Source organism: Oncorhynchus masou, chromosome 17, assembly GCF_036934945.1.
Source record: "Oncorhynchus masou masou isolate Uvic2021 chromosome 17, UVic_Omas_1.1, whole genome shotgun sequence".
Taxonomy (NCBI): Eukaryota; Metazoa; Chordata; class Actinopteri; order Salmoniformes; family Salmonidae; genus Oncorhynchus; species Oncorhynchus masou.
This window is the reverse complement of record NC_088228.1, coordinates 37,318,400-37,390,488: the sequence shown is the minus strand read 5'-3', so window position 1 is coordinate 37,390,488 and position 72,089 is coordinate 37,318,400. Positions and strand designations below refer to the sequence as shown.

At 42.9% G+C, this 72,089-nt stretch overlaps 2 protein-coding genes across 4 annotated transcripts in view; one reads left to right on the top strand and one right to left on the bottom strand.

Annotated features, from left to right (window-relative positions):
• The window catches only part of LOC135558977 (nucleolar protein 9), a 4,273-nt gene extending 1,519 nt beyond the window's left edge, over window positions 1-2,754 (bottom strand). The window contains exons 1-8 of one of the 2 annotated variants that reach the window (XM_064993247.1): window positions 2,718-2,754; window positions 1,925-2,264; window positions 1,582-1,818; window positions 1,259-1,480; window positions 1,074-1,181; window positions 805-946; window positions 246-438; window positions 1-9 (exon numbers count right to left, since the gene is read on the bottom strand). The exon at window positions 1-9 is cut by the window's left edge and continues 252 nt beyond it. In XM_064993247.1, coding sequence (XP_064849319.1) covers window positions 1-9; window positions 246-438; window positions 805-946; window positions 1,074-1,181; window positions 1,259-1,480; window positions 1,582-1,818; window positions 1,925-2,210 — 1,197 coding nt within the window. In that variant the 5' untranslated portion in view covers window positions 2,211-2,264; window positions 2,718-2,754. The other variant, XM_064993248.1, reaches the window with a different exon arrangement.
• Window positions 2,755-31,366: 28,612 nt separating this feature from the next.
• LOC135558975 (protein-glutamine gamma-glutamyltransferase K-like) lies at window positions 31,367-70,759 on the top strand. 2 transcript variants are annotated; one of them, XM_064993245.1, is made up of 15 exons: window positions 31,367-31,582; window positions 43,238-43,509; window positions 43,652-43,843; window positions 54,925-55,176; window positions 57,383-57,501; window positions 57,690-57,797; window positions 58,087-58,264; window positions 61,954-62,092; window positions 62,358-62,550; window positions 62,728-62,881; window positions 63,153-63,437; window positions 63,723-63,883; window positions 64,283-64,342; window positions 64,684-64,820; window positions 65,686-70,759. In XM_064993245.1, exons 2-15 carry the CDS (start codon window positions 43,251-43,253, stop codon window positions 65,828-65,830), a joined length of 2,382 nt encoding a protein of 793 aa, XP_064849317.1. In that variant the 5' UTR covers window positions 31,367-31,582; window positions 43,238-43,250; the 3' UTR covers window positions 65,831-70,759. The 2 variants fall into 2 exon arrangements, with proteins under 2 accessions (XP_064849317.1, XP_064849318.1); XM_064993246.1 differs by lacking the exon at window positions 64,283-64,342.
• Window positions 70,760-72,089: the final 1,330 nt, after the last annotated feature.

The window sequence follows — 72,089 nt, the reverse complement described above, 5'->3', positions numbered from 1 at the left end:
CTTCAGGAACTGAGGGAGGAAGGGAGAAACAAATAGTGGAGGTAGAGTTACCACTGTCATTGTAAACTTTTGTTCTGTTTTATCATGTACCCTGGTAAATACAGATTAAATTCATCAGTATCTACCATCTTGTGGATTTCAGGACTAATAGTATGGTATCTGTATGAATAACACTAAAGTAACCATGATGCATACATACAACTTAATCACAGCAATAATTATAGGGGGTATACATATTGGCATACCACTTTGTAATTGGTGGAGGCTGCTGTCAGTCTCTGTATGGGGAAGTTGGCGATTGGATGGATGGCCAGGGTTACCAGCTGACCCTGGAGGTGGTTCTTATAGAGGTCACGGAGCAAGGCCTTGTGGGATAACTGGAGGACTATTTCAATTAGCCGACTGGAGGCCTGGTCCTTCAGAAAGACCAAGAGAGGACTAAGAGAAAGAGGCAAAAAGAGAGACAAAGACAATAAAAGCAAACGTATAAAAAGTAGGGCTGGGACGATACCAGTGCAGCGATACTCGTTAGTATCGTGGCAAGGAAACCAAACACGAAGTGGATTTAAATTCTTCAGGAAAACAGCCCTAATGTTTTAAACAAACATCATTATGATGTCATCCAGCCACATTCATTTATTTTCCCAGCCACAGCACAAAATATTTTACATACAGCAGGTTCTTAAACGACAAAGAGTCTACTTTCATTTTTGGTATGGAAATATATTGCAATATCGTCCGGGCCCTAATAAAAAAAAGTGCAAAGATACATGGACTCAAATGTCTCGAGGAAATCTCACTGACCTGACTCCAGGAGCAGAGCTGAGTGATGTCAGGTACTCCACGATACCTTTGGTGAGCAGCTTGCAGAGCTTGGGTCGGTTTCTGTGACACACCGTCAACATGGTCTGGAACACTGTACTAGCCACGGCATCAGTCACACACACTGATGGAAGTGGAGAGATAGGTCATGTAATGCCATTGTGACTTGCTTATATGTACTATGAAGATCTACTATGAAGACGTACTGCGAAGTGCAATGAGGGGTTTCAGCTTAATGACAGAAGACTTACAATTGACATTATCCATCAAGGAGGTAGACAGGGTTTTTAGTTCCCACCAGAATGATGTGGGCGCCTCAAAGTAGGTCAGCTGAGTGGTGACATTCCTGTCCTTTACACCTGGAACAAAATACACAGACAAGATAAGTTATCGTGTGTATGAGTGTGTTTGGATAATTGTGTGTGTGTGTGTGTACCTGGGCGTGTTGTGTCGGTTGGATCAAGGCAGCCTGCCAGTACATGTATGAGCGTGCGGGCCACGTGGGAGCCGTGTGTGTGTCTGATGAACTCTGCACAGTGCTCCATCACCACGTGACACAGGGACAGAACCTGGGCCTCTAGTATCCCACAATCCCCCCCTTCCGTCTCGGAATCTCCTTCTGTGATAGCTGTCTTTTCCTCCTCTGATGAGCTCTTTTCTAAGAGACAATATAAAGGAGATTTATTTCATGTTATTCTATTCTATCTTGACATTTCAGGTGCTAGAAATTGTTTTCAGTCTGGTCACAATCAGACTCACCTCTCCATCTGGGCATCTGTCTGAGGGCGCTCTCCAAGACATGACCCCCACATTTGTCACATGACACTGTCTTAAAATCGGACCCAGATTCTCCGCCAAGCTCAGCCAGCACCTCCCCCACCTGGCCGGGGCTAGCCAATGTGAGCAGACTCTGGAGGGTGACACTTCCTGTCACATCCATGGCAACCAGGGCAGCCTGCCCTTTGACCTCCGTCAGCACGTTCTCCACAAAGAGAACTATAGGGGAGGAAGAAATTAAGATGTGAAGCTATGTTGTAAAGGTCACAGCATTGTATGCTCATGCAAACATTTATGCACATAATTTCCTTCCCTGTGCGCTCACCTTTCTCCTCGTCCTCTGTGAAGCCTTCGCTGAGTCTCTCTCCCACTCTGCGGAAGTATCCCACACTCAAGGGATCTAGACGCTTCTTGGCACCTCCTCCTTCACCCGCTCCTCCTCTCTTTCCTTCTCCTGCTTCTCTTCCTTTATTCCTGCCTTTATCTTCTCCTCTTTCTCTCGCTCCTCTTCTTCCACTCACTTGTCCTCTCATTCTCGCTCTATCTCCAGGATACTTCCTCTTCAATCCTGCCTCTCTCCACTGGTTATTTTCCTTCATTTTCGCCAGCATTTTAAAGTAAGGACCCCAACGCAACTTGATTACTTGGGTACTGGTATCTTCTGTCTGGAAAAAAAACAATGTGCATGTTGTTGAATAAGATGAAAAGCAGATGCTTACCCCCTGGTCACTCTTAAACTAATACGGACCAGCCATGAATATGAGACAAAATATTTGTCAGTTGAATGTACACTTTTGATTATTAAGAACAACCTAAATTCAAGGAGCTGTCAATACATTAACAATCGGAATCTTCTTCGGTTTAGCTAGCTAGCTAACAACAAGAATAAACTGTTTTGGTTTAGCTAACGTTAGCTAGCTAACAAGAATAACCCATGGAATAAATAGCTCACAAGCTAGATCACTGCGACCGTTCTCTTCCAGTTCAAATTGTCTGTATATTTGATTGTCTCATAACTTATAAACTAGCTATATGAATAGACTCAAAAACAAGACACATAATAACATTTTTTTAAAGTTAGAAAATGTAACATCAAGCTAGCTAATAGAACAACTCACATGTGAAACGATGGTCTGTTGTTGACGCGTGAAGATGACGTCGATTACCAAAGGTCAATTTCGTGCATTTCTTTCATCAGCCAGCAGGGGGCTCTTGGCTTTGCTTCATTATCCACAGGGCAACGGAACGAATCATGAATTGTGGTTGCTGGTTGTCATACATTAGGACTGACTGTATGAATGGGCTCTAATTGATTCGACAAAAATATCACATTGTCTAATTTCCACTGAGTCCAGATATTTCATCACATTACAGTAAAACCAGTGGGGAAAAGTACTCAAGTAAAAGTACTTTAAGTACTAAAGTAGTTTTTTGAGAATCTGTACTTTACTTTACTATTTATATTTTTGACAAATTGTACTTTTAATCCACTACATTCCTAAAGAAAATAATGTTATGTTTACTCCATACTTTTTCCCTGACACCTGTTACTTTTTGAATGCTTAGCACAAATGCGTCATTTGTAAATTATGTCTGTGTTGGAGTGTGCCCCTGGCTATCCGTAAATAAATCAAAACTAATTGTGTCATGCTTAATATAGGGAATTTAAGTTATCCATATTTTTACGTTTGATTCTTACGTATATTTTAGCACTTACATTTACTTTTGATACTTACGCTACCGGTCAAAAGTTTTAGAACACCTACTCCATCAAGGGTTTCTCTTTATTTTTGCTATTATCTACATTGTAGAATAATAGTGACAACATCAAAACTATTCAATAACACATATGGAATCATGTAGTAACCAAAAAACTCAAACATATCAAAATATATTTTATTTAAACAAAATACTTTTTTCAACTTTTACTCAAATAATTTACTGGGTGACTTTCACTTTTACTTGAGTTGTTTTCTATGAAGTCATCTTTTTCTTTTACTCAAGTATGAAAATTGGGTACTTTTCCCACCACTGTGTAAAGCACACAGTGAGGCCAACGCCCTCATGATGTCACCAGATCATTATCTAGAACTTGTAAATGCACTCCAACCCTCAGACACAAGACATGACACAATAAAACACGTATGTGCAAAACAGGCACATCTGTTTTCTTCATAATTCCCTCACTCCCTTCCTGTTCACATTAATGTTGCTCTACTCATCTGTAGGCTCTCTGGGCTATCTTCAATATATCTTTTTATTCTATACACTTTTCGATGTGGAGTTGTCTACTTGGCTGCCTGTCAAAATTATTATCGCTCTCGTGTTCTCGTTTCCTGTCAGTTGAAGGCATCACTTCCTACTGAATGTTCTCAATTGTGATGCTTTGCTTTCTTAAAACCCAGTCCAACATACAATAAGTCACTATATTAAACATTACTTGTCCATTTCCATTTCATTTCAGGCTTCAGAACCTATGACTAAAATACCCATGCTCTTCAATATGCTCTATTGAAATATTGGGGAATTATGTGACTATTTAATCTCTTTCAGTTTGTAATAAAAATAAATGTAAGTAATGGGCTGTGGTCAAAGTTACAAAAATCGGCCCTGACCAAACCCATATCCTGTCAAAAAAACAGATTGTACAAACAGTACCTGCCGCTGCCCACTAAAAAAGACCTTCACTTTCCTTACACCTATAGTTGAAGTAGTAAACCCCTCAACAGGAATGGGAGAGGTCTGAATAACTCAGTTATTGTTTAACAAAGAGGTGTTACTAAGGCACATACCAATCCTGACTCTTGACCCTCACCCTCAATCACAAGAACTCTCAACATTTCTAGACTGTGTTAGCTGTACTGTAGTAGGACGAGACACATTTGAGTATAAATACAGTGCCTTGCGAAAGTATTCGGCCCCCTTGAACTTTGCGACCTTTTGCCACATTTCAGGCTTCAAACATAAAGATATAAAACGGTATTTTTTTGTGAAGAATCAACAACACGTGGGACACAATCATGAAGTGGAACGACGTTTATTGGATATTTCAAACTTTTTTAACAAATCAAAAACTGAAAAATTGGGCGTGCAAAATTATTCAGCCCCTTTACATTCAGTGCAGCAAACTCTCTCCAGAAGTTCAGTTAGGATCTCTGAATGATCCAATGTTGACCTAAATGACTAATGATGATAAATACAATCCACCTGTGTGTAATCAAGTCTCCGTATAAATGCACCTGCACTGTGATAGTCTCAGAGGTCCGTTAAAAGCGCAGAGAGCATCATGAAGAACAAGGAACACACCAGGCAGGTCCGAGATACTGTTGTGAAGAAGTTTAAAGCCGGATTTGGATACAAAAAGATTTCCCAAGCTTTAAACATCCCAAGGAGCACTGTGCAAGCGATAATATTGAAATGGAAGGAGTATCAGACCACTGCAAATCTACCAAGACCTGGCCATCCCTCTAAACTTTCAGCTCATACAAGGAGAAGACTGATCAGAGATGCAGCCAAGAGGCCCATGATCACTCTGGATGAACTGCAGAGATCTACAGCTGAGGTGGGAGACTCTGTCCATAGGACAACAATCAGTCGTATATTGCACAAATCTGGCCTTTATGGAAGAGTGGCAAGAAGAAAGCCATTTCTTAAAGATATCCATAAAAAGTGTAGTTTAAAGTTTGCCACAAGCCACCTGGGAGACACACCAAACATGTGGAAGAAGGTGCTCTGGTCAGATGAAACCAAAATTGAACTTTTTGGCAACAATGCAAAACATTATGTTTGGCGTAAAAGCAACACAGCTCATCACCCTGAACATACCATCCCCAATGTCAAACATGGTGGTGGCAGCATCATGGTTTGGGCCTGCTTTTCTTCAGCAGGGACAGGGAAGATGGTTAAAATTGACGGGAAGATGGATGGAGCCAAATACAGGACCATTCTGGAAGAAAACCTGATGGAGTCTGCAAAAGACCTGAGACTGGGATGGAGATTTGTCTTCCAACAAGACAATGATCCAAAACATAAAGCAAAATCTACAATGGAATGGTTCAAAAATAAACACATCCAGGTGTTAGAATGGCCAAGTCAAAGTCCAGACCTGAATCCAATCGAGAATCTGTGGAAAGAACTGAAAACTGCTGTTCACAAATGCTCTCCATCCAACCTCACTGAGCTCAAGCTGTTTTGCAAGGAGGAATGGGAAAAAATTTCAGTCTCTCGATGTGCAAAACTGATAGAGACATACCCCAAGCGACTTACAGCTGTAATCGCAGCAAAAGGTGGCGCTACGAAGTATTAACTTAAGGGGGCTGAATAATTTTGCACGCCCAATTTTTCAGTTTTTGATTTGTTAAAAAAAGTTTTAAATATCCAATAAATGTCGTTCCACTTCATGATTGTGTCCCACTTGTTATTGATTCTTCACAAAAAATACAGTTTTATATATTTATGTTTGAAGCCTGAAATGTGGCAAAAGGTCGCAAAGTTCAAGGGGGCCGAATACTTTCGCAAGGCACTGTATGCAATTTGAAGAAAGAGTCGCTTTTCTGAGCTTATGTAAGACCAACTTTTTCTATTTTCCTTTACCAATATTCTCCTCCAATCATAATAATGGATTGTACTGGGACTCGATTCAGTACATCCAGATGTCTATCTCCATCATCACATTTAATCACATCATCATGGCTAAAGGTATTACTACAGTGTATTCAGAAGTATACTGAATTTAGTTTACTCAGTACTTTGTATAAGCACCTTTGGCAGCGATTACAGCCTCAAGTCTTCAAGTCTTCTTGGGTATGACACTATAAGCTTGGCACACCTGTATTTGGGGAGTTTCTCCCACCCTTCTCTTCAGATCCTCTCAAGCTCTGTCAGGTTGGATGGGGAGCATCACTTCATTGCTATTTTAAGGTCTCTCCAGAGATGTTCGATCTGGTTCAAGTCCCAGCTCTGGCTGGACCACTCAAGGACATTCAGAGACTTGTCCCGAAGCCAGTTCTGCGTTGTCTTGGCTGTGTGCTTAGGGTCGTTGTCCTGTTGGCAGGTGAACCTTTAACCCAGTCTGATGTCCTGAGCGCACTGGAGCAGGTTTTCATCAAGAATCTCTCTGTACTTTGCGCCGCTCATCTTTCCCTCGTTCCTGACTAGTCTCCCAGTCCCTGCCGCTGAAAAGCACCCCCACAGCATGATACTGCCGCCACCATGCATCATCGTAGGGATGGTGCCAGGTTTCCTCCAGACGTGACACTTGGCATTCAGGCCAAAGAGTTCAATCTTGGTTTCATCAGACCAGAAAATCTTGTTTCTCATTATCTGAGTCCTTTCCGTGCCTTTTGGCAAACTCCAATCTGTCTGTCATGTGCCTTTTCCTGAGGAGTGGCTTCCGTCTGGGCACTCTACCATAAAGGCCTGATTGATGGAGTGCTAAAGAGATTGTTGTCCTTCTGGAAGGTTTTTCCATTTCCACAGAGGAACTCTGGAGCTCTGTCAGAGTGACTTTCGGGTTCTTGGTCACCTCTCTGACCCAGGGATTTCTCCCCTGATTGCTCAGTTTGGCAATCAAGTTCTCAAAACATCTCAAGGATGATCAATGGAAACAGGATGCACCTGGGCTCCCAAGTGGCACAGCAGTCTAAGGCATGGCATCTCAGTGCTAGTAGGCGTCACTACAGACACTCTGGTTCGAATTCAGGCTGTATCACAACTGGGCGTGATTGGGAGTCCCATAGGGTGGCGCACAATTGGCCCAGCATCGTCTGGGGTTGGCCGGTGTAGGCCGTCATTGTAAATAAGAATTTGTTCTTAACTGACTTGCCTAGTTACATAACAAAAAATGTAGTCTCATAGCAAAGGGTCTGAATACTTATGTAAATAAGGTAGTCGGAAGAAGGATGTTTTCCAGTGCTTCATTTTTAAATTGGGAGGTGCCCGAAAAAAGAAAAAAAAGGAAAGGGGGTTGACCTGAGTGTTAAAAACACCTTTTTAATAAACCATGGCATGCATTATCATCGCTCTTGCATGCTGACATGGAGTAGTAGAGTATAGGTGAGTACAGAAGTTGCACATGGGAATGTATTTTTTATTTTGCCTCATTTTGCCTTTTATTAAAGCATTTCATGCGATTCGACATCATTTTAGATGACTGGAGACATTAGCAGAATATTTTTTAAATACCTCACAAAGGATCGAAATGACAGGCTACTTTGACACTGGCAAACTGAAAATCTGAGATCAATAAAAATGTCCTTATCTTGAATCCATCAATAGCCCAGGCCTAGGTGTGTGGGGACACACATATTGTATGTTATGATGATGAAATTAAAGCCTATCTCTCTCTTGTTTTACTTTAAAAAAACAATGCTCTTTGTTTAATAGACCTATTTGCAAGTTGATACCATATTTGGAAACCTACAGACAGATAAGTTCTCTTTTCAGCAGGAGCCATTTGCTTTTCAACCTGTGTTTTCCAGTGATTGTACTTAAAATATTGTGAAATACCTATGGAATACCTACAGTGCCTTGCGAAAATATTCGCCCAATTTTTCAGTTTTTGATTTGTTAAAAAAGTTTGAAATATCCAATAAATGTCGTTCCACTTCATGATTGTGTCCCACTTGTTGTTGATTCTTCACAAAAAAATACAGTTTTATATCTTTATGTTTGAAGCCTGAAATGTGGCAAAAGGTCGCAAAGTTCAAGGGGGCCGAATACTTTCGCAAGGCACTGTATGTAAGAATGCTGTTCATTGACTATAGCTCGGTATTCAACACCCTAGTACCCTCCAAGCTCATCATTAAGCTCGAGGCCCTGGGTCTGAACCCTGCCCTGTACAACTGGGTACTGGACTCCCTGATGGGCCACCTCCAGGCGGTGAAGGTAGGAAACAACACCTCCACTTCGCTGATCCTTAACATTGGGGTCCCACAAGGGTGCGAGCTCAGCCCCCTCCTGTACTCCTTATTCACCCATGACAGCGTAGCCACACACACCTCCAACTCAATAATCAAGCACACCCCTATACACATCGACGGGACCGCAGTGGAGAAGGTGGAAAGCTTCAAGTTCCTCGGCGCAGAATGAGATTCACGTTCTATGATCTCTCTCCCTCTCTCTGCTCTGATAGACATAAGCCTGCAACTCATGTATCAGGATATCATTTTAAAAATGGTAAAGTAATCACGCTTATGTCAAAAAAAGTCTCAGGAGGTAATGGACAAAATAGCAAGATTATTTTTATTGGTCAAAAGACAGCCAAGCATCAATGATCATGTCACCAAAAAAGACTCTAGATCTTTATTGGAAAGGAGCATGAAGCCTATCACCTTGCACTTTCACCATGCTGTAAAGTAGCCTAATAAACTTCATGCTTTCCCGAGGAGTCGTAGTGGGAGGACCACACAACATGTCATTGCGTGACTCCAAGTTTACTTCCTTATGATGGTTATTATACCAATATTTATGCATAAAAACATTTCCATCGACATTTCTTGAATAATGAATTTTACCGACACAAAACCCAGTGGGCAAAACCTGGTTAAAAGGACGTCAGTAGCTAGGTTTCCATCCACTTGGCAACAATCAGTGCGTGATGAGGTAGCGCATACAAAATGTATCTTTTCGCTTAAGTTTTCATGAACAGAAAAAACATGTTTTGACGTTAATTTGACAAAAGCTGGATCCCTTCTAGCCATGGCCCAGATGCAGTGCAGGTAGGCTAGTCTACAGAGAAGGGTGCAATTGCGGCCAGCAATTCCTGCATCTGCTGGAACCCTCTTTATATTTCTATTGGTACATTTTGAAGCTAGGACAGGTGGAAGGTGGGGGCACTCCAGTACAGTAGGTGGTGTTAATACAAAATAACGTTGGAAGCCAGCCGCAAATAAATCCCACAGAAGAAAGGGCGGGGGTAACAACGGTAGACAGTGTCCTTCGCCCCTGCCAGTCATTACATGTTTTGACCAGAAGCGGCACCTCCTCTTCACTCCAAAAGATTGGCCGCTTTGTGGGCGTGGGCGTGAACGTATTCAAGGAAAGTTCAAGGAGCTAATTGTGGACTACAGGAAACATGTGGGGGCGCATGCCCTCATCCACATCAACGGGGCTGCAGTGTCCAAATCACTAAGAACTTAAAATGGTCCACACACATGTGCAAAGTTGTGAAGAAGGTGTGATAGGGTCTCTTCCTCCCCTGGAGGTTGAAAAGACTTGGCATGGGCCTTCAAATCCTCAAAACATTTTACAGCCGTACCATTGAGAGTATCTTGACTGGCTGCTTGGTATGACAATAGCACCGCCATCGATCACATGGTGCTACAGAGGGTGGTGCGGACAGCTCAGTACATCACTGCGGCCAAGCTACCTGCCATCCAGGAGCTCTATATTAGGTAGTGTGAAAGGAAGGCCCGGAAAATTGTTAAAGACTCCAACCACTCAAACCATAGACTGTGCTCTCTGCTTCCGCACAGCAAGCGGTACCAGTGCATAAATTATGACACCAACAGGCTCCTGAACAGCTTTTATCCCAATGAAATAATACTGTTAAATGGCAAAATGGACTATCTGAGTTTACCTTTGTCGTTCATTTCTTTTTTTTGCACTGTCTCTATGCACACTCAAAGGGCCTGACACACAACGCACACTGATACTCCAACACACATACAAACACACATACAACACACATACAAACACTCCATCATTTGCTCACACACACACATATTATTCGGACTACAAAGGGAAACCCAGACATGAGCTGCCCAGTGACATGAGCCTACCAGACATGCTAAATGCCTTTTATGCTCGCTTCGAGGCAAGCAACACTGAAGCACGCATGAGAGCACCAGCTGTTCCGGACAACTGAGTGATCACGCTCTCCGTAGCTGATCAAGATCTTTAATCAGGTCAATATTCACAAGGCCGCGGGGCCAGACGGATTACCAGGACATGTACTCAGAGCATGGGTGGACCAACTGGCAAGTGTCTTCCCTGACATTTTCAACTTCTCCCTGACCGAGTCTGTAATACCTACATGTTTCAAGCAGACCACCATTGTTCCTGTCCCCAAGAAAGTGAAGGTAACCTGCCTGAATGACAACCTCCCCGTAGCACTCACGTCAGTATGCATGAAGTGCTTTGAAAGGCTGGTCAACACCATCATCCCAGAAACCCAAGACCCGCACCAATTCGTATACCGCCCCAACAGATCCACAGATGATGCAATCTCAATCGAACTCCACACTGCCCTTTCCCAACTGGACAAAAGGAACACCTATGTGAGCATGTTTTTCATTGACTACAGCTCAGTGTACAACACCATAGTGCCCACAAAGCTCATCAATAAGCTAAGGACCCTGGGACAAAACATCTCCCTCTACAACTGGATCCTGGACATCCTGACGTGCCACCCCCAGGTGGTAAGGGTAGGCAACAGTTTCAAGTTCCTTGGTTTCCTCATCACCAACAAACTATCATGGTCCAAACACACCAAAAAAGTTGTTAAAATGGCACGACAAGGCTTTTTACCCCTCAGGAGAGACTGGACATATTTGGCATGGGTCCCCAGATCCTCAAAAAGTCTATAGCTGCACCAACAAGAGCATCCTGACTGGTTGCATCACGAGCAACTGCTCGGCATCTGACCGTAAGGCGCTACATATGGTAGTGTGTACAGCCCAATACATCACCAGGGACAAGCTTTCTGCCATCCAGGACCTATTTACTAGGTGGTCAGAGGAAGGCCAGGGCCGGGGCGGCAGGGTAGCCTAGTGGTTAGAGTGTTGGACCAGAAACCGAAAGGTTGCAAGTTCAAATCCCGACCTGACAAGGTACAAATCTGTCATTCTGCCCCTGAACAGGCAGTTAACCCACTGTTCCTAGGCCGTCATTGAAAATAAGAATTTGTTCTTAACTGACTTGCCTAGTTAAATAAAGGTAAAATAAATAAATTAAATAAAAGAGGAAGGCCCAAAAAATTGTCAAAGACTCCAGTCACCCAAGTCATAGACTGTTCTCTCTGCTACCTCACGGCAAGTGATACCGGAGCGCCAAGTCTATGTCCAAAAGACTCCTTAACAGCTTCTACCCCAATCAATAAGACTGCTGAACAATTAATCAAATGACCACCCAGACTATTTGCATTGACACCCCCCCTCTCCCATTGTTTTTACAGTGCTGCTATTCTCTGTTTATTATCTATGCATAGTCACTTTACCCTTACCTACATGTAAAAAGTATCTTGACTAACCTTTACCCCCGTACAATGACTCGGTACTGTTACCCCCTGTATGTAGCCTCATTATTGTTATTGTAATTTTTTTAAACTTTCGTTTATTTAGTAAATATTTTCATAACTCTAACTCTACATTTGATTTGATTTGCACATACATTTTTACTAACTGTGGTGGGAGTCAAACAATTATGCAGGGCTGAAATGCGGCACCTTAGGAAGGAGACGGACTGTTGGAAGAGCAGACATTTCTCAGCCTTGACTGTACAGGTCATGCTCCAACAGTCGACCAAGCACCCTGCGCACCAGGGACACATGCTCGGTGCGTATAGCGGATTATATCAGAATGTTGTAGTCGATATACACCACTACACCCTGCCCGTGCAGGTCCCGGAAAATCTCATCTACAAATGCCTGGAAGACTGATGGGGCATTCATCAACCCATACCGCATGACAAGGTACTCATAGTGCCCTGAGGTGGTACTAAATGCTGTCTTTCACTCGTCCCCTTCACTTATATGCACCAAGTTGTAAGCGCTCCTGAGATCCAATTTTGTGAAGAAGCGCACCCCGCGCATTGACTGTACCTCACAGGGATTTGGTTGATACCTCGATAGTCAATGCACGGGCGCAGACCTCCATCCTTCTTCTTCACAAAAAAGAAACTCGAGGAGGCAGGTGTAGTGGAAGGCCGAATGTGCCCCTGCCCCAGGGATTCAGAGACATATGTTTCCATAGCCGCCATCTCCTCCTGTGACAGGGGATACAGATGACTCCTGGGAAGTGTTGGTTCTACCAGGAGATTTATCACACAATCCCCCCGTCGGTGGGGTGGTAATTGAGTCGCCTTCGTCTTACAGAAGGCGAGAGCCAAATCGGCATATTCAGAGGGGATGTGCACGGTGGAGACCTGGTCTGGACTTTCCACTGTAGTAGCCCCGACGGAAACCTCTAAACACCTCCCCGAGAACTTTCGTGACCACCCCTTGAGAGCCCTCTGTTGCCACGAAATAGTGGGGTCATGACAGGCCAACCAGGGTAGGCCCAGCACCACGGAAACGCAGGGGAATCAATAATGAAATGACTAATTCTCTCCTTGTGACCCTCCTGTGTCACCATGCCCAGTGGAGCAGTGGCCTCCCTAATTAGCCCTGACCCTAATGGTCAACTATCTAGGGCGTGCACAGGGAAGGGCATATCCACAGGAACAATGGGGATCCCTAAACTATGGGCAAATGCTCTGTCAATAAAATTCCCAGCAGCGCCTGAATCTACGAGCGCCTTATGCTGGGAATGCGGGGAAAACTCAGGAAAATGTATAAACAAAAACATGTGAGCAACAGGGGTCTCTGAGTGAGCCTGGTGCCGACTCACCTGGGGTGACACGAGAGTGCCCTGCCTGCCGTCTCGACTCCCAGAGGAACCTCCCCAGCACCGACCAGCAGTGTGCCCTCTGCGGCCACAGATGGTACAGGGAACGGCCCCTCCTCCGGTCGCCCTAAGCGCAGAACCTCCCAGTTCCATGGGCATCGGAGCGGTGGTGCTGGGGGATGGAACTGACAGGCCCCGATCAGGACGTCTGCGGGTAGCCAGCAGGTTATCCAGCCGGATGGACAGGTTCACCAGCTGGTCAGCCGTAAGAGTGGTGTCCCTGCAGGCCAACTCCCGACGGACGTCCTCACGCAGACTGCACCGGTAGCGATCGATCAGGGCCCTGTCGGTCCATCCTGCGCCGGTGGCAAGGGTCCGGAAGTCCAATGCGAACTCCTGTGCGCTCCTCGTCCCCTGCCTGCAGTGGAATAGACGTTCACAGACGTTGAACTCCGCGTAATGGTCCAACTCCGCTTCACCTTCCCCCCCATACGGCGTTGGCCCACTCCAGGGCTTTCCCTGCGAGACAGGAGATGAGGGCGGACACGGTCTCAAGTCCCAAAGGAGCCGGGTGGACGGTCGCCAGGTAGAGTTCCAGCTGGAGTAGGAACCCCTGGCATCCGGCAGCTGTCCCATCATACTCCCTCGGGAGCGCGAATCCCACTGGGACTGGGTGAAAGAGGGGTGAACTGTGGTGCCTGTTGCAGTGGTGCCAGTGGAGGCGCTGGCAGAACTCCCCCTCTCTCCAATCGGTCCATCGTCTGCAGCATGTGATCCATGGCGGTGCCGAGACGTTGCAACATGGTTGCATGCTGCTGGACACACTCTTCAACCGCCAAGGGTGGGTTGTCTGCTCCTGCTGACTCCATTTTCGGGTGCGTGATTCTGTAAGGATCTGGGAGTAGCTGGTGCAGAGGAGTCAGGCGCAGGACAGCAGAGATGAGTAACAAAAGGAACTTTACTCAAAATATCCAAATACATGAAGTCAAACCAAGCCTTCAAACATGGGACCAAACTTACAAAAAACAATCACGCACAAAAACCATGGGGAAAACAGAGGGTTAAATAATGAACATGTAATTTGGGAATTGAAACCAGGTGTGTAAAACAAAGACAAAACAAATGGACTATGAAAAGTGGATCGGCGATGGCTAGAAGGCCGGTGACGTCGACCGCCGAACGCCGCCCGAACAAGAAGAGGGACCGACTTCGGCGGAAGTCGTGACAGGTTCTCTCTCCTTGAATTACAACAGGGCGTGAGGGGTCAACCCCCCACCAGCTCCCTCCTCCCCCCTCTGTGGGTGAGAGAGGGTGTGGTTACCGTCATCCATTGCCAAGCTGAGCTGACCCATTCAGATCCTCACAGGACAGTCATGACACTTGCTATTTTGATATAGGCCTATTAATCATTGTAAATTAAATACGTATACTCCAAATGCGTTTGTAGATAACAGAAATGGAAGAGGGTGAAAGGACATTCTGCTCCAGCTGTCAGAAAAGGGAGCAGGTACACTAGCTAGTTAGATATGGCAGGTTGTGAGGTGATATTCTGCTCCAGCTGTCAGAAAAGGGAGCAGGTACACTAGCTAGTTAGATATGGCAGGTTGTGGGGTGATATTCTGCTCCAGCTGTCAGAAAAGGGAGCAGGTACACTAGCTAGTTATATATGGCAGGTTGTGGGATGATATTCTGATCCAGTGGTCAGAAAAGGGAGCAGGTACACTAGCTAGTTAGATATGGCAGGTTGTGGGGTGATATTCTGCTCCAGCTGTCAGAAAAGGGAGCAGGTACACTAGCTAGTTAGATATGGCAGGTTGTGGGGTGATATTCTGCTCCAGCTGTCAGAAAAGGGAGCAGGTATACTAGCTAGTTATATATGGCAGGTTGTGGGATGATATTCTGCTCCAGCTGTCAGAAAAGGGAGCAGGTATACTAGCTAGTTATATATGGCAGGTTGTGGGATGATATTCTGATCATATTTTCCTATTCTAGTCCTAGATAGGAAGACTATGAAGACAGAGAAATAATAGTCAGAGCTGTCTCATTGTAATAATAAAGCCTGTTTCCTTGTGACGTTGTCTATCCTCAGATATGGAGAGCTGCGAAAGCCTGTCTGCAGATGAAGAGGTCCCAGTGAATGTCCCAAGAGACTACTGGCACATCCTTGTATGCCATGGGTCGTATGTGTACTTATGTTAGCAAATGTTCTATACAACAATACAGTTAAAAATCACACACAACGTAGGCTACAAACTCATTACAACCGGAGCAGGCGAATCCAACAGAATATTTTCAAGCAAACATCTGCTCCTCACCTGATTGGTGAACAGGAGTGGTGACCGCGTTCCATTTGCATAAAGTAGAGCAGAGCTGAACTGCAGAGCTGGACATTGCCTACTGGTGTAGCTAGCTAGCAAGGAGGACTCCGGGAGGTTGGGGCAAAATATCGAATATAATAATTTTATTTCCCTTTTGACCCACATTCAAAAGTGTCACAAGCATGAAGATGCCATGAGGGACACAAAAAGATCCCTCATGGCAGACGATTAAATGTTGTGTCGCCGTTAATACAATTGTAGTAGAAAAAATGATTCCAAAGGACACTTCGGCTGTCTCCATAGGACAACCTTTTTTGGTTCCATGTAGAACAACAATATTCTGTGGAAAGGGTCCCACATAGAACCCAAAAGGTTTATACCCAGTACCAAAAAGGGTTCTTCAAAGGGTTCTCCTATAGGGACAGCCAAATAACCCTTTTAGGTTCTAGATTCAACATTTTTTTCAGAGTGTACTGTAAAAAGTATTGCAGAGGATAAAGTTGGATATTGAAATCATTGTTCATTACATTTATATTTGTTTCCATAGTCACGAATTGAAGTTAATCTTCAACATATTCTTACATTTAAAACAGATCAAGCAATGGCAAAAACAAATCTATACCACAATTTATGACACATCTGCATACAGTAATTGTTTCATAATTCACCCGCAGACATTACATGCATAGAAATACTGGGACACAGAGTATATAAAGGCTGATTGTTTTATTTGATTAATGATTAATAAAAGTGGTGTGATGGCGTAGATCCTCATCAAGGACCTCTGAGCACAGAAGGTGATCCGGAGCGTTGTGGCCCTCTTGAAGAGTTGTGTGATTGGTCAGATCTGCATTGAAGAGAATCAGCGCATTCCGACTGATCAATTTGAGATATATACGCAAACTAGAAAAGGATATTCTTGATTAAACTTTGTGGACTGAGCTGGCTAAATGTATTTCCATGGTACTACATGAAGAATTATGTGGCAGTTGTAGGTTAGAGATGTCTTTAGTAAGGAGAGGACTTTCCAGAGGGCCAGCAACAAACCAACATCCTGAGTCTTTGGCCTTTCATGACACTTACTGTAAGCATAAAAAGAGAAGAAAAATAAATGAGCGATTGGCATAATGTGGGCATGCAGAACACGACAGAACAGTAACGCTCAGTAAAATATCTCTAACAGTCAGAATCTACTAAAAGTGGTAGCAAAGGGATGTTTTCTCCTCTGTCCCTTCCTATTGGTACATTCATTCATTGGTCATCAATCTGAAACATTTTAAGAATTAGACAGTGGTTGGATAATGACAATTTTTAAGTAATCTCTAAATGGTAAAGTTTTGCTTAATCCTTATACATGTTGTAATATTAAAGCCTCCCACTCAAGAAAAAGCTTCAAACTGTAACCAGTGCCTGCAACCTGGCTCAGGATGTCAGTCAACCTACCAGGGTAGTTACAAACAGTACATGAATTAAATCATCAACATGTATTGATCACATCTTTACTAATGCTGCAGAAATTTGCTTTGAAGCAGTATCCAAATACATCGGATATAGTGATCACAATAGTAGCCATATCTAGGAATAACAAAGTTCCAATGGCTGGGCCTAATATAACGCATAAGAGGTCATACAAAAGGTTTTATATGACCTCTTATGCAAAAGCAAAAGTCATTCTGCTACCTAAGAATAGCAAAGCCCCCTTTACTGGCTCAAATAGCCGACCAATCAGCCTGTTACCAACCCTGAGTAAACTTTTGGAAAAAATCACGTTTGATCAGATACAATGCTATTTTACAGTAAACAATTTGACAGACTTTCAGCATGTTTATAGGAAAGGACATTCAACAAGCACAGTACTTAAACAAATGACTGATGATTGGCTTAGAGAAATTGTTTTGTTAGACTTCAGTGCGTTTTTTGACATTATCGATCATAGTCTAGCGCTGGAAAAATGTGTTATTGCTTTACACCCCCTGCTACTGTATATTGCAGATAAATAGTTACCTGTCTAACAGAACACAGATGTTTTTTTTCAATGGAAACATCTCCAACATAATCAAGGTAGAATCAGGAATTCCTCGGGGCAGCTGTCGTGGCCTCTTACATTTTTCAAACTTTACTAACGACTTGCCAGTGTGTATATATATGCAGATGACGAACACTATACACTTCAACTGCTACAGCAACTGAAATGACTGCAATACCTAACAAAGAGCTGCAGTTAGTTTCAGAATGGGTGGCAAGGATTAAGTTTGTCCTAAATATTTCAAAAACTAAAAGCTTTGTATTGGGGGCAAGTTTTTGAATAAACCGTAAACCTCTACTAAATCTTGTAATGAATCATGTGGAAATTGAGCAAGTTGAGGTGACTAAACTGCTTGGAGTAACCCTGGATTGTAAACTGTCATGGTCCAAACATATTGATACAACAGTAGCTAAGAACAACACTATCAACAAGGCAGGTCCTACAGACCCTAGTTTTGTTGCAGCTAGACTACTGTTCAGTTGGGTGGTCAGGTGCCACAAAGAGGGACTTAGGAAAATTACAATTGGCTCAGAACAGGACAGCACAGCAGGCCCTTAAATGTACACAGTGTGCTGACATTAATAATATGCATGTCAGTCACTAGTTGCTCAAAGTGGAGGAGAGATTGACTTTATCACTAATTATTTTTGTAAGAAGTGTTGGCAAGCTGGATACACCGAGCTGTCTGTTTGAACTACTTGCACACAACTACTCTGACACCCATGCATACCCCACAAGACATGCCACCAGAAGTCTCTACACAATCCCCAAATCTGAGCAGACTATGACAGGCACACAGTACTACATAGAGCCATGGCTACATGGAACTCTATTCCACATCAGGTAATAACTGATGAAAGCAGTAGAATCAGATTTTAAAAAACAAATAAAAATACATCTTATGGAACAGCGGGGACTGTGAAGAGACACACACACTGGTACAGACACACGCATACACACACACACATGCTTGCACTCGCACTTGCACTCTACACACGCCTACATTGTAATATTGTTGTATGCTGATATTATACATTTCGTATTGTAGATATGCAGTGGTGTAATAATGTTTCATGATGTACTGTTTTATTTTCTGTTTCATGTAATGCAAGGGCCTTAATGTGTTTGGACCCCAGGAATAGCTGCTGCCTTGGAAGAAGCTAGTGGGGATCCGTAATAAATACAAATACGTTGACTATGTTGCCCCTCAGCAATCTGGCAGTCAGGCAGACAGACGACGAGAGATAGACAGTAAAACATAGGCTATTTATATAACATACATTTCTTAGTCACCAGACTGGATAACTTTTGTACTCCTTTTCTTTGTTACCTCTTCCATCCTTCCATCCAAGCTAGAAGAATCCTGCAAGAGAATCAATAATTGAAAAAGGCAGTTGAGAGGTGTAACATTAGAATGATAAATACATACAAATACAGGGATCTCTGACGAATCAAGAAAATCTTCACATCCATATTGGGGGGGAGGTACATGTTTCAAGAATTAAGCTAGATTCTCTCTCACACACACACACACACACACACACACACACACACACACACACACACACACACACACACACACACACACACACACACACACACACACACACACACACACACACACACACACACACACACACACAATCAATGTTTCCTATATGTGTATCCATATACCATCTCTCTATCTCGCTCTCTCTCACACACACACAGCTAGCATGATACAATGTTGACATGACGGCAATCTATTCTTCAAGTTATTGCAATCATAACCACCCCCCCTCTCATACAGAGAATACACACGCATAACTAGCATGACAACGTTGACATGACAATGTTTTCTTAAGTTGTGATCATCATCTCTGTCTTTCATACAGACATTTACTATCATTAACTAAACAGATATCAACATTTCTATATGTTATTTTAGCTAGCTACAACCAATGCCTATAGCAGGTACAAATTAAAAAACTTACCAGCCAGACTCTTCCAGATCCGCCAGTCAGCCAGACTCTTCCAGATCTGCCAGTCAACCAGACTCTTCCAGATCTGCCAGTCAACCAGACTCTTCCAGATCTGCCAGTCAACCAGACTCTTCCAGATCAGCCAGTCAGCCAGACTCTTCCAGATCTGCCAGTCAGCCAGACTCTTCCAGAGCCGCCAGTCTGCCAGACTCTTCCAGATCTGCCAGTCAGCCAGACTCTTCCAGATCTGCCAGTCTGCCAGACTCTTCCAGATCCCCAGTCAGCCAGACTCTTCCAGATCCGCCAGTCAGCCAGGATCTGCCAGAGCCTTCCTCCTCTCCTGTGCTGCCGGAGTCTCCCGCCTGTCCGGCGCTGCTGCCGGAGTCTCCCGCCTGTCCAGCGCTGCTGCCGGAGTCTCCCGTCTGTCCGGCGCTGCTGCCGGAGTCTCCCGCCTGTCCGGCGCTGCTGCCGGAGTCTCCCGCCTGTCCGGCGCTGCTGCCGGAGTCTCCCGCCTGTCCGGCGCTGCTGCCGGAGTCTCTCGCCTGTCCAGCACTGCTGCCGGAGTCTGAAGAGCCCCTCTGTCCCGAGCTGCCCCTCTGTCCCGTGTTATTAAGTAGGGTTGCCGTGGCTAGGAGGTCACGGAAGCGGACAAGGTGAGGGAAGACTACGGTGAAGTGGGGGCCACGTCCAGCACCAGAGCCGCCACCGCGGACAGATGCCCACCCAGACCCTCCCCGATAGGTTCAGGTTTTGCGGCCCGAGTCCGCACCTTGGGGGGGGGGTACTGTCACACCCTGACTATAGTTTACTTTGTATGTTCCTGTCTCTGTGTTTTGCACCAGATAGGACTGTTTTATGTTTTCGCACGTTTGTTGTTTTGTTAGTTTATTCGTGTACAGTTTTCTTTATTAAAGTACAATGAATAATAACCACGCTGCATTTTGGTCCACCTCTCCTTCTACAGACGAAAGCCGTGACAATGAGTCTATAATCTTCTGGACATGCAGCCTTGGTTCTTTCTGCGTGTATGGACAGGCAGGCAAGGTTGCTGAATTGAGGGTTTGCCATTCTGTTTCTCAGGTAGGTTTTTACACGCCACGTGCAGGGAAAATTGCACTCACATGACAAGGAGGTTACTGGCAGTGTGACAGATATGCGTAAAAGTTTACAGACATTAACTTTGCTGTGTGGAACAGATCCTCAAACAGGATAAGGTGGAGGATGAATTCAGCATCAATGAGTGTGAGTAGTGACCGCGCATCAGTCGATCTGCCTGAATTTGGCTGCGACTAAATGTCCTTTAAAGTTGCAATGATGCCTGGGAGGTTTTTTTTGCACTGCCCACAGCGAGTAGTATTGGCAGGACCAGCGCGTATCAGATAGTTTCTTGAGTTCAATGGGCTGCTATGAAGGCTCAAGTTCCCTTTGCATCTTAATGAAATGAGCATGGACAAATGAGCCTGAGAAAAACTTGTACATGTCTTGCGCAATTACAGAAAAAATCCCCCGCTGGTTTCACGTTTCTGACACAGTCCACCAAACCAAGATTGAAACAGTGTGCGTGGCAATGAATGTAGATTGCCTGAGGGACCTCTTCTCCGAATTTCTCCTGGACCCCGTTGTGAACACCGGACATGTCTAGTATTTCATTCTGTATATCATGATGTGTGTACTTTCTCAGATTATCTGAGATTTTCTGTGCAACTGTTTTGTCGAATTTATATCCTGTAAAAGTTCAAGGAATTTTCCCTGGTTGACAGCCATGTCGTTTTCTATGTCTCCTCTCTGTGAAAGTCCCTGGTATGCAGTGTAACGCAATGACTCCACAACTGCTCTCATATACTTTCTGTTCTCTCTGACTATTTTCAAATGTCCATCACTCAGAGCATTGCATATTGTTGAGCCAGACTTTCTCTGAATAGTCCACTCATTCCACGCTGTCATTGCATATTTATGCTCCACACTAGCATTGTGTGTCTTGAACAAACTTGTGGCCTTCTTCCAGTTCTGGTAGCCATCGTGGGTAAATGCTCCTCCTCTCCACCATGATTTCCTGGACTTTGAAAGTGGTTCCATGTAAAGCAGAAAACAAGGTCCTTTGAAATAGAATATTCCAGCCATTTGTAATTCTCATACCATCTACGATTGAAGTAGCGATCCTGCTGTCCAACTTTTGTGGCTGGATAACGCCAAAGAAGAGTGCGCGTTGGTTCTTCAACAGGTGACTGGCTTAAATCATTGTGAGCGATGGCTGTGCTAACAGTACAGCAAATGGTGGCTGTGGAGCAGCTAGCAGTGACTAACTGCTCTGGTGCTCCCTCACATCGTGGCTCACAAGTTTCTCTCTCTCCGACTCATCTTTCATATCTCCCTCTTCTTCTTTGGACCCCTCGGAGACAGGTTCTGGGTTTGGATGTTCAATTTCTACCTGCACTCTTCTCTTGATCAGAAAATGGTCCATTGCAATGGTGCGAGATGGGCGACTAGCTAGCGAGAAGTTAGCTCACATAACTTAGCCTAACGTGCATGAGCACACACACCAGACTCACACACACATACACACACACATACACACACACACACACGTCATAGGGTACACGCACGGCATGAGCATGCAGCCAGGGATCGGGTTGGGACAGAATGGCTTGTTATGAACTTTTACATATTTCTTTATTTCAAAACAAAAAAATACTAAAATGCTTGAGGGGGCTTAACTGGGGCTACGCAGATTTGTGACGGGGCCATGTCCCCCCTACCCCGGTGTTGCTCCGTGCATGGGGAAAGGTGTTGTCGTGCCCTCTTAACGACTATCTTGGTGTGTTTGGACCATGACAGTTCGTTGGTGATGTGGACACCAAGGAACTTGAAGCTTAACCTGGTCCACTACAGCCCCTTCGATGTTAATGGGGGCCTGTTCGGCCCACCTTTTCTTGTAGTCCACGATCAGATCCTTTGTCTTGCTCACATTGAGGGAGAGGTTGTTTTCCCAGCACAAGACTGCCAGGTGTACTTCTCACTCCTGGAGATATCAAGAGTCCTCTAGCTATGGAATGAAGCACTTTAGGTAGCCCCCCCAAATATTTTACAATTGGATAATAGTTTGAAATGGGTCTTTATAGCTCATAGAAACATATTGAATAACACATTCATAAATGACAAAAAATACAGTCCGTCCAAAAATAAATCATAAGGAATAAGGTTTTTGAAGCCTCTTTCCTATAAATAGGATATATAAGAAACCGCAGGGAATATATACACTGCTCAGAAAAATGAAGGGAACACTAAAATAACACATCCTAGATCTGAATGAATGAAATATTCTTATTAAATACTTTTTTCTTTACATAGTTGAATGTGCTGACAACAAAATCACACAAAAATTATCAATGGAAATCAAATGTATTAACCCATGGAGGTCTGGATTTGGAGTCACACTCAATATTAAAGTGGAAAACCACACTACAGGCTGATCCAACTTTGATGTAATGTCCTTAAAACAAGTCAAAATGAGGCTCAGTAGTGTGTGTGGCCTCCACATGCCTGTATGACCTCCCTACAACGCCTGGGCATGCTCCTGATGAGGTGGGGAATCTGAGGAATTCCTGAGGAATCTCCTCCCAGACCTGGACTAAAGCATCTGCAAACTCCTGAACAGTCTGTGGTGCAACGTGGCGTTGGTGGATGGAGCGAGACATGATGCTCCAGATGTGCTCAAATGGATTCAGGTCTGGGGAACGGGCGGGCCAGTCCATAGCAGCAATGCCTTCCTCTTTGCAGGAACTGCTGACACACTCCAGCCACATGAGGTCTAGCATTTTCTTGCATTAGGAGGAACCCAGGGCCAACCACACCAGCATATGGTCTCACAAGGGGTCTGAGGATCTCATCTCGGTACCTAATGGCAGTCAGGCTACCTCTGGCGAAAACATGGATGGCTGTGCGGTCCCCCAAAGAAATGCCAGCCCACACCATGACTGACCCACCGCCAAACAGGTCATGCTGGAGGATGTTGCAGGCAGGAGAATGTTCTCCACGGCATCTCCAGACGTCTGTCACATGTGCTCAGTGTGAACCTGCTTTCATCTGTGAAGAGCACAGTGCGCCAGTGGCAAATTTGCCAATCTTGGTGTTCTCTGGCAAATGCCAAACGTCCTGCACGGTGTTGGGCTGTAAGCACAACCCCCACCTGTGGACGTCGGGCCCTCATACCACCCTCATGGAGTCTGTTTCTGACCATTTGAGCAGACACATGCACATTTGTGGCCTGCTGGAGGTCATTTTGCAGGGCTCTGGCAGTTCTCCTCCTTCTCCTCCTTGCACAAAGGCGGAGGTAGCGGTCCTGCTGCTGGGTTGTTGCCCTCCTACGGCCTCCTCCACGTCTCCTGATGTACTGGCCTGTCTCCTGGTAGCGCCTCCATGCTCTGGACACTACGCTGACAGACACAACAAACCTTCTTGCCACAGCTTGCCACATTGATGTGCCATCCTGGATGAGCTGCACTACCTGAGCCACTTGTGTGGGTTGTAGACTCCGTCTCATGCTACCACTAGAGTGAAAGCACCGCCAGCATTCAAAAGTGACCAAAACATCAGCCAGGAAGCATAGGAACTGAGAAGTTGTCTGTGATCACCACCTGCAGAACCACTCCTTTAATGGGGGTGTCTTGCTAATTGCCTATAATTTCCACCTGTTGTCTATTTCATTTGCACAACAGCATGTCAAATTTATTGTCAATCAGTGTTGCTTCCTAAGTGGACAGTTTGATTTCACAGAAGTCTGATTGACTTGGAGTTACATTGTGTTGTTTAAGTGTTCCCTTTATTTTTTGAGCAGTGTATATATATTTTTTACACATATTTATCCCAATACATTTGTTGGCACAAAATTATCTCCATACTTCCATTTGATTTTATGGGTTAGAGAACACCATTTGTAGGCCAAACCGTTTGGACACTACAGACGTTTTTGTGAGAAGACCGATTTTCGAATGTCTGACAAACACCTCAGTAGCTCGGCCACCTTCCAGATGCGGAAGGCCAACATAAACAGCTGCGGTCAACTGTGATGCAGACACTTCTCAACATCAACTGTTCAGAGGAGACTGTATGAATCAGGCCTTCGTGGTTAAATTGCTGCAAAGAAACCACTACTAAAGGACAACAACAATAGGAAGAGACTTGATTGGGTCAAGAAAAGCAAGCAATGGACATTAGACCGGTGGAAATCTGTCTTTTGGTCTGATGAGTCCAAATTTTAGATTTTTGGTCCCAACCGCCATGTCTTTGTGAGACGCAGAGTAGGTGAATGGATGATCTCTGCATGTGTAGTTCCCATCATGAAGCATGGAGGAGGTGTGATGGTGTGGGGTTGCTTTGCTGGTGGCACTGTCTGTGATTTATTTAGAATTCAAGTTATACTTAACCAGCATGGCTACCACAGCATTCTGCAGCGATATTCCATCCCATCTGGTTTGCGCTTAGTGGGACCATCATTTGTTTTTCAACAGGACAATGACCCAACAAACCTCCAGGCTGTGTAAGGGCTATTTGACCAAGAAGGAGAGTGATGGAGTGCTGCATCTGATGATCTGGCCTCTACAATCACCTGACCTCAACACAATTGAGATGGTTTGGGATGGCCGTAGAGTGAAGGAAAAGCAGCAAACAAGTGCTCAGCATATGTGGGAACTCCTTCAAGACTGTTGGAAAAGCATTGCAGGTGAAGCTGGTTGAGAATGCCAAGAGTGTGCAAAGCTGTCATCAAGACAAAGGGTGGCTACTTTAAAGAATCTAAAATCTAAAATATATTTTGATTTGTTTAACACTTTTTGGTTACTACATGATTCCATATGTGTTATTTCATAGTTTTGATGTCTTCACTATTATTCTACAATGTAGAAAATAGTTAAAAAATATATATTTAAAACAATCCTTGAATGAGTAGGTGTGTCCAAACTTCTGACTGGTACTGTATATATACATTTATGCCATAATTAAATATATGGCATAGTTCTACTATTTGTATTAATTTGCATCACTGTCAATGCCATACTTTTATTTTGAAGGCAAACCACAAATTACTATTGTTGTGCTTATTTTTTATTGTGGCTAGCTTCACAACACATGACCCAGTCTGGTCGAGCCTCACGAGCCAGATGAAGTTAGCTGCCTGCTTATAACTACACGCTAGGACAATGGCTAACATAAGACTGCCCCTGCTGTATGGGGACTATGTCCCTTAACTTCTCTAGGGTAGGGGGCAGCATTGAGAATTTTGGATGAAAAGTGTGCCCAAATTAAACCACCTGCTACTCAGCCATAAAAGCTAGAATATGCATATAATTAGTAGATTTGAATAGAAAACACTCTGGCGTTTCTAAAACTGTTTGAATGATGTCTGTGAGTATAACAGAACTCATATGGCAGGCAAAAGAACGGAGAAGAAATCTTTGTAGTTTTTCAACTCTTGGCCTATCGAATACATAGTGTCTATGGGATCATATTGCAGTTCCTAAGGCTTCCACTAGATGTCAACAGTCTTTAGAACATTGTTTGATGCTTCTACTGTGAGGTGGGGGCAAATGAGAGGGGAATGAGTCAGAGGTCTGCTAGAGAGCCACGAGCTCAGTCTCGCGCATTCACGTGATCGTAAGCTTGCAATTCTACAGACAAAGGAATTCTCAGGTTGGAACATTATTGAAGATTTATGTTAAAAACATCCTAAAGATTGATTCTATACTTCGTTTGACAGAACTTTTTGACTTTTCCTTTGCTCCTAGTCATCGCGCATTATGAATTTGAATACTGGGCTGAACGAGCTAACAAAAAGGAGGTATTTGGACGTAAATGATGGACTTTATCGGACAAAACAAACATTTGTAGTGGAACTGGGATTCCTGGGAGTACATTCTGATGAAGATCATCAAGGGTAAGTGAATATTTATAATGCTATTTCTGACTTCTGTTGACTACACAACATAGAAGATATCTGTTTGGGTTGTTTTGGTCTCTGAGCGCTGTACTCAGATTATAGCATGGTGTGCTTTTTCTGTAAAGTTTTTAAAAAATCTGACACAGCGGTTGCATTAAGGAGAAGTGTATCTTTTAGCAATGTTTATTCTGTAAATTGATGTGGCTCTCTGCAAAATCACCGGATGTTTTGAAACTACTGAACATAACGCGCCAATGTAAACTCAGATATTTGGATATAAATATGAACTTTACCGAACAAAACATACATGTATTGTGTAACATGAAGTCCTATGAGTGTCATCTGATGAAGATCATCAAAGGTTAGTGATTAATTTTATCTCTATTTCTGCTTTTTGTGAGTCCTCTCTTTGGCTGGAAAAATGACTGTGTTTTTCTGTGACTTGGCTCTGACCAAACACAATCGTTTGGTTTGCTTTCGTCGTAAAGCCGTTTTGAAATCGGACACTGTGGCTGGATTTACAACAAGTGTATCTTTAAAATGGTTTAAAATACTTGTATGTTTGAGGAATTTTAATTATGGGATTTCTGTTGTTTTGAATTTGGCGTGGGATGGTAGCGTTAAAGAGATGGACATAATTGTTTTTTATCTTAAATTTAAAAAATAAAAAGGGTGTTGATAATGTAAATAGATATTTTCACTGTGGTATTAAAATAATTTTATATAAAAAGGAAGATGTTAAGATAACGGGCATAATGCCAACCCAGAGATGGCGCTAGTGGGGCACCTATATAGGATATATAAATGCATTATGGTGCATTATGAGGTGCATTATGAGTGTCTGATTGGGATGTCGTAACCTATTATACCTGAGTAAATGATTATGCTTGAACTTTACCAAACTCTCCGAGGTGAGTTATTCACATACACATAAAAACACCCTGTTCTTTGTGGTTGAATCTGTGTTTCACTGCTTGACTGATGGACCTTACAGATAATTGTATATTTTTGTCATAATTGTACAGAGATGAGGTAGTCTTTCAAAAATCATGTTAAACACAGAGGGAGTCCATGCAACTTATTATGTGACTTGTTAAATCTTCTTAAGGATAGGTGTCCTGCTACATCTGAAGAAATTGGAGGGCCCGCAATTAAAATAAATCGTAATATTAAACATTCATGAACATACAAGTATCTTATATCATTTAAAAGCTTAAATCATTGTTAATCTAACTGAGTTGTCCGATTTACAATAGGCTTTACAGCGAAAGAATACCATACAATTGTTTGAGGACAGCGCCCCACATCAACATATTTTTCAACCAGCACAGGTTTCATAAAATCACAAATAGTGAATAAATAAATCACTTACTTTTGAAAATCTTCCTCTGTTTGTAATCCCAAGGGTCCCAGCTACAACATGAATGGTCATTTTGTTAGATATAATCCTTCTTTATATCCCAAAATGTCTATTCAGTTGGCGCCATCGATTTCAGTAATCCACTCATTCAACGTGCAGACAAAGGAGTCCAAAAACCTACCGCTAAACTTTGTTCAAACAAGTCAAACTACGTTTCTATTTAATCCTCAGGTATCCTAAAATGTGAATAAACTATAATATTTCATATGGAAAAAGTATGTTCAATAGAAAAGTCAAATTAGTAAGCGTGCATCCTCTTCACCATGTTAAAAACAGGCTGATTTTGAAATGGGAGTCTTTGTACAAAAACTAAACATTCTTGCTTGTTTTTGAAGAAACAAGCCTGAAACAATGAACTTGCAATCTGGGAGCTGGAATTACAAAGAACCCATAGCTTTCCATTATACAGTTGAAGTCGGAAGTTTACGTACACTTAGGTTGGAGTCATTAAAACTAGTTTTTCAACCAGATAGTTTTGGCAAGTCAGTTAGGACATCAGTTAGGACATCTACTTTGTGCATGACACAAGTCATTGTGTCCAACAATTGTTTACATACAGATTATTTCACTTATCACTTTCACTGTATCACAATTCCAGTGGGTCAGAAGTTTACATACATTAAGTTGACTGTGCCTTTAAACAGCTTGCAAAATTACAGAAAATGATGTCATGCTTTAGAAGCTTCTTATAGGCTAATTGACATAATTTGAGTCAATTGGAGGTGTACCTGTGGATGTATTTCAAGGCCTACCTTCAAACTCAGTGCCTCTTTTCTTGACATCATCGGAAAATCAAAAGAAATCAGCCAAGACCTCAGAAAAATAATTGTACACCTACTCAAGTCTGGCTCATCCTTGGGAGCAATTTCCAAACACATGAAGGTACCACGTTCATCTGTACAAATAATAGTACGCAAGTATTAACACCATGGAACTACGCAGCCATCATATCGCTCAGGAAGCAGATGCTTTCTGTCTCCTAGAGATGAACGTACATTGGTGCAAAAAGTGCAAATCAATCCCAGAACAACAGCAAAGGAGTTTGTGAAGATGCTGGAGGAAACAGGTACAAAAGTATCTATATCCAAAGTAAAATGAGTCCTATATCGACATAACCTGAAAGGCCGCTCACCAAGGAAGAAGCCACTGCTGCAAAACCACCATAAAAAAAGTCAGACTATGTTTTGCAACTGCACATGGGGACAAAGATTGTACTTTTTGGAGAAATGTCCTGTGATCTGATGAAACAAAAATAGAATTGTTTGGCCATAATGACCATCGTTATGTTTGGAGGAAAAAGGGGGAGGCTTGCAAACCGTGAAGCACATGGGTGGCAGCATCATGTTGTGGGGCTGCTTTGCTACCGGAGGGACTGGTGCACTTCACAAAATAGATGGCAACATGGGGAAGGAAAATTATGTGGATATATTGAAGCAACATCTCAAGACATCAGTCAGGAAATTAAAGCTTGGTCGCAAAATTGGTCTACCAAATGGACAATGACCCCAAGCATACTTCCAAAGTTGTGGCAAAATGGCTTAAGGGCAGCAAAGTCAAGGTATTGGAGTGGCCATCACAAAACCATGACCTCATTCCTATAGAAGATTTGTGGGCAGAACTGAAAAAGTATGTGCGAGCAAGGAGACCTACAAACCTGACTCAGTTACACCAGCTCTGTCAAGGAGGATTGGGACAAAATTCACCCAACTTATTGTGGGAAGCTTGTTGGAAGGCTTCTCAAAATGTTTGACCCAAGTTAAACAATTTAAAGGTAATGCTACCAAATACTAATTGAGTGTATGTAAACGCCTGACCCACTGGGAATGTGATGAAATTATTTAAATAGACCCTAGCTCTAAGAAGTTTTCATGAAAAATGTTACTCCTGGGCTTATTTAGGTTTGCCATAACAAAGGGGTTGAATACATATTGACTCAGACATTTCATCTTTTCATTTTTATTAATTTGTGAAAATGTCTAAAAACATAATTCCATTTTCACATTATGGGATATTGTGTGTCGGCCAGTGAAACAAAATCTCAATGTAATCCATTTCAAATGCAGGCTATAACACAACTAAATGTGTAAAAACTCTGAAGGCACTGTAGATGGCAATGGTTTTAATGGAACTAGGGGTCTCCTTGCCCCCCAGCAGCCAAATCAAAAGGTATTGTGACGTGCTATTGAAAACGATCCTATAGAACAGTGACTGTGTGTATGTTTTCACAGAAATATATGGAGCCAGCACATGGAGACTTGCCAGACGCACAGACAGGCTTGATACTTATGTCTCTAAATTGAGAGACCAGGCACTGGTTTTTGATCTTCTATTGTTCTTGTATTGTCTTTTTTGTTGTTGATTGAATGGTATCAGTCAATATGGGGAGATAGAAACCTGTTTATCAGGAAACTATACATCAGGCGGTGTCAGAGGAAGGCCTGAAAAATTGCCAAAGACTCCAGCCACCCAAGCCATAGACGGTTCGCTCTGGTACCCTCCGGCAAACGGTACCGGAACATCAGCTCTCGGACCAACAGGCTCCGAAACAGCTGCTACCCCAAAGCCATAATACTGCTAAATAGTCAGACAGCTAAATAGTCAACTAATCTAACTATCTGCACCGACTCTATCTTGCACTGACCCAATGAACACTCACTAGAATTGATATACACACTCACTCACACACACACTACACTGTCACTCTCACACAAATCTCTCACACATTCAAACAGTACATACGCACACACACACACACACACACATACCGACACTACACAAACAAACATACATACATACACACGCGCACGCGCACACTCACACACACACTTTTAATTTGCTGCTGCTTATCTGTTGTTTATTTTACTCTTATTATTATCTATCCGGATGCGAAGTCACTTTACTCTGCCTTCATTTACATATTTACCTCAAGTACCTCGTACCTCTGCACATTGTACAGGTACTCCCTGTATATACTATAGCTCAACTCTTGTGTATTTTATTCCTCGCGTTAGTTACTTTAAAATGTGTATCATTCTTTTTTAAACCTTGCATCGTTGGGAAATGTTCTTAAGCAAGCGTTTCACTGTAAAGTCTAGACCAGTTGTACTCATCGCATGTGATGAACTAAATTTGATTTTGATTTGATTTTGTATACGGGACAGCACACAGGAAGGTATGAACACTGAAATGTTTGCCAATAAAAAAATTCCCACCATGTGATAGAGAAGCAATTTTTAGAACCTTATTTTTTTAACCACAGACAGAGAAACGTACCGTTTTCACGTATGTAGACCCTGGTTTGGTGCTGAAGATGGTGAATATGAAGTTAAAAAGTGGTGGAATTGCCCTTTAATTTATAAACTAACGTGCCTGTTATTGTATTAAGTAACCTGTGGGTTTGCGGTGTCTGCTGCAGTGCCTTGACCCTCCACACAGGAAGTCCTCGGTAGAGGGCTATGGTTTATTTGATACCATAATGGTGAGGGGGTCGTAGGTTGGAACTGTCTGAGGCAGGGGGTGTGTCAAGTCACTTCCCCTCTGCGTTCCTCCAGAGGAGCGTAGGCTAAACCTTATCCAAGAAGCGTCTGTTAGAGACAGAAGAACTGGCACGAGCTGAAACTTTTAAAGCGGTGAATACACGAACAAGGATATATATATATATTAGAAGCTTTAAAAAGTCACTCAAACTTTTTCGGTGTATAAAGAAGCCATCACTCAACACAACGTAAGCAATTGTTCATTTCACTCTTGACAATTAGTGACACTGTGGTAGGCTACTCAAGTAAAGAACTTTCACAAATTTCGCAGTTGGGATGTGTTTTGATGAGGTATGAAGGGGAAAATAAACGTTGATTTGATTTGAAAGTGAGTAGCCTATAGGCTGAAAGCTTGCAACCACCACATGTAGCTTATTAACTTGGCATGAAAGGCAGGCAGAGGAAAGTGCTTATGTAGCCAATGGATAAATCAAAATAAAAGGCACTTTTAAATGGCAGATAGTTATTAGCTCAGCTGACTGAGCAATATTACGTTTCATTTGGCCATTGAATTAATTGCTCTCTCTCTCTCTCTCGCTCTCTCTCTCTCTCTCTCTCTCACACACACACACAGACACACACGCACACAGGGTGATGGGTGTTATTGGTTCCAGTGGTACCAGGCTCTGCTCATAAAGTGAGAAATATTTTAGATACCATGCTGATAAAAAAACGGAAAGGTTTTCCTGTTCCCTCACATAATGTTGTGTGTCGACAACCAATGGAAATATGAGGCATTTTTTGCCTTTCTTTAAATATATATATATACAGTACCTGTCAAAAGTTTGGAGACACCTACTCATTCAAGGGTTTTTCTTTATTTTTACTATTTTCTACATTGTAGAATAGTAGTGAAGACATCAGAAATATGAAATAACACATATGGAATCATGTAGTAACCAAAAAAGTGTTAAACAAATCAAAATATTATTTTGAGATTCTTCAAAGTAGCCACCCTTTGCCTTGGTGACAGCTTTGCACAGTCTTGGCTTTCTCTCAACCAGCTTCATGAGGTAGTCCCTGGAATGCATTTCAATTAACAGATGTGCCTTGTTAAAAGTTAATTTGTGGAATTTCTTTCCTTCATAAATGCGTTTGAGGCAATCAGCTGTGTTGTGACAAGGTAGGAGTGGTGTACAGAAGATAGACCTATTTGGTAAAAGACAAAGTCCATAATATGGCAAGAAAAGCAAAGAGAAACATGTCTCATTACCTTAAGACATGAAGGTCAGCCAATCCAGGACATTTCTTATTTTAATTTTAATTTTATTTTCACCCCTTTTTCATGGCATCCAATTGTTTTAGTAGCTACAATCTTGTCTCATCGCTACAACTCCTGTACGAAGGTTGATAGTCATGCGTCCTCCGATACACAACCCAACCAAGCCGGACTGCTTCTTAACACAGCGCGCATCCAACCCGGAAGCCAGCCGCACCAATGTGTCGGAGGAAACACTGTGCACCTGGCAATGTTGGTTAGCGCGCCCTGTGCCCAGCCCGCCACAGGAGTCGCTGGTGCGAGATGAGACAAGGATATCCCTACCGGTCAAACCTGGATGACGCTAGGCCAATTGTGCATTGCCCTACGGATCTCCCGGTCGCGGCCGGTTATGACAGAGCCTGGGTGCGAACCCAGAGTCTCTGGTGGCGCAGCTGGTCCTGCAGTACAGCACCCAGAACCACTGTGCCACCCGGGAGGCCCAATCCATGACATTTCAAGTACTTTAAAAGTTTTTCAAGTGCAGTCGTAAAAACCATCAAGCGTTATGGTGTAACTGGCTCTCATGAGGACCGCCACAGGAAAGGAAGACCCAGACTTACCTCTGCTGCAGAGGATTAGCTCAAATAAATTAATAAATAAATTCAAATAAATTCTCAAATAAATTCTTTACAGAGTTCAAGTAACAGACACATCTCAACATCAACTGTTCAGAGGAGACTGCATGAATCAGGCCTTCGTGGTCAAATTGCTGAAAGCACTTCTAAAGGACGCCAATAAGAGGAAGATACTTGTTTGGGCCAAGAAACATGAGCAATGAACATTAGAAGGTGGAAATCTGTCCTTTGGTCTGATGAGTCCAAATGAGAGATTATTGGTTCTATCCGCCGTGTTTTTGTGAGATGCGAAGTAGGTGAACAGATGATCTTTGCATATGTGGTTCCCACCGTGAAGCATGGAGGAGGTGGTGTGATGGCGCTTTACTGGTGACACTGAAGGCCTGATTCAGTTTCAACTGTCCTGCCTGTGGCTATGGAACCCTGACCTGTTCACCGGACGTGCTACCTTGTCCCGGACCTGCTGTTTTCGACTCTCTCTCTCTCTACCGCACCTGCTGTCTCTAACTCTGAATGCTCAGCTTTGGAAAGCCAACTGACATTTACTCCTGCGGTGCTGACCTGTTGCACCCTCTACACCCACTGTGATTATTATTATTTGACCCTGCTGGTCATCTATGAACGTTTGAACATCTTGGCCATGTACTGTTATAATCTCCACCCGGCACAGCAAGAAGAGGACTGGCCACCCCTCAGAGGCTGGTTCCTCTCTATGTTTCTTCCCAGGTTCCTGCCTTTCTAGGGAGTTTTTCCTAGCCACCGTGCTTCGACATCTGCATTGCTTGCTGTTTGGGGTTTTAGGCTGGGTTTCTGTATAGCACTTTGTGACATCGGCTGATGTAAAAAGGGCTTTATAAATACATTTGATTGATTGATTGATTGATTTATGTAGAATTCAAGATCACTTAACGATCATGGCTATCACACCATTCTGCAGCGATACGCCAGCCCATCTGGTTTGCGCTTAGTGGCAGTATCATTTGTTTTTCAACAGGGCATTAACCCAACACACCTCCAGGCTGTGTAAGGGCTATTTGACAAAGAAGCAGAGTACTGCATCAGATGACCTGGCCTCCACATAATTAATTTTTCAAGTTATTATTACACATTTCACGATTTGCAATTTCAGTGTATTTTGTTCAAAGGCAGTGCTTCTCAATCCTGGTCTCGGAGACCCAAAGAGGCGCACACCCCCACCCTCACTCCCACACACCCCTTTCAGAGACTTGATGGTGAGTTAAGAAGTTGAATAAAGGGAAAGATCAAAATTAGCCCCAACAAAAATAAAATAATAGGCAAGTTATATATTTAATGTTGTTACCCTTTCACCTATGACACACACATCCTATGACACACACATTTGTACCCCCAAAGCACACACATCCCTGGGTCGCTCCTCTTTTCAGTTCACTGCAGTTAGCGACTGGAACGAGCTGCATCAAAACACTCAAACTGGACCGTTTTATCTCAATCAATTCATTCAAAGACCCAATCATGGACACTCTTACTGACAGTTGTGGTTGTTTTGTGTGATGTATTGTTGTCTCTACCTTCTGACCTTTGTGCTGTTGTCTGTGCCCAATAATGTTTGTACCATGTTTTGTGCTGCTACCATGTTGTGTTGCTACCATGTTGTTGTGATGTTGTGTTGCTACCATGCTGTGTTGTCATGTGTTGCTGCCTTGCTGTGTTGTGGTCTTAGATCTCTCTTTATGTAGTGCTGTGTTGTCTCTCTTGTTGTGATGTGTGTTTTGTCCTAAAACTATAAAACTGCACAGCGTATGTGATCAGAACTAGATTAAGCATACGACGCAATTAAACAGACCAATAACAGCAAAAAAACAAACATACCAAAACAAGAGAAACCTATATTCAGCAAGGTGAATCATTTTGATTCTGAACAAATATTGTATTTATTTTTCATTTTTAATCCCATCCCCGCAGGAGGCCTTTGCCTTTTGGGAGGCCGTCATTGTCAATAAGAATCTGTTCTTAACTGACTTGCCTAGTTAAATAAAGGTCATGTGGTCTAAGAACCTTTTCTGTCAAATAAGAGGGGATAAGCTACATTGTTTAGGCCATTTCACCCAGCCCTATCTCGATTTTTTTCAAAGTTATGGGCAATTCACAATATATATCTCGATTTTTGTAAATTAAAGGTAAAGTACACTGCATTTCAAACAGTCAGCAATAATCTAATGCATTTAGGGCTTCTGATGTTATACCTAGGCTAAATATAAGCCTTCCACAACCATAAGATCCACTGTGTCACGAAGCCTCTCCTTGTTCGGGCGGTGCTCGGCGCTCGATGCTCGACGTTACCGGTCTTCTAGCCATCATTGATCAATTTTTTATTTTCCATTGGTTTTGTCTTGTCTTCCAACACACCTGGTTTCAATCATTACCTGTTGTGAATTTAACTCTCATGTCTTTGTCAGAGATTGTTTGTTGTTCAGTTTTTGTGTTGTTTGTATTGGTGCGCGACGGGTCCTCGTACTCCATTTTGTTTTATTATGATTCATTAGTTTTGGAGTTATGTTTTGTTTACAATCATTAAACAACTTCATTCCATTAAGTTTGATTTTCCTGCGCCTGACTTCCCTGCCACCTATACACACGACTTTGACACACTGCTAATTTAATGAGTTTATCAAAATAGTTTAACCTGATTTTTTGTGCAACAATCACTGATCTGGCTTTCAAGTCTGTCTATGAAAATTCCCTTTTTTGTTACAAATTTAACTAGAACCGTGCATAATGACAAACTTCTTGGAGCAGGCATTAGGCTATAGAAAATGAACACAGGTCTCAACAATCTCTCAAGCCCATGTGCTAGGGATTAGCCAAGATACTCTTTATATTTTAACTTTAGCCAACTTGGATCTATTTGCTAGCTAGCAAGGCTGAACAGTGGAATTGCAATGAGCACACCCTTCAGTCTGCCTCCAAATGTTTGAAAGCATGTTAGCCTGTCCACTTCTTGAAATCAAGTGGCCTACCTTATTTCTCAGAATGAGAACGAGTTGCCAATTCCTTATACAATTTAAAAAATACTAGACAGCTAGTATAACATACTTTGGCTGAAATACTGCTAGTGATACGTGGTACCCCAATGTCGCGCACGACAAATTGAGCATTCATTTTCCAGAATCGATGTTCATTGATACTCTTGTTTTACTAGTGTCTGCTCTGTGCGCATTTTGAGTAGTTGAGACATAAAAAGGGTATTGATTGATAAGTTTACTTCTCCTCTATTACAGTAAAATAATGTCTCAATGCGTTTTGGTGTCCATATGGCCAATTCTGTTTGACGAGTTCAAACCGCTTGTCAGAGAGGAAGGTGTGATCTTTCAACTTTGTTGAGAGGAAAGGGCTTGGTATGTGTGTAAACCACATAGAAAGAGGCAAGGTGAGAGGTTTCACTCTTGTTCAATCTGTTGGACGGAGACAGATCTCTGGTGTAAATGGAAAGGTGCACACAGCACAGAGGAGCGAAGGAGATGAGACCAAAAATACAATGAGAACAAGCGGACATAAAGCTCATAAAAACGAAAAATAACAAAACATTGATTCTTGTGATACAGGCATTTGGAATATCGCGCAAAAACATGAATTCGAATGAACCAAATTCGTTTGATATATCGCTCAGCCATACTATAGGTTGCATGTTGTATGCCATTTAATTTGCAAACAAATGCTGATAGTGGGTGTTTTCTACATCTGGCATCAATTTGAGTGACTTTTTATATGTGTGTTGGTGAACCAGCCTTCAACCCATAGCATTTAAAGTGTGGGTGTTGTTGTTGGGAAACTGCATTGAATTAAAGGCTCTTATCTCAGTGGCCCATGTGCATTCTAACGGTGCTTGCATTGTGCTAGCTGCCAAAACAAAGTTACTTGGCAGGAGAGAAACAGGGAGACGGACACAGGTTTATCATCATTGGACCAGCATATGGACTGACAAGTTTCTAAATCACACACGCGCACACACACACACACACACACACACACACACACACACACACAGTGCTTTAGTTGATAAAGTTACCAAACCCACCATGTACAAAACGCCCCTCTTCTTCACCCAGCTGTTCTCTTTCCTCCCACTGAGCTGTCACAGAACTATCCTACCAGTTGTTATTATCAAAAGGCTTGTGACACCTTTTAACTAGCCTCTACCAGACTTGGTCTCAATTCGAATTGAAGGCAGAATATTCAGGAAGTGATTTGAACTTAACATTCAGTAATGGTAGAACTTGAAATAAATAGATTTTACTTTTCAGTTTATTGAGAAGTCATTGAAAATAAATGCCCTTTTTGAATTATTGAATTGTAATTTTTGTTTTTATTCAAACTGAGCCCAACCCTGGCCTCGACATACATCTTCTCTTATAAGCATCTGGGTTAGAGTGATAGAGAGGATGCATCTCAATAGCATCTCAATAGCCTCAAGGGTAGCCTGTCGTTCTGCCCCTGAACACGCAATTAACCCACTGTACCTAGGCCGTCATTGAAAATAAGAATTTGTTCTTAACTGACTTGCCTAGTTAAATAAAGGTTAAAAAAAGTAGAATCCTATTTCTTTTTTGTTTCCTGATGTGAAAGACCTGGTTAGTTCAAAGCAGAAGGAATTCCTAGAAGGCATGAGATTGAACGGCTTGGAGGTAAATCTGTCAATAAAATCATCAAATCAAATGCTATTTGTTTCATGTGCCGAATACAACAGGAGTAGACCTTTCCGTGAAATGCTTACTGACAAGCCCTTAGCAAAGAATGCAGTTAAGAAAAATAAGAGGTAAGAAAAAGATTTACTAAATATACTAAAGTAGAAAATAAAAGAGCAACAATAAAATAACATATACAGGGGGTACCAGTAACGAGTTGATGTGTGGGGGTACAGGTCAGTTGAGAGAATGCCAAGAGTGTGCAAAGCTGTCATTTTAATTTACCTTTATTTAACCAGGCAAGTCAGTAAGAACACATTCTTATTTTCAATGACGGCCTGGGAACAGTGGGTTAACTGCCTGTTCAGGGGTAGAACGACAGATTTGTACCTTGTCAGCTCAGGGGTTTGAACTCGCAACCTTCCGGTTACTAGTCCAACGCTCCAACCACTAGGCTACCCTACCGCCCCCGCTGTCATCAAGTCAAAGGGTGGCTACTTTGAAGAATCTCAAATATAAAATGTGTTTTCACTTTTTTGGTTACTACATGATTCAATATGTGTTATTTCATAGTTGTCATGTCTTCACTATCATTCTACAATGTAGAAAAGAGTAAAAAATAAAGAAAAATCAGTAGGTGTGTTCAAACTTTTGACTGGTACTGTGCATGTACAGTGGGGCAAAAAAGTACTTAGTCAGCCACCAATTGTGCAAGTTCTCCCAGTTAAAAAGATGAGAGAGGCCTGTAATTTCCTTCATAGGTACACTTCAACTATGACAGACAAAATGAGAAAATTAATACAGCCATTAATACAGGTAACGAGTGGAGGACAGAGGAGCCTCTTAAAGAAGAAGTTACAGGTCTGTGAGATCCAGAAATCTTGCTTGTTTGTAGGTGACCAAATACTTATTTTCCACCATAATTTGCAAATAAATAAATTATAAATCCTACAATGTGATTTTCTAGATTTTCCTTTCTCATTTTGTCTGTTATAGTTGAAGTGTACCTAATGATAAAAATTACAGGCCTCTCATCTTTTTAAGTGAGAGAAATTGCACAATTGGTGGCTGACTAAATACTTTTTTGCCCCACTGTATGTAGGGGTAAAGTGACTATGCATAGATAAAAAACAGCGAGCATCAGCCGTGTAAAAAAAAATTGGGGGTCAATGCAAATAGTCCGGGTAGCCATTTGATTAGCTCTTCAGTGGTTTTATGGCTTGGGGGTAGATTAAGAAGCATTCTGGACTTAGACTTGGCGTTAGCAAAGAGAGTAGTCTATGATCAGGTTGGCTGGAGTCTTCCTCTGACACTACCTGGTATACAGGCCCTGCGGAAAGGGCAGTGTTGAGTGTAATAGACCGTCATTTGTGGATCTGTTTGGGCGGTATGCAAATTGGAGTGGGTCTAGGGTTTCTGTGATGATGGTGTTCATGTGAGCACTTCATGGCTACAGACGTGAATTTAAAACCTGTCTGGGATATGTGGGATGCTAGCGTCCCACCTGGCAAAAAGCCAGTGAAAATGCAGAGCGCCAAATTCAAATAAATTACAATAAAAATCAAACTTTCATGAAATCACACATGTAAGATACCAAATTAAAGCTTCTTTTGTTGGCACTCCAATATGTCCCATAAACATCACAAATGATCATTTTGTTTGATTAATTCTGTCGATATATATCCAAAATGTCCATTTATTTGGCGCGATTGATCCAGAAAAACACTGGTTCCAACTTGTGCAACATAACTACAAAATATCTCAAAAGTTACCTGTAAACTTTGCCAAAACATTTCAAACTACTTTTGTAATACAACTTTGGGTATTTTTTTACATAAATAATCGATAAAATTTAAGACGAGATGATCTGTGTTCAATACAGATGGGGCGGCAGGGTAGCCTAGTGTTTAGAGTGTTGGACTAGTAACCAAAAGGTTCCAAGTTCAAATCCCCAAGCTGACAAGGTACAAATCTGTTGTTCTGCCCCTGAACAGTCAGTTAACCCACTGTTCCTAGGCTGTCATTGAAAATAAGAATTTGTTCTTAACTGACTTGCCTAGTAAATGAAAATACAGGAGGAAAACAAACTGTAGCTAGCTTTCTGGTCATGTACCTCTATCTAACAGTACACTACAAGTGACCCTTGTTTTGAACAGGGCTACTTCTTTATAACACAAAGGAAAAAGGAAAAACCTCAACCAATTTCTAAAGACTGGTGACATCCAGTGGAAGCGGTAGGAACTGCAAGAAGGTCCCTTAGAAATCTGGATTCCCAATGAAAACACATTGTAAAGAGAGTGACCTCAAAAACAACAAAAAAATCTAAATGGTTTGTCCTCGGAGTTTCACCTGCTAAATAAGTTCTGTTATACTCACAGACATGATTCAAACAGTTTTAGAAACTTCAGAGTGTTTCTCTCCAAATCTACTAATAATATGCATATCATATCTTCTGGGGACGAGTAGCAGGCAGTTGAATTTGGGCATGCATTTCATCTGGATGTGAAAATACTGCTCCCTGTCACCTAAAAGTTGCCCTTTATTTAACTTGGCAAGTCACTTAAGAAGAAATTCTTATTTACAATGACAGTCTACAACGGCCAAATCCGGACGATGGTGGACCAATTGTGTGCCCCCCTATGGAACTCCCAATCATGGCCTGGTTTTGAACCAGTGTGCCTGTAGTGACACCTCTAGCACTGAGATGCATTGCCTTAGATCACTGCACCACTCAGTAGCCCTATTTAGGCAGCTTACCTTGGTGTTCTTGGGCACAGGTGTTCTTGGGCACAGGGACTATGTTGTTCTGCTTGAAACATGTAGGTATTACAGACTTGGCCAGGGACAGGTTGAAAATGTAATTGAAGACACTTGCCAGTTGATCAGTGCATGCTCGGAGTAATCCGTCTGGCCCTGCGGCCTTGTGAAGGTTGGCCTGGTTAAAGGTCTTCCTCACATCAGCTACGGTGGCATGATCAATTACATTTTCAACCTGTCCCTGGCCAAGTCTGTAATACCTACATGTCATTCGGAACAGCTGGTGCTCTCATCCGTGCTTCAGTGTTGCTTGTCTCAAAGCGCGCGTAGAAATAATTTAGCTCCTCTGGTAGGCTTGCTTCACTGGGCAGCTCATGGTTGGGCTTCCCTTTGTAGTCCGTAATAGTTCGCAAGCTCTGCCACATCCGATGAGCGTCAGAGCCGGTGCAGTAGGATTCAATCTTAGTCCAGTATTTGGTTTGATGAGCATCCGGGTTAGAGTCCCGCGCCCTGACAGCAGCAGCTCTAAGCCTTTAGCTCAGTGTGGATGTTGCCTGTAATCCATGGTGGTGGCAATTCCCTATGAAAAGCCACTGGCACAGGAGAGAGCTGTCCATGACAACTTTCCAAACGTTACTCTTTTGGTGTGAAGTTCCCCTGTATTGCACATATAAACTATAAATAGCTCCAAAACACATATTCCTATACAAAATATTCCTATACAGATGCATTCTATAAGCTATATCTGTGATACGGTAAGAACTGTATGCCCTCTCCTCTCACCTGGGCTAACCCTTCCTGGTCACCTGTGCTACCTATATACACATGTGACCCATGACCCCAACATTTAATGCCCTCTAGTATACAAAAACAATGACAAAATAACCCTTGACAGACAACATATGCACATCACATAAACAGGCCAAAACGGCTCCTACACATGGCTTCTGGTTGGGGTATGTGCGTACGGTCACTGTTGGGGACAATGTCATCGATGCACTTATTGATGAAGCCGGTGACTGATGTGGTATACTCCTCAATGCCATCGGATGAGTCCCAGAACATATTCCAGTTTATGCCAGCAAAACAGTCCTGTAGCTTAGCATCTGCGTCATCTGACCACTTCCGTATTGAGTGAGTCACTGGTACTTCCTGCTTTAGTTTTTGCTTGTTAGCAGGAATAAGGAGGATATAATTATGGTCAGATTTGCGAGGGAGAGCTTTGTTTGTGTGTCTGTGTGTGGAGTAAAGGCGGTCTAGAGTTTTTTTCCCCCTCTGGTTGCACATGTGACATGCTGGCGGAAATGAGGTAAAACGGATTTAAGTTTCCCTGCATTAAAGTCCCCGGCCACTAGGAGCTCCGCCTCTGGATGAGCATTTTCTTGTTTGCTTATGGCCTTATACAGCTCGTTAGAAGAAAACTCTCTTGGTAAATAGTGTGGTCTATAGGTTATCATGAGATACTCTACCTCAGGTGAGCAAAACCTCAAGACTAATATTTGATATTGCGCACCGGCTGTTATTGACAAATAGACACAGACCGCCACCACTTGTCTTACCGGAGGCGGCTGTTCTGTCTTGCCAATGCAAATCATAAAAGTAAACATAATTGTTTACAACTCTGCTTTTATTTCTCCTAACTATATGCAGGGCGTATGGCTCGTTAGGGCAGTGAGTGTTTTACAAAAGGGATTCATCAGACCAAACTGACTCCACAGGGGCTTCATTGTTTGGGTCCTGGGAGAGAAACCAGGCCTGAGCCAAAGTTTTTTTTTTTTTTAGAGACAGCCAAACAAAACAGTACAGATGGAGACCATGGTTGGAAACGTATCTTGGTCTTCTTGTAAACATGCCTCATGCTCTTGTTTTTACCTCTCCTGACCTTTCACATTTGACCGTAGAACCCCCATTATGTTTAGATTTGTAGCCTGGACTCTAGCGTGGTAGCCTGGATCCAGAGTTTCCTAGTCTCATGGTTCGCTTAACCTTGCAGTTTGATGAATGGTGGTATAAACAGATGAACTAGACTAACTGAATAATTATGCATTTTGCATTGTCATGGCAATATGATAAATGGTCCCCATCATATCTAGAGATTACACACACCTCTGTGGCTGAGTGGGGGCTATAATGTCTGGTATCAGTCAAGAGGAATGTAGGAAAAGTTTAAAAAGAAAACAAGCTGGTTTCAGGAATGGAGGGAGGAAAAGAGGTGGAGAAGAAATGTAAGCAGAGAGAACATGCAGAAGAGAGGTTTACATTGGGGAAACACAGGAGGAAGAATAGGAGTAGTAATGTTAACAGTCTTTCTCAGTAGACAATTGTGCGCTGTGTTGTCCGACTGATATGTGTGCACTTAACCTCTCTCACATTGAATTGTTGACATGCTTTTGCATTTTCATTTGATGTTATTTCATAGATTTATCTCAGTCAATTGCGCTTTTCTCCTATATTTTAATTTTTTCTTTAACTGGGCACTCCTCATTATGCATCATTATTATTTATCTCTGACTGTCTGCATGACCAATCTTACTGTTTCTTACAATCTCAATCTTACTATCTCATCTCGAACTTTATCTTTCGTAGCACCCCTTTCAGAATGCCAGGAGAACGATTGATGGCGAGCGGTTCTGATGTGGGCCGTTTCCATGGCAATGCCCTGACCATAGCGGAGGCAACCAACCAGGAGGAGGCGGAGTCTAAGGAGCAGGGGGGCTCTCTCCAGGGTGTTCAGAAGATATGCTGCTGCTGGCCACGCCAGAGCAGCTTGTACGATACAGTTGTCACGGACGAAGTGGTGAAACATGCCCCGATTCCTGAGCCCCCACTGCCCCACACTGGAGACAATCAGCTGGAAGGTATAGTCTCAGTCGAGTTAATTAGTTCTTAATGGTAAGCCCATGTAGATGGGACAAATCCTGGCCCTACCTATAAGCAATGACCATTGCATTAACTTTTTCAATTTCTCTCTCTCTCTCTCTCTCTCTCTCTCTCTGTCAGAGTTGATGTTGTCAGTGCACTCGGTGGATCTACTGAGCTCTAAAATGGGTCAGAACCGCATGGAGCATCACACCGACCGTTACCATGGCAACGCACTCATCATCCGACGTGGCCAGACCTTCCAGATAGAACTGGACCTGTCGCGACCTTTTAACTCCAACACAGACAAACTCCACCTGGACCTCAGGACAGGTAAGTCTGACCTTGATGTCTGTCACAAAAAAGGGAACACAGGTTAGTATTCCTTATTTAGTATGAGGTTAGTATTCCTTATTTAACCAGGTAAGCTAGTTGAGAACAAGTTCTCATTTACAACTGCGACATGGCCAAGATAAAGCAAAGCAGTGCAACAAAAACAACAACACAAAGTTACAAATGGAATAAACAAGCATACAGTCAATAACACAATAGAAAGAAAATACATTTGTCTATATACACTGTGTGCAAATGGCGTGAAGGTAAGGCAATAAATAGGCCATAGTAGCAAAGTAATTACAATTTAGCAAATAAACACTGGAGTGATAGATGTGCAGATGAGATGGAACCACTGGTTGCCCTCTAGGTTAAAGAGAGCTGGTAGTCCCATCCACCAAACTACCAGGTGTGAAACAGGGAAGAGACTCAGGGGGTATGATAGTTTGGTATATTGCAGACCTAACCCACTCTATCAAATTCGTCAAAACAGGATTTACTTATTAATCAGGTAAGAACAATTTCTTATTTACAATGACAGCCTAGGAACAGTGGGTTGTGCCTTGTTCACAGGCAGAATTCTTGTCAGCTAAGGGATTTGATCTAGCAATCTTGCAGTTACTGGCCCAATGCTCTAACCACTAGGCTACCTGCCAGCCCAAATGAACAGTGTCAATTATAGGAATTATTAAGGAAATTGACCTCTTGTGCTACCTTTATAATCCCCATACTTTAACGATGACAGCTTCTCCATCCTGAGATTTCCAGGCCTAGGGACCTGTACTAGCCTGTGGGTCCTAAATGCCAGAACTGGACAAGAACCTGACACCCTCAACACAAAGGGGGACAAATACCTACCTGGAGGTGACAGCATTCTCTTGAACAGACATTTGCTGAATCATGAGACATCAAAACCAAAGATAATTTAATAATATTAAGAAATGCTCTAGATGGAAGGAATGTAGTGTGGAAATCTATCAAAAAACAGCTAGGCAGCAGCAAATTCTAGACAATTTCCTGGACAAAATGTGTCACTGTAATAGTGAAGGGGTAACCTTGTCAGTAGAAAACCTAAACAGTATATTTGACCACTCAGCTTCCCTATCAAATCTAAAAAGGTCAACCAGACAGCCTAAGAAAATTAACAACAATAACAAATGGTTTGACAAAGAATGCAAAAACCTACGAAAGAAATTGAGAAACGTATCCAACCAAAAGCATAGAGACAGAGAAAACCTGAGCCTATGCCTTCACTATGGTGAATCACTAAAACAATACAGGAATACACTACGGAAAAAGAAAGAACAGCACGTCAGAAATAATGTCAGACTCATACATTTCCTCAGCGAAAACTATGTAACCAAATTACCGTCCGACAGACCACGTATTCACCCTGCACACTTCTAATTGACAAACAAACAAAACAAAGGCAACTCATGCTTTGTTGATTTCAAAAAAGCTTTCGACTCAATTTGGCACGAGGACCTGCTATACAAATTGATGGAAAGTGGTGTTGGGGGAAAACATATGACATTATAAAATCCATGTACACAAACAACAAGTTCGCTGTTGAACTTGCCAAAAAACACACACATTTCGTTTCATGGGGCTGGGAGGTGAGACGGGGATGCACCTTATGCCCCACCCTCTTCAACACACATATATATATATATATAATATATATATATACAAATTGGCAAGGGCAGTAGAACAGTCTGCAGCACCCTCACCCTTCTAGAATCTGAAGTCAAATGTCTACTGTTTGCTGATGATCTGGTGCTTCAGTCCCCAACCAAGGAGGGCCTACAGCAGCACCTAGATCTTCTGCACAGATTCTGTCAGACCTGGGCCCTGACAGTAAATCTCAGTAACACAAAAAGAATGGTGTTCCAAAAAAGGTCCAGTTCCCAGGACCACAAATACAAATTCCATCTAGACACCATTGCCCTAAAGTATACAAAACCTATATATACCTCAGCCTAAACATCAGCGCCACAGGTAACTTCCACAAAGCTGTGAGCGATTTGAGCAACAAGGCAAGAAGGGCCTTCTATGCCATCAAAAGGAACATAAAATTTGACATACCAATTAGGATCTGGCAAAAAATACTTGAATCAGTTGTAGAACCCATTGCCCTTTATAGTTTTGAGGTCTGGGGTCTGCTCACCAACCAATAATTAAAAAATGGGACAAACACCAAGTTGAGACTCTGCATGCAGAATTCTGCAAAAATATCCTCTGTGTACAATGTAAAACACTAAATAATGCATGCAGAGCAGAAGTCGGCCGACATCCACTAATTATCAAAAATCCAGAAAAGAGACGTTAAATTCTACAACCACCTAAAAGGAAGCAATTCCCAAACCTTCCATAACAAAGCCATCACCTACAGAGAAATGAACCTGGAGAAGAGCCCCATAAGCAAGCTGGTACTGGGGCTCTGTTCACAAACACAAACAGACCCCACAGAGCCCCAGGACAGCAACACAACTAGACCCAACCAAATCATGAGAAAACAAAAAGATAATTACAACAAAACAGAGCAAACTGGAATTCTATGTGGCCCTAAACAGAGTGTACACAGTGGCAGAATAACTGACCACTGTGACTGACCCATAATTAAGGAAATCTTTGACTTTGACTCTGCACTTTCTAACGTCCTGCCAAATGTATGACCACATTAGAGACACATATATCCCTGAGATTACACAGGCCCACAAAGAATTTGAAAACAAATCACATTTTGATAAACTCTCGTATCTATTGGGTGAAATACCACAGTGTGCAATCACAGCAACAAGATTTGTGACCTGTTGTCACAAGAAAAGAGCAATCAGTGAAGAACAAACACCATTGTAAATAAAACCTATATTTATGTTTATTTTAACTATTTGCACATTATTACAACACTGTATATATTTGAAATGTCTTTATTCTGTTGTAAATGTAATGTTTACTCTTAATTTTTTGAGAGAGAGGGAGAGAGAGAGAGAGAGAGAGAGAGAGAGAGAGAGAGAGAGAGAGAGAAAAATCGCACTGCACACTGCCCTAACCCATCTGGACAAGAGGAATACCAATGTAACAATGATGTTCATCGACTACAGCTCAGCATTTAACACCATATTACCCTCCAAACTCGTCATTAAGCTGGAGTCCCTGGGTCTCAACCCCACCCTGTGCAACTGGGTCCTGGACTTTCTGACGTAACGCCCCCCAGGTGGTGAGGGTAGGATTCAACACTGGGCCCCGACAAGGGTGCGTTCTCAGCCCTCTCCTGTACTCCCTGTTCACCCATGACTGTGTGCACGCCTCCAACACAATCATCAAGTTTGCAAATGACACTACAGTGGTAGGCTTGATTACCAACAACAACGAGACGGCCTACAGGGAGGAGGTGAGAGCCCTTGGAGTGTGGTGTCAGGAAAATAACCTCACACTCAACGTCAACAAAACAAAGGAGATGGCCGTGGACTTCAGGAAACAGCAGAGGAGCACCCCCCCCCCTTATCCACATCAACGGGACAGTAGTGGAGAAGGTGGAAAGTTCTTTGAGTTCCTCGGCGTACACATCACGGACAAACTGAAGTGGTCCACCCACACAGACAGCGTGGTGAAGAAGGCGCAGCAGCGACTCTTCAACCTCAGGAGGCTGAAGAAATTTGGCTTGTCACCAAAAACACTCGCAAACTTACAGATGCACAATCGAGAGCATCCTGGCGGGCTGTACGGCAACTGCTCCACACACAACCGTAAGGCTCTCCAGAGAGTAGTGAGGTCTGCACAACGCATCACCGGGGGCAAACTACCTGCCCTCCAGGACACCTACACCACCCGATGTCCCAGGAAGGCCATAAAGATCATCAAGGACAACAACCACCTGAGCCACTGTCTGTTCACCCCACTATCATCCAGAAGGTGAGGTCAGTACAGGTGCATCAAAGCTGGGACCGAGAGACTGAAAAACAGCTTCTATCTCAAGGCCATCAGACTGTTAAACAGCCATCACTAACATTGAGTGGCTGCTGCCAACATACTGACTCAAATCTCTAGTCACTTTAATTAACATTTGGATGAAATAAATGTATCACTAGTCACTTTAAACAATGCCACTTTATATAATGTTTACATACTCTCCATTACTCATCTCATATGTATATACTGTACCATCTACTGCATCTTGCCTATGCCGTTCAGCCATCGCTCATCCATATATTTATATGTACATATTCTTATTCATTCCTTTACACTTGTGTGTAAAAGGTAGTTGTTGTGAAATTATTAGATTACTTGTTTTATGTTACTGCATGGTCGGAACTAGAAGCACAAGCATTTTGCTACACTCGCATTAACATCTGCTAACCATGTGTATGTGACCAATAACATTTGATTTGATTTGGCCTATGCACAAAGACAAACACTTTATGATGTACTATATACAGTGGGGTTAGAAATGATTGACACCCTGAAAAAGAAGAGCAAAATATACTGTATGAAGTCAATTACTCAAATGGTGATTATATGCTCCAAAAATTGGGGAAATCATTTCTTCTGTACTAATACAATTGCTAAGTGAAATTTTTTTTTTTTTAAGAAGTAATACTTTCTTTTTTATTTATTTTAAATATAAGGGTAAAAATTATTGGCACACCTGTTTTCAATGCCTTTTAATACATCACCTTGCAAGGACAATGGCCCTGAGCCTTTTTCTAAAATGCTTTATGAGTTTGGAGAACACATTGGGAGGAATATTAAACCATTCCTCCATACAGAATCTTTCCAGATCCTTTGTCTGCGCTTCTGGACTACACATTTCAACTAAAACCGCAGGTTTTCAATGGGATTCAAGTCCAGAGACTGAGAGCAGGTGGACATTTATTGTCATGAGTCTGTCCTAGAGGAAGAACTGAGCGATTTCCCCTTAGATAGACCAGGTGTAAAGTCAAAATTAGCTATATTGTAAAAATGTATGAAAAACATTTTTGCTTTTTGGTCTTAATTGAAAAGGATAATCCACCCCAAACCACTCATTCCTATGATTGACACTGTTAAATAGTGCTAAATAACACTAATATGTGAAAACAATATTTTTTGTGAACAAATGTTTAATTTTGTTGTTATAGCAAGGTAGCAACATGAAAATCGTTGTAGAAATCTGTTGCAGCTCAAGTCGACAACTAAAACCACAATGCAATGCTCTCTCACTGGGCTGGCTGGCTAACTAGCTAGGTAGCTAGCTAACTAGCTAGCTGACGAATGTAACTACATACAATAATACCAAAGTCAATATCAACATGTGAAGTAGATGGGTAGCTGTAAAATCACCTAAACAAACTGTACTATCAATTTACGCGTCGATCTCACAAGATCAACTTGCAGTTCATCTCTTCCCAGAGCTCTTGCAGCATGAACTGACATGCTGTTCACACAGTCAAAGGATCAGAGAATGAATCTAGTACTGAAAGCATAAGCTACAGCTAGCTAGCACTGAAGTGAATAAAATGTGGAGAGTAGCTGACTCAAAGAGAGAGAAAGACAATAGTCGAACAGTTTTGAACAAACACATTTCTTTAAAAATGAAGGAGAAGCAAGAGCGAGAGAGAGAGATGCTTTTTTTGTAAATCCTTAGCTAGCATATTCAGCTAGCTAGTTTAGCCTACTCGAACACCTGGCTCAAGCAGAGGGATGCTATGTTAGCTAGCTGACTATGACTATCCAACACAACACTGGAACTCTTCTAAGTCAAGGTAAGCTTTTGGTTCTATAAATGTACTGCCACCAGTGCCTGCCGGTGTAACTGCTAAACTGTTTACTGACTGTATACTGTACTGCATGATTGTTATGATATGGTTTGGCTTGGGAAGTTTTTTTTTGCTTGGTCACATACAGCTTATGTGTTGTGCATTGAAGTACACAAGGGAAGGGAAAGGTGAGAGGAGGAGCGCCTGTAGATGCGAGAAGGAATACAATGTGGCTGCTATGAAAGTGTACTGTGTTTATGTGTGATTCTGTTGAAAAACATTTATTAAAACGGAAGCAATTGGAACAGTGATAAACATACTGGAATTTGTCGAATAGAAACTCTCGTTTGTAACAGTTGGACTAATAGTTACACCCTAGAACAGCTAGATGCAGCCAAGAGTGTGCAAGGCGGTATTGAATGTGTCACCTCACATTTTTCTCTCGACCTGTGTGCACCTACGTTGTAAATCATCGTTTATAGGCTAGGTTGTAGCAGCCTCACTATGGGTATAGGGAAAACGGGTATCATGTAGTAGCCTAAACCTATCAATGTACATAGTCCTCCTTCATTTTAAATGGCACCGACCGCCACTGATATAGGCTTATTTGGCGGTCTGGAGTGCAGGTAATTATTTTAAAAGCGTTACAAAATGTGATAGTGTGTTATCCACAGTGACGAGAACTATGTAGCTATGACGCGTTCCTACACAATTTCCTGATTTCACAGACAGACCACTTAATTATGGGGGAAATTATTTTTTCTGGGTGTTGGATTATCCCTTTTAAGGTTAAGGTTAGGCATTAGGGTTAGCAGTGTGGTTAAAGTTAGGGTTAAGGTCAGGTTATGTTTAAAATCATATGTTATGACTTTGTGGCAGTGCCAGCTAGCAACCACTCTGCAGAGCTGCCTCCAGATTCATGACAAAAAACGTTAACCTTAACTTTTTTGGTTACTACATGATTCCATATGTGTTATTTCATAGTTATTCTACAAAGCAGAAAATAGTGAAAATAAAGAAAAACCCTTGAATGAGTAGGTGTGTCCCATCTTTTGACTGGGAGTGTATTTTCATGTCACACCTTTGCTTCATTCCAGTTAGTTAGATGTGCAACTACTGACTAACTATAGCTAGGGCCAGGGTTGGGGATTACTAAAAAAATCAGTAACTGTAATCCGTTAAATTACCAACATTTATTTTATTTTATGAGATAACAGATACTTTTGAAAAACTAGATGATTACTTAGAAGATCACTTTTATATTCAGAAAAGATGATTGCGGGGAAAAAAAATCTTTGACACTTCTCTGTTTTCTCAATAACATTACAAATCAGCATTGAAAAAAGGGAGTCTGACCACATGTCAGAGACCACTATGATGACACACCAAATGGGTTTGATGGAATAGGCAGGAATAGGCTTTTGTAGGCTATAGTCCAAGCTATGTCTTCCAATGGTGCGACTGCTGTCGGCATCCTAAGATTATCCAACTTGAATGAACGCTTGGAGGTAAGGATGACAGCAGTGGTGTAGACTATGGCCATACGGATTTCACTTATCATTGATATCTACATAGCGCATTGATGTGAGTCACACTGCTGCTCTCTCATTTAACTATTTGCGCCTTACGGATTGTGGTTGATGTGGATGGCTATTCACAAATCTAAATGTGTATTTGAACCTGAAAATGGTTGAATTCAACAAGTTTAAGCTGCCTATCAATCATTGTTTTTGAATCCAGTGGACAGCCAGTGAAAAATGCACTCTTGCAACAGCTGCAAAGTGCGGATCCCAGCCTATAGAGTAAAAGTGTGGCTTTTATTGCTCAATCTAATTCATGCTGATAAAAAAAATATCCTTATGCCTAATGGACACATGCTCAAACTTGCACACTTTTGATAGACTTAAATGTAGTTGCTACATCCATTTTTGAATAATAAATAATATCCATTGATTCTTGAAGAATATAACTTATACATGCCTCTTGAGTTTGGTTCAACTGTCACTCAGTGAGAATCCAAAATATAAGCTTGTTTTTCTCATTTGTTTTTAAACTTTGTTAACATAAACAACAATGCATGGTTATAGCAATAATGTTGAAATCATGGATGGTCAGTCCTTGCTCTGTGTGTTAATCTGAGAGTGGTTACATTTCTCTAGCTCCATCCAGCATATATATATATATATATATATATATAGATATATATATTTATTTATTTAAATAGGTTTAGCATGTCTAAAATTGATAGAGAAGTTGACTAAAGCACAAACAGCCCTGGCTACGAGGCATATGTTTCATGTGACATTTTGTTATGACATGTAGATGATTTGTTGTTGCTAGGAGTTATGGTCTCATTGTGCCTATATCTAGAGTCTTATTCCTGCAACTACACATGTGAAGCTACAAGAAAATCATATTTAAATGTATATCAAATAATTTTGAAATGTTGACCCTGATGTCACACATTGGTCCCTTTCTCTATATAAGGACTCTTATGCATTCTCATTTCAACGCCAAACCCACCACTGCTGTGCATGGCCAAAGAGCTCTATTTTCATGTCATCCTACAAATGTAAACACCTGGAGTTTGCTATACGGAAACGGCACTTGGGTTGAAATCAGTGCTATGGTCAGATTACATGAAAATAGAGCTCTTTGGCCACGCACACCAGTGGTGGGTTTAACGTCGAAATCAGGATGCATGAGAAGAAAATAACCCCATACATAACTATAAAATATGGTGGTGGATATTTGATGTTACCAGTAGCTGTGAGTGGGTAAAATCACTGAGGAAGCCAAGCCAGGAAAAATATATATATTACAACCTATGTGTTGTGATAATTGCATAGTTTGCTCAATTGTTTTAAAACTAGGCAAGTCAGTAAAGAACACATTCTTATTTCCAATAACGGCCAAACCCAGGAGTACACTCGACCAATTGTGCGCCACCCTACAGGACTCCCAATCACAGCGGGATATGATGCAGTCTGGATTTGTACCAGCTACTGCAGTGACACCTCTTGTTCTGAGATGCAGTGTGTTAGACCACTACGCCACTCTATAACCTGATAGTTCATATGCCTTGCCACCGTGATATCTAAGCCTAAGGCCGGAGACAATAAGATACCACAGCAGAATAAATTCAACCACACCTTTTTCATCACAAAACCGGAGAGCAACATCTGTCCAGTGGAGTCTACAGAGCATATTGCATTTAACAAACAGTTACATGACCTACAGCATGGTCAATCAAGTTCATGTTTGCTCGCTAGTCTAAGGGAGGGTTTAGCTGGCTGGGTTGTCCTTGTCTCATCGTGTTCTAGCCACTCCTGTGGTGGGCCGGGCGCAATGCACGCTGACAAGGCTTCCTGGTTAAGTGAGTATTGTGTCAAGAAGCAGTGCAGCTTGGCTGGGCCATGTTTCAGAGGACACACAGCTCTTGACCTTTGCCTCTCATGAGTCCAACAAGACCTTAACTACCAATTGAATATTGCAAAAATAAATATTTGTTATTTATTTATTTCACCTTTATTCAACCAGTTGAGAACAATTTCTCATTTACAACTGCGACCTGGCAAAGATAAAGCAAAGCAGTGCGAAACAACAACACAGAGTTACACATAAACAAACGTACAGTCAATAACACAATAGAAAAATCTATGTACAGTGTGTGCAAATGTAGAAGAGTAGGGAGGTAAGGCAATAAATAGGCCATAGACGAAAAATAATTACAATTTAACATTAACACTGGAGTGATAGATGTGCAGATGATGATGTGCAAGTAGAGATACTGGGGTGCAAAATAGCAAGAGGACAAGTAACAATATGGGGAAGAGGTAGTTGGGTGGGCTATTTACAGATGGGCTGTGTACAGGTACAGTGATCGGTTAGCTGCTCTGACAGCTGATGCTTACAGTTAGAGAGGGAGATACAAGACTCCAGCTTCAGTGATTTTTGAAATTCGTTCCAGTCATTAAAAGCAGAGAACTTGAAAGGAAAGGCGGCCAAAGTAAGTGTTGGTTTTGGGGATGACCAGTGAAATATACCTGCTGGAGCGCATGCTACGGGTGGGTGTTGCTATGGTGACCAGTGAGCTGAACTTTGCCTCTGCCAGGAAACTTGGCCGCAAGTGGGTCTTCCAGCAAGACCATAACCCCAAGCACACATCAAAATCCACAAAGAAATGGTTGACCACAAAATCAACATTTTGCAATTGCCATTTCTTGAATCCCATGAAAACCTGTGGTTTGAATCGAAGAGGCCAGTCGATAAGCGCAGACGAAGAAAATCAAAATGAATACTTGATCATCAAAATCTCTTTCTCTGAGCAGTTGTATTAGAATAAAATAATATATCTCCCATATGCTTTGAGCATACAACATAGCTCAGTATTTCAATGATGTATTTGAAACGGTCAATTTTGGCTCATCTTTATCAAGGGTGTCAATTTATCTTCAGACCCCGCTGTATGTGTGAAGACGTTCTGTGTGTTTACCCTCAGTTACCGAAGCTGAACTGAACTGCATAACAGTGACACACTTGTGGTTCACATTTGGTTTTGGCACTGTCACCCTCTGGCACAACAGGCTCTGAATTACAGTGGTGTGGAAACTGTGGTTTCCTCACTTTCCTGCACAGCAGACTACACGTTACCTTTAAAGGCCGCTCGTTGTCATTCCACTCTCTTACCTTTATTTCAACTCTTTTAAGGTCAATTCAAGACAGTTTTTCACTGGTATGGTTTGCAGAGCTTTTTCTTGCTGTTTCTCACATGCAATTACACACACATTCACTCTTTATAAATAGTAAGCATTGGTATTTGCCAAGGGGAGTGTGACGGGATTTGGAGTTTCCACCCCTCTGGTTATGTGAAGACTGTGATTCCCGCCTTTGCAATAGAATGTGTGTGCCAGTCAAGTGCAGCTGTTAGCAGTATGGTGTATTTTACTGAAAGCAGGTTTCAATGATTGTGTGTGTATTGTGGACCTTTTCTGTGTGAAGGGTGAGGGCTTAAGTCCAAGAGAGGTGCAGTAGGAATTCGATGTGGGTTGGTACGGTTTCCATCAGAGATAAGAGAACAATCAATCTTTACGGCGGTCTTTGGGAGTAACACGATGGTCCTGAACACTGCATAGTTTGTTGAGATGGGTTTCAGGCACCACTACACTGTTACTACAATGATATTCCACCAATATTACACTGCTTCAATCCCCCTGAAGCTTTACCTGAAAGGGCCCCCCTATTCCCTATAGTGCACTGCACCATATAAGGGCGCCATTTGGCACACGCTTGTGATGACCATAAATGATAACCTGACAAACCGTTTACTAATGTGTCTGACAGGACCCCTCCCCATGGTGTCAAAGAACACGCACATCATCATTCAATTGGTGGAAGAGCTGGAGGACGACCGCTGGGAGGCCAAGATAGCGGAGCGGAACGGCAACAGGATCAAGCTGTCCGTCAACTCACACGCCAAAGCTGTGATTGGCAAGTACAAGCTCACTGTGACGGTGGAGTCTCCGAAGGGGGGGTCTGCAACCACACACGACCCCAGGAAAGACATCGTCATGCTGTTCAACCCCTGGTGTGAAGGTAAAGACGGTTGGGAAATGTGGGAGGAAGGAATGAGAGCGAAGGGGGAGAAAAAAAAAATATTGGGAGGCAAGGTCGGCACGTTAAGGACCATACCATTGCCACTGAAGTGCCAACCCCACCCCCCGTGCTCACCTAAAGTTGACACAGTGGGTCAAACAAAGGTATCCCATTGTATCACAGTTCAGCTTCAATGCTGTATATAAGTCTAATGTTGCAATGACGTTATTCCATTGCTATAGGAGCAGACCTATGACCCCATCTAAACACCAGGACCAAGTGACAGATCACAGAGTAGACGTAGAGTTCAAAAGAGCTAGGGGTTTATACACTGAGTGTACAAAAGATTAGGGACACCTTCCTAAATATGGAGTTGCACCCCCTTTTGCCCGGAGAACAGCCTCAATAAGTCGGGGCATGGAGTACAAGGTGTCGAAAGAGTTCCATCGGATTGCTGGCCCATGTTAACTCTAATGCTTACCACGGTTATGTCAAGATGGCTGGATGTCCTTTGGGTGGTGGACCATTCATGTTACTCGCGGGAAACTGGGAAAAACCCAGATGCGTTGCAGTTCTTGACACAAGCAGGTGCGCCTGGCACCTACTGACATAGCAAAGGCATGTGTTTTTTTGCCCATTCACCCTCTGAATGCCACACACACAATCCATGTCTCAATTGTCTCAAGGCTTAAAAATCCTTCTTTAACCTGTCTCCTCCCCTTCATCTACACAGATTGAAGTGGATTAAACAGGTGACATCAATAAGGGATCATAGCTTTCACCTGGATTCACCTTCCATGTCATGGAAAGACCAGGTGTTCCTAATGTTTTGTACCCTCAGTGTCTAACAGAGGTTGGCTCTAGGACTGTGCTCTATTTAGCCTCTTGGTCTCACAGAGAAGCGCTAGTTTGCACATAGGCGGGAAACTCAGCTCACTGCCCAATAATGTGTTGCTATCCATCATAAAGTCACAGCTTGACCCAGTGTGACCCAGAATGTTTGTTTCATTCTCTGGTTGCACGTACATTTGCTTGGGACTCTGGTCTTTGCCAATTGACATGTTGGCCTGCTTGGCCTGCTTTCCCTTATGTTGCTATATTGTCTTTTCAATCAATCCTGTTTTTTGAGGCTTCTGGAGTTTAACAAGAGAACTTCTGCGCAATTCCTTTACAAACTGCCTTGCACCGTAGGAGTATATGACAGTAATACAGCTGCTGGCAATCTGAGTGCTCTCTCTCTCTCTATCTCTCTCTATCGCTCTCTCTCTCTCTCTCTCTCTCTCTCTCTCTCTCTATCTCTCTCTCTCTCGCTCTCTCGCTCTCTCTCTAGGTGCTGTAGATGTTTATTAAGTAGTAAAGCCAGCCAAATCCCCGCTGCTAGATCCTGTCAACAGCTCAAATCTATACTGTACCTCCTCCCATAAAACCTCTACACAATCTCTACCCTTCCTCCCTCCCTCCTTGAGATTCTACCACTCCCTCTTTATAGCATCCTCTCCCACCATTAGTTTGTGTAGCCTTTTTGTACCTCTTCCTTCCTCTTCCTTCCCACATCCCATCTTGACCACTGCTCCCAAACATATCGTTTAACCTCTCTGCCCCTTCTGCTAGTTATCACTCCCCCCCCCACCCTAGCTTTTTCCTCTGCCTCCCCTTCTTCTTGGCCCTCCTCCCAATAGCTTTCTCCTGTTTCACAGTGTCTCACACAGATAATCATGTCCATGTGGTCAGTAAAGACAACAAACGGATGGAAGAGAGAGAAACAGATATTCCCATAGGGTCCTTACTCCACCCTGTGGTGTATTATCCATTTAGGATGATTTCACACAATCCATCCCTTTTCCTCTAAATGAGTAAGGCCCCTCAGTGAGCGCCAGCCACTGTGCTAGCAACATTTAAACCTATTCTGGCCTCTAGTAATAGTAAACCCTCTCCCTGCTTTGTGAAGTCCAGACATTTTGCTAGTAGTGATCAACCCTCTCCTGGCTACACTCACTCTCCCTGCTTTGTATGGTCCAGTTATTCATCAAATAATAGTGAACCCTATCCTTGCCTCTCTCTCTGATTCTCCCCGGTGTTTATCAAAATAATTATTTGTGGCAGATAGGACTTCACACCAGATTACATTTCAGAAAAACAGAAACCATTTTTTGCACAACTGAAAAATGCATACCTAATCTTTGTCCCTCTTCCCACTCCCCCTAAGATGACACCGTGTACATGGATGATGAGGAGGAGAAGAAGGAGTATGTGCTGAATGACACAGGAAGACTCTACTACGGCACAGAGAAACAGATTGGAGATCGCACATGGAACTACGGACAAGTACGAGACGGGGAGGGAATTCAACAGCGATGATGTCTTTCAGCCAATTCCAGTCATCCAGAAAACCACCGTCGTTGAAGTCATTTATGAACCACAGAACGAACACAAGTCATGTATTCATTGGTTGAACCCTATCATGTCTTCCATCTCTCCCTGTCTCTCTATTTCCCACTCTCTGTGCTGTCCAGTTCCTTGAGGGGATGCTGGAGGCCTGTCTCTATGTGCTGGAGAAGAGTGAGATCCCTCCGCCTGGTAGAGGGGACCCTGTCAACGTGGTCAGAGTCATATCTGCCATGGTGAGTTACCTGTCAACTTGTTTGACCTCCAGTAGTGAACACACGTATTTATCATACATACACATACTTTCCCGTTTATTTATTCCTGGCGTACGATCATTGATCTGAATTATGTTGAGGTGTGTTGATGTTCATTTCATGACCATTACTATAACGTTATGGTAATTTTAAAAAATGAAAAGATGTGTTCTCAGTGACCTACCGGGTTAAGTAAAAACAACCACGTGCTGCTATATTTTATCTTATTGAAAACAAAACGGTCTCCCCCATTTTTTTTGTTGCGTTCCAGATCAACTCCCAAGATGACAATGGGGTCCTGGCTGGGAATTGGTCAGGGAACTATGTGGGAGGAGTTTCCCCTACAGCCTGGAATGGCAGTGTGGAGATCCTGAAGAAATACCACAAGGAGGGAGGCCTGCCTGTCAAATACGGACAGTGCTGGGTCTTCTCTGGGGTCACCACCACAGGTGTGTCAAATCAAATCACATTTAATTTCGTCACATGCGCCGGTAAGGTGCAGACCTTACCGTGAAATGCTTACTGTCAAGCCCTTAACCAACAATTCAGTTTTAAGAAAATAAGAGTTAAGAAAATATAATATTATTATTATAATATAATAAACTAAAGTAAAAAAAGGTAACACAATAGAATAACAGTAATGAGGCTATATACAGGGGGCACTGGTACCGAGTAAATGTGTGTTGGTATAGGTTCGTCAAGGCAATTGAGGCAAAATGAACATGTAGGTAGGGATAAAGTGAATATGCATAGATAATAAACAGCGAGTAGCAGCAGTGTAAAGAAATGCAAATAGTCCGGGTAGCCATTTTATTAATTGTTCAGCTATCTTATGGCTTGGGGGGTAGAAGCTTTTAAGGAGCCTTTAGGACCTAGACTTGGTGCTCCTGGGCCGCTTGCCGTGCGGTAGCAGAGAACAGTCTGTAACTTGGGTGGCTGGAGTCTTCCCCAGTGATGTACTGGGTCGTATGCACTACCTTCTGTAGCACCTTGCAATCGGATGCAGAACAGTTGCCATACCAGGCAGTGATGCAACCTATCAGGATGCTCTCAATGATGCACCTATATAATTGTTTGAGGTTCTGGGGACCCATGCCAAATCTTTTCAGTCTCCTGAGGGGGAATAGGTGTTAACATGCCCTCTTCATGACTGTCTTGGTGTATTCGGACCATGATAGGTTGTTGGTGATGTGGACACCAAGGAACTTGAAGCTCTCGACCCGCTCCACTACAAGCCCCGTCGATGTGAATGGGGGCATTCTCGGCCCTACTTTTCCTGTGGGCCACGATCAGCTCCTTTGTCTTGCTCACATTGAGGGAGAGGTTATTGTCCTGGCACCACACTGCCAGGTCTCTGACTTCCTCCCTATGGGCTGTCTCATCGATGTCGGTGATCAGGCCTACCACTGTTGTGTCGTCAGCAAACTTAATGATGGTGTTGGAGTCGCGCTTGGCCATGCAGTCTTGGGTGAACAGGGAGTACGGGAGAGGACTAAGCATGCACCCCTGAAGGACCCCCGTGTTGCGGATCAGCATGGCAGATGTGTTGTTGTCTACCCTTACCACCTGGGGACGGCCCGTCAGGAAGTATGGATATGTACGTATGTTCAATGTGTGAACAACATCATCGATGCACATATTGATGAAGCTGGTGACTGATGTGGTAAACTCCTCAATGCCATCGGATGAGTCCCAGAACATATTCCAGTCTGTGATAGCAAAACAGTCCTGTTGCTTAGCATCCCTGTCATCTGACCACTTCTGTATTTTTTTGTAACCTTTATTTAACTAGGCAAGTCAGTTAAGAACAAATTCTTATTTTCAATGACAGCCTAGGAACAGTGGGTGAACTTCCTGTTCAGGGGCTGAGTGACAAATTTGTACCTTGTCAGCTCGGGGGTTTGAACTTGCAACCTTCTGGTTACTAATCCAACACTCTAACCACTAGGCTACCCTGAGCGAGTCACTGGTACTTCCTGCTTTAGTTTTTGCTTGCAAGCAGGAATCAGGAAGCTATAATTATGGTCAGATTTGCCAAATGGAGGGTGAGGGAGAGCTTTGTACACGTCTCTTTGTGTGGAGTAAAGGTGGTCTAGAGTTTTTTTCCTCTGGTTGCACATGTGACATGCTGATAGAAATGAGGTAGACACAGTAACAATATCATTATCCATCACATCCTGTTATGTGTCTAGTCTGTCATGCTAATTCGTTCTAATTAGTTTCTCTCTGTAACAGAACACCATTCAATTCATACTGAGTGCAGGCCAGGGTGGCCCTCACTCGGTAGCTGACCCCAGAGCAGCACATAGCAGTGCCTCTGATAGGATCCCACAACTGATATCTACCCAAAATACCCCAACAGCATTCCTTTCATTCCTAACACTTTTGTCACAGACACACAGGCACATTTGTTGCTGACTCTCTGGCAGTGTTGGAAAAGTACCAAATTGTCATACTTGAGTATAAGTAAAGATACCTTATTAATAGAATATGACTCAAGTAAAAGTGAAAGTCACCCAGTAAAATAATACTTAGTATTTGGTTTTAAATATACTTAAGTATCAAATGTAAATGTAATTGCTAAAATTATATTATTATATTTTTATTATAAAAGTATAAATATTTTCAAATTATTTATGTTAAGCAAACCAAACAGCACCATTTTCTATTTTTATTTTATTTACGAAGTGCCCAGGGGCACACTCCAACACTCAGAGATATTTAGGCCTTCTCATCAGTTTGCCTTCACCCCCACCACCACTCTAGTCTCTTACCTCCCAAAGAGGAAAAAGCCTGATCTCCCCCTGCACTCCTCGCAACAAGGGGGAGAGAGGCCTTCATCAAAGTTTGCCTTCCCCCCCACCAACAATCTAGTTTCTTACCTCCCGAAGACGAACAAGAATGTGGTCCTCCTAAGCACACTGCCCAAATCACTGAGATCAGTGATCGTGAGAACAGGAAGCCAGCCAACCTGGACAACAACCACAACAAAGGAAGCGTGGACAACCTGGACAAGGTGATTGGAACTTACAGCTGCAGGAAGACGACTGCACGCTGGCCCCTGGTCATCTTCCATAACATAATCTTGTTCAGGTCGTCCATAACATCATTGATGTGTCCTCATACAATGTCTTCATGATATGGAACAAAATCAACCCTACCTGGATGCCTGATAAGCAGAACAAGAGGAGTGTCTACCTGGAGCAGCTGGGAAAGGCACTTATAACCCCACACATTCAAAGAAGGGAGCGCCTCCCCTGCACAGCAGCCTCTGCAGCGCTTGAGAAAGCTGTTCAGGGGGCTGATTCTTGTCCTGATCCACCTGAGGCTGCAGCTGGGGCAGGCAAGAGGAGGAGATGCCAATTCTGCACCCCAAAGAAGGACTGAAAAACAAATACTATGTCCTACATGTGCTAATTAGAGTATCTTATTTTATTCGTATATATTGTTGTGGTTATACACCTTGTGGGGGGGGGAATAGTTTTTAAAAAAGGGGAGAAGACTAGTATTTTGTAGTTGAATTCCTCATTGTACAGTATATAAGAATATATCACTATGTTGCCAAAAAAGTTCAAGACTGTTGTTTCCCTTCAATAAAATGCATTCAAAACTACTTTCTGCACATTTCTGCAACTTTCTTAGGCTATACAAGTGCTATCTCTTTCTAAAAAAAATGTTTACACCTATGCAGTACCTTTAACAATAATAATAATAATAAACCTCTGCTTTAGTTAAGAAAACCATTATGACAGGTGTGTTGTAATAAAAACGAGTGGTGTCCACTGATTAAATGCAGTCTTTCTGCATTGTGCAGAGGGAAAACCCAGATATTCACAATGTTTGATGAATGACAGGTTGCTTCTTCATGCAAAATATATTTGGGATTTAAAATTAAATTAAACTGCTTTTATGTTAGGGGTTTAGTGAAGGCGGGTCATTTTTGACCCTTAGGACAAGGGGAGTACACAGAATGTTAAGACTACACAAGGCTCTGTTTAAGTACTTTACACCCCTGCTCTCTGTGCCATCTCTCCCTTTTGCTTGCTTTTCATATCCGTGTCAATTTTGTTCATGCCTTGCCTCATTTGTGCTCCTCGCTCTCCCTCCCCCTCCTTTTCATTTTCTCTCCATCTCTCAGTGCTCAGGTGCTTGGGTATACCGTGCCGTAGTGTAACAAACTTCCAGTCGGCCCACGACACGGATGTCTCACTCACCACAGACATATATTTTGACGAGAAAATGGAGCCGTTCGACGAACTCAACACTGACTCTGTTTGGTGAGTTATCATCCACTTTAAGTAGGGCCCGGTTTTCCTGGTCACATCAAATGCATCTAATCTGCCACAAGTTTAAAGTGTGCCACTTTAAATACCCATTGCCTTGCCACACAAATCATACTCTATAAAAAGGCCCAGGAGATTTTCCTGATCATGTGACTGGATCAAGAAAAACACCAGGCTCTAGTTATATAAATAGATGTCTATGGTCAAACTCCTGATCCTAACTACGTATGTAATCTCAACCCCCTCCTCCTCTCTGTAGGAATTTCCATGTATGGAACGACTGTTGGATGGCCAGACCAGACCTTCCTCCTGGTAACGGCGGCTGGCAGGCATTAGACGCCACCCCGCAGGAGACCAGCCAGGGGACCTTCCGCTGTGGCCCTGCTTCTGTCACCGCCATCCGCACCGGCCAGGTCTACCTCAAATACGACACACCTTTCATCTTTGCTGAGGTGAGCACTATGGGAAGGAGATGGTCGAAGATCTGGGATCAGTTTTTCAGCCTAACCATCCCAAATCTCCAAATAGAAAGGGAATGGCAAAACTGACCTTGGATAACTACCTAGGTTTGATCAAAGATTGCACACTTTCCCTACTTCTCCTGTCTGTCTCTGTGTGTGTCTGGTCAGGTGAACAGTGATAAGATCTACTGGCAGAGGAACCTGGATGGTATCTTCACTCAGATCCAATGTGAAAAGAAGGCTGTGGGCCACTGCATCAGCACCAAGGCTGTGGGCTCTGACAAACGCGATGACATCACACACCTGTACAAACACACCGAAGGTACAGTCATGTCATCATACACTTCAACACACTGTCAGAGGGTAGCTTGGCAACCATACACACACATAAAAACACTAAGGTTCGGATGGTTACCTGTACAAAGAAAGTGATATCAGAGTTCACATCTGAGGCTCTGAGGAAACATACCATTAAACATACTATTAATGTATTAATTGTGCAGACATCGGGGATAGATATTTACACACCAAAGTTTCCAGCAGAATATTCTCTCCTCACCCACTTCCCTCTCTCACCACTCTCCCCCCACCAGGATCAGAGGAGGAACGTATCGCCGTGGAGACAGCCAGTCGTTATGGCACCAAGCCTGACGTGTACTCTAAATCCATGGCGGAGGACGTGAGCTTGGAGGTGAAGTTGGAGGGAGAGGGGCCTCGTATGGGGGCTGACGCCCAGCTGACCATCGTGATGACCAATTTCAGCTCCCAGACCCGCAAGACCACGCTACACATCCAGGTGGCAGTCATGTACTACACCGGGGTGCTGAAGGGCACCGTCAAGAAGGACAAGATGCCTGTGGCGCTCAAGCCCAATGAAGGTTAGTAAGTGACTGGAGGTGGAGGGTGTCCTTAACCCCTGCTACAGGGTCAGATATTTGTCATACTCCTAATGCTTAAGGTTAGGATTTGGGTAGGGTAATCTGATCCTAGATCTGGAGTTAAGGGCAACTTTAATCTCAAGCAAACAGAAGCCAGCAGCTAGCCCCACTGCCAAAATTTCAGCTCAGTCACCGTAATATGAAAAATGTTCTCCGACGTGCATCCTCCATCCTCTCAAATGGTCCCTGTAGAATGTGCAGTAATCTCTCTCTGTTCCTCCTCAGTGAAGGCCATGCAGTGGGTCCTGCCCTACCATAGCTACCAGGACCAGCTGGTGGACCAGGCTGCTCTAATGCTGACTCTGTCTGGACGGGTCAGCGAGACCCAACAGGTCCTGGCCACTCAGACCAGCTTCAGGCTACGCACACCTGACCTCAACATTGAGGTAAGACACAGTTTAACATGAAAACAATCTGTTACTGGGATTCAGGATGTACCTTTTCCATCTTTTGTAAATTCGATGGTCAATAAAAGCCGTTTACAATTGAATTTCAAACAGTGTAGAGACACTTTTTTTGTAATCAATGGTGTACAATACACTGGTTGTGATTCTATCGGAATCATTTTTCCCTCTGTCACTATTAACATATACTGTACAGATATAAAACGCAACATGCAACAATTTCAACGATTTTACGGAGTTCAAGTTCATTTAAGAAAATCAGTCAATTGAAATAAATTCATTAGACTGCGCAGGGGCGCTTTGTAAACTGGCCCACCCACTGGGGAGCAAGGACAGCTAATCAGAATGAGAGTTTTTCCCCACAAATGGTCTTTATTACAGACAGAAATACTCCTCAGTTTCATCAGCTGGCCGGATAACTGGTCTCAGATGATCCTGCAGGTGAGGACGCCGGATGTGGAGGTCCTGGGCTGGCGTGGTTACGCGTGGCCTGCAGTCGAGGCCGGTTGGACGTACTGCCAAACACAACAATTGAGAGAAATAAGCTTTTTGTGCATATGGAACATTTCTGGGATCTTTTATTTCAGCTCGTGAAATTATGGGACCAACACTTTCCATGTTGCGTTTATATTTTTGTTCAGTATAGTATCCCAAAACAAATGTAATGCCACAGAAATGAAGTACTGATGTCTTGCCTCAGGACCATGGCACAGACTGCATACAGATGTCGCTGCACAGATAAACAGCAGCGCTGAAAATAGTTATTGTGTTTGTTTCCTCAGGCTGTAGGGGAGGCGGTGGTAGGTAAGAAGATGACAGCCAAGATCACGTTCACCAACCCTCTGCCACGTACACTGAGGGGCGTGGTGCTCAGGGTGGAGGGACTGGGCCTGCAGGAGGTCAAAGAGGTGGTTGTGGGGTAAGACACTACCATTCCCATAAGCCTCCTTGGTCCATCTCCTGGTTATCTGCACGGGATGTTGTTTTACTTCCAACACGGCATAGTTTCCCAGATGCCAGGAAGAGGCAATGAGGGATTGTTCTAAACTCCAGGCTCTCTCTACCTCGGGTCACACACACCACATCTTGTCTATAGAATGCCAGTTTTTAGGTTTTTAATCACCAAGTCATTGTCAGCTCAAACTATCTCTAGCAAAAACCTGTTTGCTTGACCATATGTGCAGACTAACTGCAGGAAGCTAGAGTGGAAACCATCTCTTCAACACAGCATTGGTAGGACAGAAGTACCTTACTGTTTGTTAAAGTAAATAATTGTTAAATATCCAACAAATGAGGTAAATACATATTTTCTGTCACGCCAGCTATCTACTTGTAGTAGTCATGGTAACTATAAGGTTACTACAACTGGGGGGCCCCCATTGATTTTGTTAGTCACTCTCACTCAGATATATTAAAAACTGAAAACATTTCTCTCTATCCTATGGCAGAATGTGTAGAATTGCAGGAAATGAGCTTTAAAATGGCTAAATCTTCTATCCGCCTCATGGCAAAATGTGTAGAATTGCAACAAACTTCCTTTAGAACTGCAACATTTTCTCTACACTCCGTGACAATGTGTAGAATTGCAGGAAATGAACTGTCGGGAGGGCGAGCCACTAAAATGTATCACTTAGAGCGCTGACTGCATGTGTGGGTATGGATGTTGTTACCCAGACCCTTGAGCCACTGCGGCCCCTCATGATGAGTTCAGAGGTTTTGTAGGCCCCCCATCAGTTGCTCATCCCTGCTTTAAGTGATAACTCTTGTATCTCTCCTCTCTCAAGTGATGTTGGGAGCCACTCTACGGTGACTCGGACAGAACACTTCATACCCACCCAGGCTGGACACAGGAAGCTGGTAGCAGCTCTGGACTGTAAACAGCTGACACAGGTGCATGGGGTTGCTGACATCGTTGTCCAGGACCAATGAGAGGGAGCCTTCAACTGCTCTCTTCTGTCCACTTATCTGGTGTTTCATTCAAGTCTCCAAAAGAGAATGGGAAGCCTTTTATTCAGTTTTCCCATGATTTGAGTGTAATAATTTTTTTTTCATGCTGACATGTAATTATGGAAATACCCTGATCGTTGGATGAAGTTGTACACTAAATTGTTTTTACCCGTGTTAATGTTTTTAATACTCATGTCATATTTTTCCAAATCAATCAAGTTTATTTGTCACATGCTTCGTAAACAACAGGTGTAGACTAGCAGTGAAATGCTCTCTGACGGGCCCTTCCCAACAATGCAGAGAGAGAAGAAGGATCAATAGAAGAAGAAGAATTCGAGGAATAAATACACAAGGAGTAACGATAACCTGGCTATATACACGGGGTGCCAAGTCAATGTGCTGGGGTCGGAGGTAATTGAGGTAGATAAAATAGGTAGGGATAAAGTGACTAGGCAACAGGATAGATAATAAACAGCAGTAGCCTAAGTGATGAATAAAAATAGTTAGTGCAAAAGGGGTCAATGCACATAGTTAAATAGTTAACCAATAGCTACTCGGACAAACTATTTTGCGGTCTTATGGCTTGGGGGTAGAAGTTGTTCAGAGTCCTGTTGGTCCCAGACTTGGTGCATCGGTACCACTTGCCGTGTGGTATCAGAACAAACATTCTATTATTTGGGAGGCTGGCTGGCCTTTCTCTGACATTGCCTGGTAAGCTCGGCCCCAGTGATGTACTGGGCCATACGCACTACCCTCTGTAGGGCCTTGCGGTCAAATTCCAAGCAGTTGCCAAACCAAGTGGTGATGCAGCCAGTCAAGATGCTCTCAATGGCGCAGCTATATAACTTTTTGAGGATCTGAAGGCCCATGCATAATCTTTTTAGCAATAGAGGGGGAAGAGGCATTGCCGTGCCTTCTTCAGGACTGTGTTGGTGTGTGTGGACCATGATAATGCCTTAGTGATGTGGACACAGATTCTTGAAGCTCTAGGCTCCGTCCACTGCAGCCATGTCGATGTGGATGGAGGGCGTGCTCAGCCCACCTTTTCCTGTAGTCCGCGATCAGCTTCTTTGTCTTGCTGACATTGACGTTGAGGTTGTTGTCCTGGCACCACACTGCCAGGTCACTGACTTCCATATAGGCTGTCTCATCATGGTCGGTGATCAGGCCAACCACCGTCGTGTCATCAGCAAACTTAATGATGGTATTGCAGTCATGCACCGCCACGCAGTCGTGGGTGAACAGGTACAAGAGGGGACTAAGCACGCACGCGAGGGGCCCATGTTGACGGTCACCGTGTCGGATGTGTTTGCCTATCCTCACCACCTGCAAGCGGCCCATCAGGAAGTCCAAGATCCAGTTGCACAGGGAGGTGTTCAGTCCCAGGGTCCTGAGCTTAGTGACGAGCGTGGAGGACACAATGGTATTGAATGCTGAGCTATAGTCAATGAACAATGTGACAACAATAGAAAAAAAAGAAAGTCTATATGCAGTGTGTGAAAATGGCGTGAGGAGGTAAGGCAATAAATAGGCCATAGTAGCAAAGTAACTGCAATTTAGCAGATTAACACTGGAGTGATAGATGAGCAGATGAGGATGTGCAAGTATTGATACTGGTGTGCGAAAGAGCAGAAAAGTAAATAAAAACAATATGGGGATGAGGTAGGTAGATTGGGTGGGCTATTTACAAATGGACTATGTGCAGCTGCAACGATCGGTTAGCTGCTCAGATTTTTTGCAATTCGTTCCAGTCACTGGCAGCAGAGAATTGGAAGGAAAGGCGATCAAAAGAGGTGTTGTCTTTGGGGATGACCAGTGAGATATACCTGCTGGAGCGCGTGCTACGGGTGGGTGTTGTCATCGTGACCAGTGAGCTGAGGTAAGATGGAGTTTTACCTAGCATAGACTTGACCTGGAGTCAGTGGGTCTGGCGACGAATATGTAGCGAGGGCTAGCCGACTAGAGAATACAGGTCGCAGTGGTGGGTGGTATAAGGGGCTTTGGTAACAAAACGGATGGCGCTGTGATAGACTGCATCCAGTTTGCTGAGTAGAGTATTGGAAGCTATTTTGTAGATGACATCGCCGAAGTCGAGGATTGGTAGGACAGTCAGTTTTACTAGGGTAAGTTTGGCGGCGTGAGTGAAGGAGGCTTTGTTGCGAAATAGAAAGCCGATTCTAGATTTGATTTTGGATTGGAGATGTTTGATATGAGTCTGGAAGGAGAATTTACAGTCTAGCCACACACTTAGGTATTTGTAGTTGTCCACATATTCTAGGTCAGAACCGTCCAGACTAGTGATGCTAGTCAAGCGGGCGGGTGCGGGCAGTGAATGGTTGAAAAGCATGCATTTGGTTTTACTAGCGTTTAAGAGCAGTTGGAGGCCACGGAAGGAGTGTTGTATGGCATTTAAGCTCGTTTGGAGGTTAGTTAACACAGTGTCCAAAGAAGGTCCAGATGTATACAGATTGGTGTCGTCTGCGTAGAGGTGGATCAAGGAATCACCCGCAGCAAGAGCGACATCGTTGATATATACAGAGAAAAGAGTCGGCCCAAGAATTGAACCCTGTGGCACCCCGATAGAGACTGCCAGAGACTGAACTCTGTCTGCGAAGTAGTTGGTGAACCAGGCGAGGCAGTCATTTGAGAAACCAAGGCTATTGAGTCTGCCGATAAGAATACGGTGATAGACAGAGTTGAAAGCCTTGGCCAGGTTGATGAAGACGGCTGCACAGTACTGTCTTTTATCGATGGTGGTTATGATATCATTTAGTACCTTGAGCGTGGTTGAGGTGCACCCATGACCAGCTCGGAAACCAGATTGCACAGCGGAGAAGGTACGGTCGGATTCCAAATGGTCAGTGATCTGTTTATTAACTTGGCTTTCAAAGACCGTAGAAAGGCAGGGCAGGATGGATATAGGTCTCTAACAGTTTGGGTCTAGAGTGTCACCCCCTTTCACGAGGGGTATGACCGTTGCAGCTTTCCAATCTTTAGGGATCTCGGACGATACGAAAGAGAGGTTGAACAGACAAATAATAGGGGTTGGGGATAATTTTAGAAAGAGAGGGTCCAGATTGTCTAGCCCAGCTGATTTCTACAGGTCCAGGTTCTTCAGCTCTTTCAGAACATCTGCTATCTGGATTTGGGTGAAGGAGAAGCTGGGGAGGCTCTGGCAAGCAGCTGCGGTGGTGCGGAGCTGTTGGCTGGGGTTGGGGTAGCCAGGAGGAAAGCATGGCCAGCCGTAGAGAAATGCTATTGAAATTTTAGATTATCATGGATTTATCGGTGGTGACTGTTTTACCTAGCCTCAGTGCAGTGGGCAGTTGGGAGGAGGTGCTCTTGTTCTCCATGGACTTTACAGTGTCCCAAAACGTTTTGGAGTTAGAGCTACAGGATGCAAATTTCTGTTTGAAAAAGCTGGCCTTTGCTTTCCTGACTGACTGCCTGCATTGGTTCCTGACTTCCCTGAACAGTTGCATATCGCGGGGACTATTTGATGTTTTTCTGCTGGTCAAGGGCAGTCAGGTCTGGAGTGAACCAAGGGCTATATCTGTTCTCAGTTATACATTTTTTGAAAGGGGTATGCTTATTTAAGATGTTGAGGAAATTACTTTTAAAGAATGACCAGGCATCCTCAACTGACGGGATGAGGTCAATATCCTTCCAGGATACCCGGGCCAGGTCGATTAAAAGGCCTGCTCGCAGAAGTGTTTTAGAGAGCATTTGACAGTGATGAGGGGTGGTCGTTTGATCGCGGACCCATAGCGGATGCAGGCAATGAGGCAGTGATAGCTGAGATCCTGATTGAAAACAGCAGAGGTATATTTGTAGGGCAAGTTGGTCAGGACAATATCCATGAGGGTGCCCATGTTTAAGGATTTAGGGTTGTACCTGGTGGGGTCCTTGATAATTTGTGTGAGATTGAGGGCATCTATCTTGGATTGTAGTACTGCTGGGGTGTTAAGCATATCCCAGTTTAGGTCACCTAACAGAACGAACTCTGAAGATAGATGGGTGGCAATCAATTCACATACGGTGTCCAGGGCACAGCTGAGAGCTGAGGGGGGTCTATAACAGGCGACAACAGTGAGAGACTTATTTCTGGAGAGATTAAGTTTATAAAAATATAAGCTCAACCTGTTTGGGTATAGACCTGGAAAGTATAACAGAACTTGAATGAGTAGGTGTCCAAGCTTTTCACCAGCGTGCCTTGCTCTGAAATGGATTGTCCATTACTGTTAGGGTCGTCCACATGAAGAAGAAACAGAGTCATTGTTAGGGCCACTGAAATGCTTTATGAAGAATCCTGTGGTATATTTTATTATCTAGATATACATGATCTAATGTTAATAATGTTATCTAATGCACCCATTTTCAGTAGAATGTACTAAACAAACGATGTCAAGTTTCTGTCATCAAATATTTTATTAATACACTGTATAAGCATAAGAGTATCCAATGATGTTATTATTCAAGATGTATGCATTGTGCATTGTTGGATATGCTGTATGTAGCGGCACATGGTTTATATGAAGGTGAAGCGCTTCAGTTTGATTTTATGATGCTTATGCCTAAAGAAGTCCTTCTCAATGTGTTTGCTTATTTTTATATGAAAGAATTGAAGACATTATTATCTTATTTTGCTAATAGTGTTTCCTTGCCTTAAAGTGCTCTTATGAAATCACTGTTCCAAACAGCAGTCAGCTCCTGAGTGTTTACAGTTGTATCCATGGCCCTTGTTGACCTTGGTCTGCTCTCATAGTTTGTGTGTTTGGACGTTAAAATACAAGAAAGGAAACATTTTAACGCATTACATTTAGATTGTATTAATTCATCTATATACATGTTTTTTTTTCAATTGTCAATGTATTTGTTATTTTTCCCTGTTAAATTGGCCGGTGAAAATCTCCCTTTTAAAAGTTCATGTTCTGTTTACTCATAACCAAATAATGTTGCCGACTCAGCCTATACTCGTATTGGTGGTCAAAGCATTAATTGGAAGGAAAAAAAAACACAAAGAAACCGTTTAAAAAAGTATTACTATTTCCTCATGTCATCCTGAGGAGGATGAACTGGCCAATCAGCGGTCTACTCACATAAATATTTTTAATGACCTGTATATGCACCCACACCATTCCAACTCAAAAAAGCTGTTTTTTAACATACCTAATTACTATTTCATGAAAGGAAAACTATTTCACTCTTAATGTCATTATTTACAGGTCATATTTCATAGAAAGGTGGAAACACTGGAAAGTTACTTTGTAGTTCAGTTATTTGCATGATGACTCCCTGTAGGACAAAATGGGGTGAATAGATCAGAAAGATGACGTCGTTCAATGTAACAGAGTAGCAAGTACATACCTCTAGTAGCCAAAATGTCCCTCCCTGGCTCACTTATTTTAAAATACAGAATTATAACTTTATACACCCTTGGCTTCCTCATTAACATGTTATTATCTATTCTATCTATTCTATTCTATCTATTGCCTGAAGCAAATTGTGTAGCTTCAGGCAAAGGTGTGTCTAGCACAATTTAACCTGAGGAAATGGAAAACCTCATGCATATAATTCAGTGGAGGCTGCTGAGGGCAGGATGGCTCATAAGAAGGGCTGTAACAGAGTGAATGGAATGGCATCAAAACACATAGAAACCATGTGTTTGATGATGTTGACAGGGAGCCTAAGAAGGAACGAAAATAAATGAGTTAGGTTATTTCAAGACTATGGCCATCCAAGAAATACATTGTGAACAGTGGTGATGTTAGCATGCAAATCTTGGTGGGGCAAACTCCCCCCAACATTATTTTATGCCTGCCAGCAAAGCCACTACACAACACTAAACAATACATTGATTGCACTATAACGGTGACAAACGGTGCCCACAAACTGTTAATGCCTACATAAAGCTGTCCCAATAGCAGTTTTATTTTCAGCACCATGGAATGAATCCTTACCACTGCTACACCTGGCTATCAGCGGAGCCTTGTCTGGCAGCAAAACAGTTCATTTGTCACGTTCTGACCTTAGATATCTCTATTTTCTTTATATTTTGGTTAGGTCAGGGTGTAACAAGGGTGGGTATGCTAGTTTTGTATTGTCTAGGGTTTTTGTATGTCTAGGGGTTTGGTAGGTCTAGGTATATGTATGTCTATGGTGGCCTGATATGGTTCCCAATCAGAGGCAGCTGTTTATCGTTGTCTCTGATTGGGGATCATATTTAGGTTGCCAGTTTCCC

What these genes read in the sequence shown, in the direction of transcription:
- LOC135558975 (XM_064993245.1), top strand. Translation starts at nt 43,251, where the DNA reads ATGCCAGGAGAACGATTGATGGCGAGCGGTTCTGATGTGGGCCGTTTC. An exon ending in CCACCTGGACCTCAGGACAG is followed by an intron (nt 43,844 to 54,924) that starts GTAAGTCTGACC and finishes TGTGTCTGACAG; the next exon opens with GACCCCTCCCCATGGTGTCA. An exon ending in CTCTGGGGTCACCACCACAG is followed by an intron (nt 58,265 to 61,953) that starts GTGTGTCAAATC and finishes TCCATCTCTCAG; the next exon opens with TGCTCAGGTGCTTGGGTATA.